Genomic DNA, 72,089 nt, shown 5'->3' with positions numbered 1-72,089 from the left:
GTACATGTTATTTTATTAACAATAAACTACAAACGACTAAACTTCTTTAATCTGGCCCTAGGTAATCTTATGTTTTGAGTTTCATTCAGTGCTGTAGTTGGGCCGGTGCGGGCCGGTACGCCGCACCGTCTAAAATAAAAACTCGCTGTTATCGTACCGGAAAAAATACAGGCTAGACTCGAAAACATTCATTATGTTCAACGAATCTTTAATACACTTTGGAATGGAGGATGTAAGATGTGTCAAAATAATAGAACTGTACACGGCAAAAAGGATGAATAGAGTTGCCGGAACATTCAGTGTCATATGTCATTGTTGCATGAAGCTTAGAAGGTAGACCGGACCTAGCTGGTACGTAAACACAGAAAGAAAAAAATATAGTGTCATTCTACGATTATACGAGTGTATACTTTACAGGAAAAAAGACACAATGTTATCAGAGAGTTTATTTTCATAAACTTTTGAGACCAGCCTGAAACTTGTCACGAACTGTATACAGCAAATGTCACGGCGTGAATATCCAAATATTACGTTAAATCTGGTGTTGAAAATCCTTTTTTAGTATTCATAAGTCCCATCGGGACGACCTTATGAAATATACATTTCATAATATTTTTATGTTGAGATTGTCGGGAAGATACATTCGATCACTTTTCTTTTTACTGACCATAATGGCTTTAATGCGGTTGAGCACACTTTCGAAGACATCATCAGATTTTTTCTTGTGATGAAAAATACCTGTAGACCAGGGCTGGGCACATTACGTGATTCTGAGAAATGAGCGCTGTGTGCTTTAAAGAGCGCATCTTGCGAGCGCTGTGACGTAAGCATACTGTACGTCATTCAGTGTCGGTGCAGTGGTGACTCTGCAGTATGACGAGGAACTTTGAAGACGGAGCTTCCGCTCATACACTAAAGCGGCCCGCTACTCCCAATGCTTTTAATGTATCATGGGAAGAGGAGTTCTTTTTTGGTAGAGAGCAGTGGATTAGCAAAGTGTTTAATTTGGCATAAAACACTCCAACTGATAAGAAGTTCACTATCCAACGACATTATTCTTTACAAAATGCTACTGAATATGACAAATATGTTGATAATGAACGCCATAAATTAATACAACTTAAAGAAAATGTTCCTCAGGTACATTATATTAGAGTATCTATTTGATATTTACATTGCATTATAAGTTATTATACATTTAGTAATATATAATTTTAAATTATACAAGTATTATGATATATCATAGTATAGTATAGTATAGTATAGTATAGTATAGTATAGTATAGTATAGCAACACAGACCACGTGGGTAGGTGCAGTGTTCTCGCTTTCCTCAAATTATTTCCCATTCCCATTTCCGCGGTTCCGGTTACGTGTTAGTAGCTATAGTCTCTTCCAACACGTGTGATGCTGTAGTGTGCTCGAAAAATGCTGCGAGGTGAATTTCCTTGTAATTGTTAATTTGTGCAATTATTCAACAATGAATGGAAGTGAAAACATTATAATATATTATAGAAAATTTAAGAAACTCAGTTTTCAAGAACAGATTATTGCTATACAGAACGGAATGCCAACCCCAACACTACCTGGTCTTACATTGTGCATGTTGGCTAATTTGTAGCACGTTTCATTCAAGAAGGTGTCATTTCGTCCTGTTATCTTCTTTCCTCCTCTTAAGAAATACGCAGGACCCGCCACTGCCCCATTGTAATGTATTTATTAACATTTCATAGTATTCATACATTGCTTCACAGCTAGAATATGGAACAAGTCAAAAAACTTAATACTACTATAAAGTCTTAATGTATAGTCACAGTCTAGTTGAAATATATACAGAAGAGGTTTATAATATAGCCTAGTATACTATTTCAACACAGAGTTTTATTATCAATTTCATGAAGCGTTGTTCAATGTCATGAATTCACCTACAGAATAGAAGGCGTGAGAAATTACGTACTCCTTTAATTTGACCCTAAATAATCTTATGTTCTGAGTTTCATTTTTTATATCGATTGAGAGGCTATTAAAAATTTTTACTGCCATATAACGCACTCCTTTTTGATAGCACGATAGACTTGCCGATGGATTATGAAAGTCATTTTTGTCGCGTATTTATGTTATGAACTGTTGAATTAGTTACGAAGTTTTCACGATTACATACGAGGAAGATTATTAGTGAAAAAATATACTGGGAAGCCATGGGCATTATTTGTAGTTTTTTTAAAATAGTCCTACACGATTTCCTAGATTTGGCACCTACTATTATTCTAATTACTCTTTTTTGTAGTAGGAATATACTGTTACTATCTGTGAAATTTCCCCAGAATATTATTCCAAAACTCATTACCGAGTCGAAGTATGCAAAGTATATTGTTTTAAGGTGTTGATATTTACTATCTTTTGCACAGATCTAATAGCAAAACATGCTGAATTTAGTTTGGGGGTAATTTCTTTAATATGATTTTTCCAATTTATCACATTATCGATTTTTAAGCCAAGAAATTTGGTTGTTGTTGTTTCTAATAGGAACCTATTATTAATTACTGCGCTTGAAATTTGCGAGGTTGAATTTTGACAGGATTTGAATTGAATTATGTTAGTTTTGTTACAATTTAATACTAATTTATTGACTAAGAACCAATCACATATTTTGAAGAGAATTTCCCCCACTGCATGCCGAAGAAATAACCTTGAAAAAGAAGTTCAGAACTAGTCCGTATGGAGTCTATTCTAAGCAAGGAAATGTGAACAGTACCCTCTAAATTTTTTTTCCAACTACATCACTCGTTTCATTTTTTATATCTACAGGGAGGTTATTAAAAATATTTACAGTCATATAACGCACTCCTTTTTGATAACACGATAGATTTGTCACTGGAATATGGAAGTCATTTTTGGCGAGTATTTATACTATGAACTGTTGAATTAGTCACAAAGTTTTCACGATTACATACGAGGAAGTTTATTAATTTAAAAATATACTGAGAAGCCATGGGCATTATTTGTAGTTTTTGAAAATGTTCCTACACGATTCTCTAGATTTGGCTCCTATTATTTTTCCTCTTTTTTGTAGTAGCAATATACTGTTACAATATGTAGGATTTCCCCAGAATATTATTCCAAAACTCATTACCGAGTAGAAGTATGCAAATATAATATTATTATTATTATTATTATTAAGGTATTGATATTTACTATTTCTTGCACAGATCCAGTAGCAAACCATACTGAATTTAGTTTGGAGGTAATTTCTTTAATATGATTTTTCCAATTTAACACATTACCCAATGGTAAGAGAAGCTAATATTTACAGTATTTTATCAATTTAATCTGCAACAGCAGCTTTAATCTTGGCCACGGATTTGTACCCTGCTATTTATCGTTGTCAATGTAATAGTTTGAGTTGTCTTAACTGAAGATTCGGCGTCGCGTGGTGCCAGTCACGTGACGGGGTTCCACCATGCATCAATTTGGGATCGGATTGATAAAAGTGTTAGATATGAAATTAGGTTTAAGATGTAATGTACTTGGTTGCTGCACATTACAAATTTCTAACATACAATGAAAAGATAGCCAAGCAGTAATTAAAACAATAATGTAAGATAATCTAAGTCAGAGATGTCAGAATGGATTGTGGAAATGAGTTACTTTGGGTAGTCCTTGAAAGCGGATGCGAGAGGCTATGGTTGATACGGAGAAACACGTGATGCTAGGTAAAGATAAACATTTATATTGCGTGGAGTCAAGTGTTTCATTTCGTATGAAAAATTGTGATGGACAATAGCTAAATATGTTAAATTAATATATTTTAAAACTTTTGTAGGATTTTAGCGTTTTTAGATTAAATATCTAGTTTTGTGTGTAAAATTGTAGTGTACTTTGTAAATCTCTAGTGTTTTTTGTAACGCAGTTTTACTCCTGGTTGAGTATTAGAGAAGACCGTATGGCCTTAACTCTGCCAGGTTAAATAAATTATTATTATTATTATTATTATTATTATTATTATTATTATTATTATCTATAAATGCACCTCTCAAAGCTGAATGTTTAAATAATAATAATAATAATAATAATAATAATAATAATAATAATAATAATAATAATAATAATGTAATTAACCATAACACGCCGTTGCCTCACATATGTCGCTTTTGTGCTCACACTCGGATATGCGTGAAAATGAGGTTTACTGTACTGTTTCGTAAGAAATTGCAATATAATTTTGTGACGTTTCTTCCTTTTATCTTCCTTCCTCTCACTTTCCCCTACTTTCTCTGTCTCTCTGTCTCTCTCTCTCTTTCTTTATTACATATATTTCATGTTAATTTATCTTCTATACAGCCGCTGGGATTCAATCAAAGAACCTTACGATTTACAGTCTGACGCTTTGCCACTACGCTATGAAGCTATTTGGAAGATTCTTCTTAAAATATTTTACTTAATATTGTTGTTTATAAATACACATCAATAGAGGACTCCAGGTTAAAGGGCACTTCCTGGGGCCTGTTTCTCAAAAATACTAGTTTAGTAGTTCATTAGTTACTAGTTACCAGAGTATATTTCACCAGCTCTAGTAGATTCTGTTTCTCAAACTATTTTACCAGTCTAGTAACTTGTGACAATCTTTCACTAGTCACATGATCTCTTTCACTAGTCAGCTGATTGAGTTCATTTATTTATAGCCATTGGTAGGTATTGTTATTTGAGTTTAGAAGGCTAAGTTGTTTGTGTTTTGGTTCTTACTTCTCTCTTTTCTTGAAATTCCATCAATTGAAAGCAAATTAACTATACTCAATATGATTAAGGAAGGATATATCATTCGGTGCTTTTTCAAGCATAATAACAAAAAATTATAAAGTAAACGAATGGACAAAAAAATTTGTAATATGTGAGGGTATGGAACTGATACCTCAGAACAAAGATTATGCATACGTTAGGGACACTTACTGGCCCAACATTAAGAAAGCAACTTTGACGAGTACCAATTCAAGTTCACAGTATCATAATATGAACACATTATGTAGCTAGTGGGTCTACTGGCGACATGAATGCCACTTATGACTTGAAAAATTCGCTAGTTTTTTTTTTCAGTTTTACGTTTGATCTATTCGTAAATTAGTGTCGTTTTGTATTTAAATTGTAGGCTAAAGTTTACAATGTCAGAAGAACTGGCAGTGGAGGAGGAGAGCCAGCAAAAATTACTGCAGTTGATGAATTGGTATCAGATTATTAGAAAAAAAATTCTACATGTGTTGCTGGTCTAGGGGAGAAAACCTGATGGCATTGGAAAATAATCAACATCCCGATTTGTAGAGCAATTTGTATTTGAAGCTTTGCTGATAATGCATGACTTCTATTTGTTTGTCTTGTTATGGCAGGTCCCACTATATTTAACAACTCGCCAAGCTTTTCAGCACTTTATTTAAACCGTTCATTATATTTAAACAATGCTCCCGTAAAGGAATAATAATTGTTCCTTCTCGATATAGTTTTAGCTCTTCTCACAATAATTCCTTTACTACTTCAATCGGAATCATTAAACCACATATATTAAAAAAATAACTACAATATTTTGTTTTGATTATCTGAGAAAGGTTGTCACTGGTAAGTGATAATATAGAAATCACCAGTCTTTAGAGTCTTGTAGGAATATTCCTGTGGAATACTAGTATAATCAACTAGATTAGCATTTTGAGAAACAGAATCTCTTAGGAACTGGTGAAATCGACCAATATTACTAGTCTGTGAACTGGTAACTACTACTTTACCCTTGTAGTTTCTAGAAACACAGACTTGTAAAACAAACTATTATTACTAATGTACAGACTAGTATTACTAGTCCATGAGTTTTGAGAAACAGGCCCCTGGAAGTAAGGTGAGTAGAAATTACTTTGTAGTAGCTATGTCTGAATCTAATCCGAAATGTAATTTTGTATTCGTTTGGAGTACAACGCTGTTGCCCTCAAATCTCCATTAGCATATAGTAAAAATAGAAAACAGCATTAAAACAAATTAAATACACAGGGGGCAACGAGTGGCATTTCTAGTGAAGTTGAGTTAATGGGGCAGAATGGATCTGTGAGAGTAACATTTTAATTTATAAATAACATTAATTTATTGGTTTAATAAATAAACGTAAGTTGTAAAATACTAAAATTGTTATTGTCACATTCTATATTACTTAATCTACTGAAGAAAGCCATCATTTAAATATTCCCTGGAATACAGTTAATGAGTACGGCGAACTATTTAGGGAATTTGTGAAGGATGTTAAGTCGTGTATATCTAGTATACGGAGTCATCGTTAAAAACGAAGAAATACATCGTCCACTCTTACAAAAGCACGTCAGAAACTCAAGACAGCGAATACATTATAAGGTGAGTACAAATCGGTAACATACATGACTGAACGGCGTATTATATAATAATAATAATAATAATAATAATAATAATAATGTGAAACTTCGATATTCCTCCACACTACACAAGTACTTAAATACTTTTCACATTCCTCGGCCTCACATCACTTAAACAATCCCCCCCCTCAATTAACCCACTAACCTTGTCACATACCTTGGCTTAATATCACTTAGCTATCCCCTCATTTAACCCATACCGGAAATATATTATTAGACGTCAGTTCCGTGTGTGATGCATTGAGACATCGAAGAGTCTATTTATATTTCTTTTTCTAGCGCATTATTAAGATTTCATTTCATTTTACTGTCAGTAGCTTAATTATAGGAATCTTCTCCTATCGCATTTCTAAGAAATCAACTTAAATTTTATTGTAGCTCCATTTGAATGTCTTCAGTTTCATCGTGAACATTTTTACATACAACATTTCTTCCTACAGTGAATAAAATGGCTTTTTGGCAGCTCCGGTTGCTATAAAAAGACTAGGTTAAGTAATATTATAATAGACATATACAGTAGTTTAAATTCCCGTCATGTATTCCATACGAACTCCACGTTATGTCTTAACCTAGAATAGTATGATCTCTTACACAAGTTTATGTAATGTATGTTGCAATTCTAAGCACTTCATAAATAGCAGTTACATAAATATAATTCTGTGCATGTTGCAATGCGAATATTTGTCTTCTATCAACAAAGTTCATTCATTTTTATTTAGATGCATGCAGTTTACTTAGGCCTACATTAGTTGCTCCACTGGATAACATCGATAGGCTGGAGTATAATCGTCGCCACTGAATTTTGGTAACCCACACAGTGGTCCCGCGCCGTGGCGTCTTGTTCTAAGACATCCAGCCTAGGACTCGCGTTATGGAATGCACGCTGGTTCGAGTCCTGATGGGGGAAGAATTTTTCTCATGAAATTCGGCCAGTATATTGGACCGGTGATCACCCAGCATAACCATAACCATAACCATACGATACCTTCATTCTGGTTGGATCATCGTCTACTCTGCTTCGGCTTGTGGACGTGAGGCCGGCAGCCGGCTGGTCGCTCTGGGCCTTCATGGGCTGTCGTACCTTGGATTATTATTAACTCACACAGTATCTTTATCACCGAACCACACCACACTAATTTAAAAATAAATCATGAATTCAGCGTAATATAAATATTATTGCAGTACATTTCCCTTTGTGTCTTAAACCTCGAAGAGTTCCATATCAACAACACAAACAGTTTTCATTTCACAATACTTCTCTAATGAAATTACGATTTTTATATTAGATTATTCAACAACTTCTCTTTCTATTCATGTTACTAAAATTTGAGCACGATTAATATTTATCTTTCCAATTAGATTAGATTAGATTTTATTAAAGTCATGAGTATTATGCAAATACTATGGACATAGTCATAATAAAACAAAATAGAGTGAATAAGATTATATTACAAATATAAGTTATTAACGGAGGACTCAAAGTATTCATTAATACAGGGACATCATTTTATTTTTACTAACATTTCTAATATTAACCTGGCTATACCTTTGGATTAAAGGTTCAAAACTGGAAACACCGTTTTCTACCCCTTCCACTGGAGTTCGATGATACTGGCGTAAAACACAAACAAATCACTTTACTACAATAGGTATAGGAGGGAAGAAAAGTAGTTCATCCATTTACGTAAACTAGGAAATATCGCGATTTTAAGTTTGATAATTTTCATTAGGTTTTTATTTAATCAAAATACAGTACTGTATTAACAATAAATGTTTTTACTCCATTCGGACGTATTCGTTATGCAGTGTAGCCTACATTAGACTGTCTACAGCACATTAGCGAACAATAGAGAGAATGAAGTTAAATTGAAAAATAATTATAATATGGATATTTAAACACATTTTTGAAAAGGTGGCCGTTAATTTCGATAAAGGCTTAGTTCTTTTTTTGCATATTATCGCATTACAGACTATTGTACCTAATTTCAATTACCAGTTTCGTCCTTCGTACTAGTAACTCATTTTAAAATAATTCTGTACCTACTCTATAAAAGAGTACCTTACGTACTGTAAATTCAATCTTCAATTCTGCCCGATCCGAAAAGATAAAATTACTCAGACATGCTATCTACTTCCGTCCAAGTGGGTTTGTAGCAGGGTCGTAGAAAGGATGGAAATCACGTGACAGTTAATTAATTGACGAGGCTCTTTTATTTATTTTAAACAGTTTTATAATATTACGTAGACGTCCAATTCCTAACATAAATTAATGTTTTCAGAAAAGAGCTAAGACAGCCCAACTACTACCCTTTACAGAGGGACGAACAGAAGCCATTGGGGGAAACCGGGATGTGGCATAGGCAAACGGACGACAGAATCTGTGCGAGAATATGATTCGATATACTGTATTGAAAGTTAATATATTTCTGGAACGTACTATACTCACTAACTCAATACTGTTTGTGTTTACTATGACCGTAAGGCGACTTTGACTGTATACACTTGGTTCTTTGTGGAGAACGGTTGGAAGTTTACTAGTAGATGGAAGTGAAGTACATTAAAAAACTCAGGTACAATAAAAATTGAAGTAAAAATAAAATGATGTCCCTGTACTATAAAAGGGATTATTAATCATCCAGCGTTTTAAAACATTCTTAAATGTATTATAGCTAACAGTGTGTGCAGACTTATGCAATCTATTAAACATAGATACTGCCATGGATATAAATTGTTTTTAGTTATTTCCATTCAAACATTAGATTCAGTCAAGTGAAAATTGTATCTTGTATTATAATTATGATGATCAGATCTGTGATAATAATTTGCTATATTTTTCTTTACCTTCAGCAAAGAAGTAAAGATGTAAAGATTAGTAACAGTCAGAATAGCGGAATAGCCTCATTGATAAATAATGGCTTACAGTGCGCATCATAAGCAGAACCAGTTAAAATACTTAAGACTTTTTTTTTGTAGAAGGAAACATTAGATACAATACAGAAATACCATAGGTTACCATACTATTGAAGAAGGCAAAATAAGCACTTCTTACGTATGTTTTAGGCACCAGTGATTTCAATTTCCTTAACCCTTCAGAGTTTAGTACAAACATAATCAATATGTGGGGTCCAAGATAATTTGGGATCAAATACAATTCCTAAAAGTTTAGCAGATGACTGAGAGTTATAAATTGTGGAATCATTTAATGTAAACAATACATGTGTCTTAGTCTGATTTAAACAAAATCCATTAGCCTCAAACCAGACAGCTGCTTTGTTAAAGGAATTATCCATAACAAACTTTATATCAATTATGTCATCATTAGTATGATACAAAATAGTATCATCAGCAAATACAATGTCATCGTGATCGCTTTAAATTCACAACATTTCCCTTATGAAGTCTGCATTTTAGGTAGGCTACATTAGGTTGTTCCACAATCTCTCCTATCACTGACAGTATTTTTAACATGACTAAAATGTAAGAACGCATGATATTTCTCGATTATGTCGGGATCGCTATAGATTCATAGCCTGTCTCTTTATACAATAGATTGTTCCACATTTTCTCCTACCAGCATCACAAAAATGTGATCACGGGTTATAGGCCCAATTTCTATCTTCGATTTCGTAAGCACAACAAATTCACATTAAATCTCCATGAAGTTCGCATTTTACACACTAAATTGTTCCATAATTATTTATGTATCATTCACATCACAAAACTGGATTATTGCAACAAGTCCTTATAATTTTATTGGAGTTATTGAAACTAAATCAGTTAATTAAACCGAAGCTCGCACTGAAAATTCAGAATTTACATACGTAATAACGGTTGCAAGGAATGTAATGTACCTCCATTAAACACACACCTGTCCGGAGGTACATTCCAGCACCACTGAATGCACGTAATCCTAAAAACAAGAGGCTATCGTATTAACATGTTACTCACGAAAACAAAATTCCCTAAAAAATAAAATCCCAACCGCTAACAAAGGTAGCACGTACAGTACCTTCCTCAATTTATCAAGTGATCAGTAAAAGGGATATTTAAGATCAATTTTAAATATAATAATAATAATAATAATAATAATAATAATAATAATAATAATAATGTTACAATCTTTTCATTTTTGAAGAATTGGACATATCATAAAAAATTAATAAATACACAAGAGCTATGGCAGAGCCATCTTCAGTTACAAGCCGGAGCATGGGTAGGTTTGGCAACGCTGAGTGGAGGCGGGCGGAGGCGAAATAAAGGCATGACGTTTGATGTTTTAGTCCTTTGATTTCGTTGTCACATGTACGTTTTCGACATTAATTGATACAAAACTAAGTGCATATAATCAAGATTCAGTGTATTGATGTACGTAATTTATTACGCAATCCGAAATGGTGTTTTATTTGAGTTTCAGAATACCGCGTAAGTACTTGCATACAGCCACTTATAACTTTAAAAAATTAAAAGCATACGTGTTTTTTGATGGTATATGGGAAAAGAAATAAATACTTAAAGAAATGTTACTTGTACCAAAAATAAATAAAATAACGACGTACTTTCGCAGTACCCTATTCCAATCAACCATTATGTGGGTAGTAAATTGACAATGTTTTGCCGCTTTATGTTGTTTCACCTCTGACGTGAAAGGTCTAGGATATCATATATATTTTAATTTCATCTGATTATCTGTCGTGCTTTTCTATAAATATTTCAGATGCCCAGGAAGCCAGTTTTAGTTTGAACCTCGCCAGTAACCATAACAATACGTTTTCCTAAATTATTTGTTACAAATTTTCTAAAATATTATTTTAAATAGGCCAAGGCCAAGTATAAAGATCTATGAAAAAATGAAGAAACATACCTTCAACATAATACGTAGAAAACACATCATTATCTATTAAGTATATGCCAATTAGCGTAAACTCAGTGAACTTTAAATCATGTAAATATTGATATTGATATTGATATTTATTTGTCATTCAACTTTACAATTCACAGTTATGGTGGACCTTCATATTTCTGTTTTTCGATCCACCATCCCTTTAATACATATAACTCTTTTCTATTAAGGTATTCTTTGCCGAGAATTTCTTGATTGCTTTCTAATGTTCTATTATGACTGAATTGCTATATGTCCTTCCCCCTCTATCCTCTTCTATTCTCTCCCTCCTACCTAGACTGTTTCCCTTCCATTCCTAAATTTCCTATTTTATTACCCCTATCCATATATTTATTTCGATAATACTCCTACAGTTATAGTACCCCTGCTACTACTCCCAATCCAAAACATTGAAAAACATCAAATATCTAATTCACTTAAATTACACTTCCAATTTCCCTCTTATTCCACTTCACATTTGTTCAGATATCATTGTATTCATTGTTTGATAGTTTATCTTATTACACTCTTACCCTATCTTCTTACACTAACACTTTCTTCTCTGTTCCTTTTCTTACACTTTTGCCACCCCTAACTTTTCTGTACTCACTTTTTAGCACTCTTCTTCTTCGCTATAACCTCTCCAACGCCCTATCTATTCAGTCCTCACAATCACTAATATCTGGTAGTCGCTTCATTCCTACACTCGTTCTTCTCATGTCTTCTCTTGCATTTCCTCCATTAGTCTTGTCTATGCTCCTGACCTCAGACACTACCAGTTGTTTCCCTAATCCTTCGTCCGCAGTGTTTTATATCTGCCTCACGTTATGTTTTCCTCCTTGGTTTATTCTGGTCAGCTGTTTCGTACTCGAAGTAGACGTCAGGTATCGTCATTGTCCATCTCTCGTTTCATTAAATCATGTAAATACGAAGTGAAAAGAAACATGTTTATAACTAATTTATTACAAAAGAAATAATATTAATAAATAAACCTTGAAAACCAACAAAGTGAGTGTATTCATCTACAAATTATAGGTAGTTCTGACGTATAGCAGGCATTCCGAATCTTCAACAAAACTGCAACATTTATGGGCTCACAAAACAGCTGTTTACAATGAACTTGAAAATCAACGGCGTAACTTTATTGATATAGCAGGCGAGACACAACAATTTGGCTAGAATTCTGATACACCACAAACCACAAGTAAACCTGTAAAAACCTAGTTTATGCAATATTATTTTAATATTTAGAAGAATTGTCAAGCACTTTGTCATTAATAATTTTATTAGTTGTACATATTTATGGCCTTTATTTTCATGTAATAATTTAGCTTACGGTTGTTGAAAGAAGGAATAATTTATGTTAAACATAAAATTGAAGAAACTGTTTCTAGCTTTAGGAACAAAATGGGTCGTTAAACTCAGTATATTATTTGGCTGATTTCAGCATATTTAATGTGCTCTGTTTGTTTACTGATTTGCCAGAAGAAATTAATGATTGCAAGTTTCAAATTCTTTAAGTTATAGGAAAAATTTTATTACATATATTTCAAATACAAACACATGGAATGGTGCATAACTAATAGGCTATAATAGTATAAGGGATATGGACAACGCTTGAATGACTATTGGTAGACCGCCACTGAGCCGGTTTCAACTATCATCCCCTCCCCTCTCCTCCACAGCAACTAATTAACGTGTAGACTTGTGCACTGTGCAGCTCCTGCCAGCACGACTGTGCGATCGGTTGACGACGCCTGGATTAGACATAATAAACTGGTCCAGTTGCAATTTTTTCAAACTACCATAAATGAAGAAAAATGAATATAAAAATTATTTTAAATTGATCATAAACTGCAGCTAACCCTGTATCTCATTTACGAACACTAAAAATCTCGCCCGGGGCTGAATGTTTAGTCTGCTTTCCACCGTGGCGACCCGGGTTTGATCCCTGTCTGGGTAAGTGGGTAAAGGTATGGAATAGAATGGAATTTCGGGAAGGACGTATTATGACCCAGCATTGCAACCTTTCAAGATCTATTGCGCTAAACCTTAGACTAGGCGCATTCCCAAACCCATACCGGCTGACTGCACTAAGGTTCGCTGCGTACGCAGGTTTCGAGCAGGCAACCCCACTCATCTCTAGGCCAGTCCCCTCCGTGCGTCGCCAGCCGGCGTTCGGGGAATGGTATGGAATGACGACGAAATGGAGAAATGTCGACGGAATTATGTATGTGTCTAATATGGGAAAACGGAAAAAACACCGAGAAAAACCCCAACTGTGACCTTGTCCGGCATAAGCGTCACTACGGATTTTTCAATGAAAAAACTAATCGTTTATTATTGGATTTATATGTAGCCTAGTACTCATAATTAAACTGCAGGTGAATTATATGTTTAAGCGTATGATTGTCCACCGCTGTGGAGTAACGGTTAGCACATCTGACCGTGAAATGAGCGTGCCAGATTCAAATCCTAGTTGGGACAAGTTACCTGGTTGTGGTTTTCCCGGAGTTTTCCCTCAACCAATTGAAGCAGAATTACCGGGTAACTTTCGGCGTTGGACCTTGGCCTCAATTCGCTATCATTAATTCACATAACATCATATTCGACATCATCATCATCATCATCATCCATACCATTGCCCGGATTAAGTTTACGGTGCGGCGTGCTGTACTTGTTCAAGAGTGCGGCCGTTCGGCTACCCAATCATTCACAGGACAGGAGTGGTAAGCACAATAAACCTCAGGCTGCAGTGTAGGCCTTCGGATTCCTCCTCCGTGCAAGGGGGGAAAAACTGTATGATGGGTATTGAAATATTGAAAGTGAATATTGACAAATCAATCAGCTATGTTTATTTGCTATCCATTGAAAGAACAAATCTCGTCATAATAGATAATTATATAGGCCTATTATAAGTATTACTTCTGATTGAGGTTCTGGCTGATATGTACAGTCTTAGACAAAAAAAAGTGACGGGTTGCCATACGCTAATTCCCTTTCGGAAAAGTTTGGTTGATTCCGTACGAGCTTAGGTTTACACCTGAAGGAATTTTTTATGCATGACTCCGCTTGGTTTTTCCTTTCTTTTATTTGTTTGTTGCTTTTTCTGTCTTTTTATAGGTCAAGTGTTAAGAATAATCTATAACGAAGATATATTCAGGAAGTAAATTAGGTGCAAAATAAACATCCTTTCCCCAGTCGTGTGAACCAGGCGCTGTCCGAAGTGGACTTTGACAAATTCACGGTACAGGAGAGCGATCATTTTTTGTGTCTAATGCTGTACATCTGTTATCTGGCAGTACATCTCACATGACGATATGTGTCAGAGGAAGAACAATTATTGTTTGTATATATATATATATATATATATATATATATATATATATATATATATATATATAATGTTATGTTTTATTTAACGACGCTCGCAACTGCAGAGGTTATATCAGCGTCGCCGGATGTGCCGGAATTTTGTCCCGCAGGAGTTCTTTTACATGCCAGTAAATCTACTGACATGAGCCTGTCACATTTAAGCACACTTAAATGCCATCGACCTGGCCCGGGATCGAACCCGCAACCTTGGTATATATATATATATATCTGAAGTCTGACTAGTGTAATATGTTACTAGTCAGCGATGTATGCAATGGAGGGAAAGGAACTGGCCACCCTGCCCCATTATTTCCTCGCTTAGTTTCCTCATGAGTGATGTCTTATTGGTGTCACTTATGAGGTTCAAACCTATCTTCGTGCAGTTTTCTAAACAACTATAATAAAATTATAGGTAAGGCTTCGAATATGTTGTCCCTCGAAATATATTCAACACGTTAATTTACCATTAATTTTTATAGACTATAGATTAACCTCAAGTAATTTGAACATAGTTCGAGGAGTCAAATACTGTAAATTACAATAGTTAATATTTTCTATAAACGGTATATTGTTTCTCTCTTCTCGTTTCTATCCCCAGAGTTCTTTGTATTTTATCACAAACTGACTGAAATTTATGCGGCTCGTTACCGGTATCTTCATTATAATCTTAAGTGAGGTCATATTCTAAGTGACAGAAATGTTAAATGACATATTTATTGAATAATTTCAAGGGAAAAATTGTTCCGTGTGGGGGGGCGGTATCGATCCCGGGATCTTTGGCTGAACGCACCAACGCTCTACAGACTGAACTACCCAGGAACGTCACCCGACACCGTTTCAATTTTTTCCTTTGTATCCGTATCTGCTTCGCAAGGAACTTTGTCTAAAAGCTAAATTTGCATAATATGCGTTAGTGTAGGTATGTTAACAGAAAACCACAATTTCAAGTCACACAGAGTTTGTGTGCACTAGATGGGGGATCTGGAGTCTTGTCAGGGAAAAATTGAGACGGTGACGGGTGAAGTTCCAGGGGTGGTTCAATCGGTAGAGAGTTGGTGCGTTCAGCCAAAGGTCCTGGGCTCGATATCCGTCCCGGAACAATTTTTCCCTTGAAATTATTTAAGTCTGATTCACAGGGAGCTTTACCTGAAAGTTAAGTTTGCATGACATATTTCTCTTTTGTTTTACTAAGCGTTTTTCAAGGAATGTCAATCTTTTGTTAAGGAGACTTTCAAATTGTGACCTTCACTTATTTTATTGAAATGAAACATCGAGTTCTGAAGTTCATCTTAAGCGCATATAAAAACAATCTACAGTTAGTCCTACTTGCATAAGATTATATTTACGTGTTATTTAATTTTATCCCTAGTTGTACTTCTGAATTGGCTGATTTACTGTCTGAGAAGAAAGTACCTACTGAAGGATGCAATGGAAGAAAAGATGAACATAAAAAAAAGTTCAGGGTAGAAGAAAGTATCAGACGATAGGCAACATTAAGATACATGAATCGTATGCGGAGACTAAAAGGAAGGCGGAAAATAGGAACGATTGGAGAATTCTGAGTTTTCAGTGAAAGTCTCCCCTTGGGTAGAAAACTATGGATGAGTGAATGAATGTACTTTCGTTCCATTTTCTGGTTACAGTGTTATCATTAGAGAGCGGAATTTTAGGTGCCTAAAATAATATCTTAAATTTCTTTATTTAGGCTCTATAAAATAAAAACTGCCTTTTTTTTTTTTTTTTTTTTTTTTTTTTTTTTAAAAAAAAGAATGTCACTAATATAAGATTCAACTTTTATTTAATGCAAAATTCTAGGATTTAAAGAAACTTCCACACATTTCACAAGGGTACACATGCATACACAAAATGAAGACATTCTGTCTTTGGGTTAGTGTTTTTCATTCACAAATCACATTTCCATAGTTTGCTTCACAGTAGATGATCATCACCTATTGTGGCATGCTGAATAACTATCGGTGCTGGACCTCGGACTCATTTCACCGGCATTATCATCTCATTCAGACGCTAAATTACCGAAGATGTTGATAAAGGGTCGTAAAATAACCTACTAAAAAACCTATTGTGGCTATTATGTCGCTCACTGCTGCACTTACAAATGGTGGAATGTAAGAGAATGCTTATTCGGGTACAACCCAGCGAGTTTGTGTTAAATTGCTCACAGACAGAGAAAGATAATAATAATAATAATAATAATAATAATAATAATAATAATAATAATAATAATAATAATAATAATAATAATAACAATAATAATAATAATAATAATAATAATAATAATAACTTGTGCCGCAGGAGTTATTTTACATGCCAGTAAATCTAGTGACATGAGCCTGTCGCATTTAAACACACTCAAATGCCATTGACCTGGGTAGAGATGGAACCCGCAACCTCGAGCACAGAAGGCCAGCGCTATGCCGACTACGCTACTCAGGCCGACTGAAAGTTAGAATTTTACTAGTAGGATTGAAAGATTGTAAGAATGAGAAGAGGTGGCCCGCAGGTACTTCTCTATTGTGTTGTTCACTACTAGGAAGGAGTTGTTATCCGTCTTGGAATTTAAACGGTACAGGATGTTAAGAAAAATAGTAAACAGTTACGAAAAATGATGAAAAAATTTAAAAAACTTAAAAATAGGCACTAACGTTGAAATAGGCATTTTAGGCACCATAAAACCCCTTTATTCAAACCTATATTCCCAATATTTCCATGAAAAAATGTAAATATTAAATTTCAAGCCTGTATGTATCAAGGAAATAGGTTTTAGCCTAAATTCCGCTCTCTGTTATCATACACAAACTCGTGAAACTAACATTCTCGTGTTTATTATAATTTTTTCATTCTAATTCCATATTTATATTTGTATTTTCAAGCCTTGAATGCTATGCACTCTTTCTTTAACTTAACAGTCAACAATGTCTTTGTACTTTAAATATAAAGGTAATGGATGTAAGGTATTGGATTAGACAAAGCAAAGTTGTACTTTGTAAGTATAATTGTATCCTCCGACAGGAATAGTCAACAATCAGAGACATCATATAGGAATGGACCAAGGTATCAGATGCAATAATGACCACGTATTATAAGTTTCACTTATTTCGCTTTTATTATTTACAGTTTGGTTTGAAATAAGTAGGTTTAATTATTTACAAACAATCTTTCCATTCACAAACCATTTTCAACAGTGTTCTATATTATTGCGCTTTGTGTCATGTTAGGCCATTTAATAAAAAACAGTATTTACAGTAACATAACACATTAATATGAAACATATAACCTTCTCCTCTCTAACCACTCCGCAGCCCAAGCTGTACTGAGCTTACACTAATATTTACACGTGCTGTACTCTGGAACTCTAGCTCTTACGCTCGCCATGTATTTACAAAACCATGTATTTGTACAACTGACCAGACAAGACTGGTTCAGGCAATACACAACTAATAATCTCCCTCACGAGGAAAAGTAAATGCTCTCTATTATTATTCACACTACACTGAGCCAAAGTCGTCTGTATGGATATGACTACAAAGCTGGCAAGAAGAGCACCAGATTGGCAGAGGAAGCTTCTGAAGTCCAACATGCTAATATTACAATAATTAACAATGTTTGTCGATTATTTTAACAAAATAGTTCAATGAATACAAGATGCCATTCATCCCATTCACTTACTATTATGACTCATAGCTGCCATCTGTTACTAGAAGTGTAACCGTTTTTTCAAAACAGTTGCTGTAAGGTTAAATTCAGTCTCTTCCCTCCCACCCCCCTTCCATTCATTCATTGTTTGTTTATTTTTATTCGATTTTCCCTTTCTTTCATATTATCTATATCTATACATCAATGCATATGTCACCCTCACTCAAACATGTAAAATATTATCTATATTAAAAAAGAACTTATAACTTTCCTGAGAAGTACAGAAGCTTCCAAGATACATTTTTTGTAGTCACACACATACGAAGACAATGGTACAGTACTAAGTTCATAAAGGAAAAAAATGGAGTTACCCGATGATATCTATAGGAACCATCACATCTAATTAGTCAGAAGGATGCATGGAACATCCTGTATAACAACTAATCAGTCTCATGGTTTCAAGTGATTAATGAGAATTGTTCACAGAGCATAGAGTTCTATGAGAAGAGAAGCTAAGCTTTGACTAGAAAGTGACAGAAAAATATATATATGTACCTCACCAATAGATCATTGCAATTTTCAAATCAAAAGAATCTGACAACTGGAAGTCTTAATGAGGTTATCATGTAAATAGGCTGTCTTCTGAGCAAATATTGTTTGACTTTTCTTATATCCAAACAGTAAGAAATATATGAATTAAACTGATTCAGATATAACTTGGGGGGGGCCCGCTTCAATATGAAAAATACATTCCCCAGTTACTCCAAGCCTATTGTACAAAACTGCATCTTTCATTGAAAGAAATCTATATAAAAGGAGGAGAAATAATAATGATAGTTATACATATCAAAGCCCAATATCATTCTTAACATATTTGTTTAAATATTGTAAAAAATAAAAAAATAGCAAAATTCACAGAAATTATTACTTTGATCTAATCCTGCAAATTCTGCTTCGTGCATATAACGCTCAGTGTGAGAGACAAATATGTACAGCTACCATCTTATTCTTCACTGTTATTGCTGATTCTTACAAAAGACACTAGAGGGTTCATACATCATCAATAAAAAATTTTATGCATTACAAACACTAATCAGTCGAGATTTCTTGAGTGTTGCTTCATTCGCAGTAGCCTCTAGTAGTTGTTGCGAGAGTATGCCTTCACATAAAAATATATATTGGTACGTAATAAAAAAGGCAAACCTCTCATAGTAATAAAAAAAGTTAATATCGATGAATTATGCGATGAGGATTGTGGCGAACAATATCATTAGATCAGTCAATAATCTGTTCAGTCTTTATTTTCTCACCATTTTCACGTTAAATAAAAAGTCACTCGTCGCACAGACACACAGTTCGTGTTCATTTTTCGCGCTGTATCACAGGATTTGTTATAAATAAGGTACTACTCAATCCTTCACGACGCAAGTTTTAAATTCTTCGTATTTTATTCCTTTTCTCAGTTTTCTTCGTTGCGTTATCTGCTTTGATATTGTGGTGGGTTAAATCTTTTCAGAAACTTAAAAGTTCACGTTTCCATTTCACTTGAGACTTCACACAACCATTACATTGCATCTCAGAAACTTGTTGGCTTTGTGGCTTCAATCTCACTCTTTCACTCTCTGCTATCTCACTCTGCACACACACTGTATTTTGTAATATTTGGCAAAAAACCGCATTTGACTAGTTTTCCTACATCGGACCTCGTTTGCAATGGTCTTCAGCCCTTAAAATTCCACTGGCCGTAAAAACAAGTTAAAATAATTCCGAAGGGGGTTGAAGATCATTGCAAGTGCTTTCCAAATTTAGTTATGTCTAGCGTTTACTCCTTCAAATCTCTGAAAACATTTTTCCTGCAGTAAGAGAGATTATGGCCACACAGCCAACAAGTTCACAACGTGACTGCAGCAAGAAGCACACAGAACTTCGTCACCACATATCAGCAACACGTTCATTGCCCGGGTTCCGCGGGTCACTTAGAAAAATAGTTCCTTGTACAGATCACTGCTCCAGTCGTCCTCACATCAGGGTAGTACCTGAACCGAGGGTCTTCAGGTAAGCGGACTATGGAGACTAGTATTTGGAAGCTGCTGCCACAATCTTCAGTCGGCATTCTGAAAAGACAGAGAAATAAGTTTATTTTACCAGCTCCCTTAAATGCAATCATTAACTAATATTTGTATTTCAACTGAAGAACTACCCCCTCTTTTCACTGCATTGACAAGACAACATTTTATCTGGATAATAACACTCAAACTTACTAGGCACTTGGTCAGTAATTGAGACTCGTTCAGACATGGTTTCTTATAAATAGTTCTCTTAATCTATCACAAAATATTTCAATATCCGGTAATTTCATCGCTATAGAATTTTGTTATTCTAGGTTTAATATGTAATTCAGTAAATACAAAAATATTCTTTGTTCTTAACTTCTATGATAAAATGTCTAGCTTTCATTAATCAGGTAATCTTGTCGTACTTTAATTTTTATTGTAATTGTAATTGTAAATTTAATATTAATTGTAATTTTATTCTTCATATTATAGTTGTAATCCCCTGGTAGAGGGGCAGAGAAGGCCTGACGGCCTTATCTCTACCAGGTTAAATAAATAAATAAATAAATAAATAAATAAATAAATAAATAAATAAATAAATAAATAAATACTACTACTAATACTAACATTGATACACTATCGATCCATCATTTCTTGGACCGCTCTAAACTTCGCTTTCTCTTTGGCATATGTTAAATTTGCATTGAAATTTTTCGTTGTCCATCTATTGACATGTTTCCAATTCTGAATAAATAAAAAAATTGGTTGAATTTTTAATTTTCATATACAAGGTTTTAAAAAAGAATGAATATCTTGAGAGGTAGTACACTTGTCACAACACGAGAAGGAAGTCTAGTAAACATCGGTCCTAAAATTATCTTCCGAGATATGAGTATTTGTGCATCAACTTCATAAGAGATGTTCCATTTAATAAATAATAATAATAATAATAATAATAATAATAATAATAATAATAATAATAATCCGTGGCGCTACAGCCCATGAAGGGCCTAGACCGACCAGCCGGCTGCTAGCCTCACGCCCACATGCCGAAGCAGAGGTGGACGATCATCCGACCAGAATGGAGGTATCGTGTGGTTAGCATGATGATCTCCTCAGCCGTTATAGCTGGCATTCGCAACCAGATTTCGCTACCTATCGTAGCTCCCCAAGTGCATCACGATGCTGGGTGGACACCGGTTCCATACACTGGCCAAAATTTCATGAGAAAATTTCCTCCCCATGAGAACTCGAACCAGCGCGCATTCCGTAACGCGAGTCATAGGCAGGATGCCTTAGACCACGGCGCCACGGCGCGGGACTCCATTTAATAATAGCAATCTATATTCTGAGAGGCGGTAGTATTCATCAAAACAAGAAAGGTCTAATAAACACTAGTCCTAAAATTAAATTTTGTACGAAATATGGACTTTGAATTTGATATTGTAAGAACAGTGTATCTTCTAATGTGTGCTCTTTGCTTGGGTATACAATATCAAATTGAAAATGCAGTAAACAAAGGATAAAGAGGGATCCCTAAGCTATAGGGCACAAGAATCGGTTACAATGAATGGAAATCACATTGAGCATCTCCTATGATTTTGAACAAGTATACACATATTATCTATATTTCGTTCCATAATGTCTGACAGGAGAAGTAAACATTGCCGGCAGAGGAGGAGAGAAGTATAATTGCTATTCAACCAATGGCGGAGGTCTCATGTCTTGAAGTTGGTCGGAGGTAGAACACTTCAGATCGCTCAACTTCAAGACAAGTGTGGACTAAGACGTCTGCCATTAGTTGAATAGCAATTATACGTTTTCCCTCTTCTGCCGGCAATGTTTACTTCTCCTGTCAGACATTATAGAACTAAGTATAGTATATAAAAATATTAATTTTAGAATCCATGTTTATTGGGCTTTGTTTTCTTGTTTTTATGAGTACTACCACCTCTCAAAATATTGAATGTTTTTAAACACCCTGTATAAATTTGTTTTTGGTTTCATATCTCACTACTAGTAGTACGAATAAAATAAATTAAACGAAATTAGGAAAGGCTGGCGCTAGGAAGAAGTAAAATTTGTAATAAAAAACGAGCGCTCAGCTCACAATAGACACACAGGAAGTAGTCTATCCAGTGCAAAGACCACTCGTAGGCCAGTCTGCGGGGCTACTGAGAGCTATTGATCTACATGCAGAGGCTGGGAGGAGCCGCATGGGGTGAAGTTTACTACATCGTAATTTAAACTTAAAATCTTCGCCATATGCGCCTTATCTCTCATTGTCCATCGCAAGAAGTAACTGTTAAAGGAGAAGTTTTACAGAAGTGGGCTAATACAGTGTGAATGAGATTTACACTATGATTGAAATATTTCTGGCTACAAATTTGGCGGATACGATTGCCGGTAGGGCAGTGTTGATTTATTTCTTTTTCATTGGGACTAGCCTTGTCTTGTGTTTTTTCTACGTTGTCTTTGGCAGTGACCTTGCCACGGATTGTAATTCCAGTTGTAAATGTACGTACAGTACCTCAAATTTCACGTATTCAATTCAAGATAAAGATACGAAAACTGAATTTGTATTCCAGCATTTCTATATTCTTAACGTTTCTCTTGATAAGATACGGTGGTTCCAGATTCTGTTCTCGGCACGAAAATGAGTAAGTTATTTATATCACCGTTATACTGAGAATGAATGTGTTTCTTTCGATTTTTCTAGGTACTTAATACTGTCATGTCGACCAGATGACCAAGTAATTCGTATATTTGTAAATTCCTACTGCCGATTCACAATCTTTGGGAGGCCGGGGAATGAAAAACTATTTTTTTATGAAAGATAAGCTAATCTTAAAATATGTCCGTGTGTGGCCCTCTAAGTTTGATAAGGCTACACAGAAGACGAGCTGGAGCCTGGTTCACAGAGATGCACTCCGCAACATGGAAAATAATTGTGCAACAATTTGGAATCGGAGCCATGTTTACATAAACTATTTTTACTAAAGGTTATCTGTATAACTTCATTCTGTATCAATTCGTTACTAACTGCAATACGATTCTTTCTACACGAGATAGAAGTGGTATGCAACATTAAAGAGGTAAAAGGTTAAAGTCCAAGTGAAGACGCGTGGGAGACATGGAGGTAGAGCTCCATTCTTTCTTGACCTAGGTACTAGAATGAGATCGTGTTATCAGCACAAAGCTCCTGCCGCCTTTTATCCTAGAGAAAGATCCGGTACTCAGTTTTACAGGAGACTTATTAGTAGAGCCTGGATGTTTGGCAAAATGCCTTTTTTACTGGGTGGAAGTAAATCATTATTTTCATATAATTATATAAATGTGATTTGGGGTAAATCAAAGTGATAGGGACAACTTTCATTTTGCCTACTTTGTCTTTTTTTTTTTTTTTTAGCGTTTCTTACTAATTCAATAATAAATGCCTTTTTTGTCATTTCAAAGCAATATTTCTTGTTTATTTGCAATTTTCTAATTAATTGTAATGTAATGTGTATGAAATTTAAATATTTGAAACAATGACTCACTTCACTAATAGTAAATCAAAGTAATTTATTTCGGAGCTTAATCTGATAATAATCGTGCTTTAATACTACTGGTATAATATGAATAATGATCGACAATCCACAGTTATAAATACAATATTGTCATGTCTTCACGATGCCAACAATCAGCTTTATAATTTTAATTTGTTACGCAGCATTTTCAATTTATTTGCTTTCATAATATTTTCAAATCTTACTGTTAAAATTTTGTGCTACACGTGTTGATTATTGTAGGAGAAAGAAATTTGTGTGAGGTCGAGGAACAGTCAGTTATTGTCGGGTGACAGAAGGTGTGAGATCGGTTAGCTAGAATGCCTAAATTCACTAAACCATTGAAAAGCAAACTTCATGCTTGCGTTAGTGAATTTTGTGCCCATGTGTTTTCAACCGATGGAACAGTTTGTCATGTAAGGTTTCTGAAAAGACAGTTAATCACAAAAAAGAAGTATTTTATAAGTCAACTTGTGTCAACTACGAAGTAAAAATGTGAGTTATGTTGATATAATTTAAATTTATTGCTAAAATATATTATGCCTTTTTTAAATGTATTGTGCCTTTTGTTAAGTTTTTATTGCCTTTATCGCCTGCCTATTTTAACTGTTATAAATGCCTAAACATTCGGGCTCTACTTATTAGACATAGGGTTGTTCTGGAAGTTTTGGGAATGGGAAAATTGCCGTCACTACCCGAGATTGATAGCTGGATCTTCCAGTCCGTAGTCAGTTGCTCTACCAACTGAACTAGTACACGACACCCAACATTAGATAGCACAGAAGGAGTGGCGTAGCGTCAATGTAATCTGAAAAGCTTAGCTTCCCCAGTTAATAATAATTTCATAATAAACCTGCAGTTTATGGAGAAAATTATTTATTAATTTTAACAGAATTTATATTTACGCGTTAAATATTGTGATGCGGCAGCTGAGGATTATTTGTGATGCAGCAGCAAACAAGAAGCCTGCACACACCAGCTTCCAAGCAGACCGGTTTCTTCTGTGTAATCCACCCCGCAGATTTTCTATCCCTTTTAAACTACCCTAGTCGCAAGGCTCGAAAAGAAGCTAGCTTTAACATTTAAAATAAGTAGTTTCCGAGTTATCCCTATTCGTCAGTTGTGTTCAGTTGAAGTGTTAGTGTGCATTGTGGCTGATATAATAAATAATGAGCGAAATAACAGTTCCTGACACTAATTTACTTGAATTTTTTAGGACAATTGTATTATCAAGACTGACTTACGAACAAAAGTGTGGTTTAAAAAACAAATGACCGACTCCCTTGCTGTCAATGAAGGACACAACCAAAAGACAGACGCATACTTACGTAATGATACTAAGTATGACAGGGAGTGAGCTAATGTTATACGTATACGTGTCTATTTGTTAGAGATATGTGTAAACCGTGAAATCGTATTTTATTACGTCTCATTTGAGGTCATGCCTTATTGGTGTTACTTACGATGTTCCAACCAATCTTCGACTGCTGACTTGAAATTCACTACTATTTATTTTAAGACTGTATTTTTGTAATACATTTTCTCATATTGCATGAAAGACAACTTCATTTAGCTTCCCCTGCTCAAAATTTCATGCTACGCCACTGCACAGAAGTAAGATTAATCTGTAAGAGTATAATATTAAATTTATCCCGATGAGGGACTACATAATATTTTTGGTGTAGAATAAGTGGTTGAGCGATGCAGCAATTATATTACTCTGAAAGGTTACTTGAAGCTGACAGACTGAACTAGTTCCCCACTGTTGTAAACGTATTCGTTATTAATAGTAGCACAATAATTCAGTAGGGTAAATACTGGATGGCTTTTCTCCAGGCGCCGCCGGGGCAGAGCTGGTTGCTCTCCTCAAAGAGAAGTGGCGGCCCTGACATGAAACCTTGGCGTTGGACAATTGATATTCAGAACGCAGACTGACGTAACATTGGGATCTTACTACCGGTGCAATCGCTAGATATCCTTCGCAGCGGCCCCTGTCGTATTACATGTTCTATGTAGGTCGCAAGCAAGGATTCGATCCCGCGATCCGACAGACCGGTATTTCATTGTAGACTTGTAGTGCGGCGTCAAAGATTGCAATATGAATTTTGTTGACCTCAATATTTTGGAAAATACAAACTAACAAAGTCTTCAAAAGTTTGAAACTAAAAAACAATCTTCGTAACTAATTGTCGTGATCGTAAAATGTGAGTCTAGAAATCAGAATAAGTACGCTGTAAATTTTTACTGCATTATTATTATTATTATTATTATTATTATTATTATTATTAAATTATCCTATTTTTCTTCCTCGCAGCAGCGTCGTGGTCAGAGGAATCATGTCCAGGACTTGCATTACGGAATATGCTGGTTCGAGTCCTCATAGGGAAGGAGATTTCTCATGAAATTTCGGCCAATGTATGGGAGCGGTAGCGAAACCCTGTTACAGAGGCCAGCTATAACGGCTGAAGCGATCAACGTGCTAAGTGCACAATACCTTCGTTCTGGTTGGATGATCGTTTACATCTTCTGAAGCATGTGAACATGAGGCCAGCAGCAGGCTGGTCGGCTTTGGCGCTTCATGAGTTGTTGCGCCACAGATTGTTTTAATTTTACCCAATAAACAACATTTCCTTAATTGTTTCCAATAACGGAAAAAATCAATTAATTATAATATTTGCTACTTCCAGTAATTAGCCATTTATGAAAGAAACAAAGGAGAGATACGTCAGTATAGTATCTCTGAGCTAAAACACTTGTATACATAAATCAAAACAAAGGACTCCTATGACTCACCATTACAATCTACGAGTATACGCGCAACATAATGACGAAATGCCATTTGTTTTAGTTACAGTGCAACAAATGCGAATAATGTTGTCCATTATCATCGTCAGTTTGTGTATTTAAAAGACACACTAAATTAAGAACTGAAATTGAAACACACACGCATTTAAAGAAAATAGCTAGAAAATACACATTATCATGGCAAAAAAAGAGAGAGAGAGAGAGAGCAACGTACGTAAGAAAGTTTTGTTACAGAGTCACGATACGTTAAAACACGCAATAAGTGTGACCTACTTTGATCTCGTTACGTTGTTTAGACGAATGCATATTAGTCGGGCAGCTAATCTATAAAATCTGAGATATAAGATGTCAAAAATAGAGTGGTACAAGGCGACCATGATACAAATTTATAGACAGAAATATATTACTCTCTTTTATCGTATTTCCTCTACTGCAATAGTTTCCGCGCTCCGATAAGCTACTGCAAATGCAGCTAATATTGATGACATGAGCTTCAATAAGCAATCAAACGTTGGTTAGTGTAGTAATACAATATGCATGTATGTCGTATGTGTTTGCAGTAACGGATGAAAAACCACCACATAGCCTAGTAGTCTGCTTTGCTTTCAGCACACTTTTAGCGCTTCCCTGTTCGACATTTAATCGCAAGAACTGCCGCACAACTAGATCTTCGCATTATATTAACTCCTTAAGAAGTTCGCTATCCGGATCCTACGCATCATCAGTGAACTCGTCAAAGCGTTTATCTTTGGCTTGGTATGTCATCCTTTTGGAGAGATGGTCACAATTACTTTCCATTTAAGGGGGGACACGGATGAAATTTTGGCAATTTTCATTCAAAAATCACATTTTTGTCTTCTTGTGAAAAATGAATCAGCAATCTCTTATTTACGTATATGTTCAGTAAGCTTCAATGCTCTACGGCGCTTGAAAGCATAAAAGTTACGAAATATATAATTGGCTGCACGCTTGAACTTCAATTCCATCCACATTATACAAGTTGTTTTCTCACACTTTTTTTTTCCAGCAAATTTCGTCAGGTTCGAAGTGTAAAGGCTCTTATAATTTTGATGCTAGAAATATGAAATCTTTATTGCATGTTCTATATATTGTGGTAAACAAAAGAAGGCATCATTTTTTTATAAACTGAATACTTTCGAAATTAAGAAATAAAACATGTTTAGTGGACACTAAAAATTTAAATTTTGAAGTTGCATATTTGTTTTTCCTTTCCATTTTCCCTCCCATTTATAGATATAAATTCTGGATACGTAAATCTTTTATAATCATATGAGAGATCCTGTAAAAAAGAAGTGATGCACAAAATTTAGGCATAATTTTTGTAAGAGGAGACAGATTTTGAAAATATGCTAATTATTTATTTTTCCTTAAATTTGAATAACTAAAAAGCCATTCATATGATCATAATGAAATGAGTGAAATAACCAGTTCTCATTGGCTGAGGAATTCGGGGAGCGGATGAGAGTTCAAAAATGTACACTTTGCGACCACAATTTTATAGGAAACAATGGCGCACACTAGGAATCCTTTGTGAATGCCTCTATTGTTACATGATCTTGTACACTCGACGATCGCTAACTGAGTATTATCCATTCACGACAGGGAGCTACTCAATTTTTCGATAGTCTTTCATTTAATTTCGTAAAAAAGTATTGCTAGTATGGACAGAGGTTTTTGTATCTGTCTACCTGTGTGTGTGCGTGTGTGTGTGAGTTTGTGTGTGTGCGCGTATGTGGATTTTGAGGGAAAAGCTCCCATATGAGATCATTAACAGTTCTCTGATGAGAAAACAAGTTACTGTCAATATATTAATAGGTTCAGCTACAGTTGGTAATCAAAGGTTGGTGGATGTAGCAAAGTTCAAGAGGTCTTTATCCACTAGGCCTATAATCTTTTCGCTGTAAGAAAAATCCTAATGTAAACAACACCACGTGACTGAAGTGAGGCTTCATTGGCCACTGTTTGGCGCCATAGATTCTCAGTACGTGTTCCCGCCTACTGTTGTACATTCTGTTTCATGTTAAACACTTCCCGTTACACGTCAAGTAGGCCTAAACCTCACTATTATGCATTCATTTGCTTAGGAAACATTTACTTTATAATTACTGTAATTAAGTTATTTTTAACTCTTATGTCTTCACAAAGGACAGTTGAGGATGCAGAAGCCATACTTGAGTACCACGTTCTTACATGAACAACTACGAGCTCAAGTAACGCCAGCTTGTTACAAGAACAGACTATCTCGGTATTACTGTTGGTATTCATCCGCGTTCATAGTACATAACAAAATATAAAAGTAACTTTTCTTTTACATAGCGTTTTACATATGAGTGAAATTAAATGTTTCGTCGTATTTAACAACTAGAATTCAATTTTTTATTTTCAAATGATGCAAGATTGTGGTTTCCAAATACGAACTATATTTTCATGCGCCATGTGAGTGTTTCGACTGGGAGCCAATCACGGGTATGACAGCAACGTGCTTATGTTTACATTAGGATTTTTCTTACAGCGAAAACAGTATACATCTGGAGGTGTTAGTAAATAACCCACAATGATTATTTACGTATATTCTATTATAATGATAAAATAAGCTATACTGTAATTGTGCAATTTTTCAGAAGTGTGTAAAAATTAAAATGTATTCATATTAGTCCAGCTTAAAAGGCTAACATATAATGCACAACGATGAGCACGTATAACGTACCACGCCATGAAGTTTTAAACAAAATAATCGAAGGATGTAAACCTCTACAACAAATAAACGTAACAAGAAGAGACTCTAAACACATCGATGTAGAGAAAGTTCTAAGAGAAGTCCTGTGGCAGAGGAAACTTTCACTTGGAACAGCACAAAAAATAAAACATTGCGCAACACAGACGAAAATAGCGGCACTGGCGCCCCGGTGCAATTATTTATATCGAAAAGTCGCACCGCGGCCAACGACTTTTTGCAACTCGGCCCCTCCATGACACCAATAGTGAAAACCAGCTGCCATGCCGTATTTATGCGACATTACTGCGCAGTTTTTGTTGTCCAAAAATTATGCGTGCATTACAACTGCGCATGATCACTGAAGTTAAAATCCGCGGTCTCTAATTTATTCGGGGCAATGTGCTAAACTGTGTCACTTTTAGGCCGCTTTGCAAAGCCGTTATGTCGCAAGCCAATGAAGCTGTAATTTATGTAACTTGTTTCAGTATTTTCTTTTCGCATGGATTACAGTACATTTCTGAAAGTCGATTGTTCAAAAAAGAGAATGGCATTAATTTGGTATGGAAAGCAAAAGGTTTCACTGCAAATAAAGTTCGTCGCATGAAATAATTTGGTAGTTTCTTCAACGTCAAATTATGATCATGTTCCACGAATTATTTTTAATTGTCTTCATTCGGAAAGAAACTGGGACATTCTGCAAAGACAAACAAGTTAAAGGAACACAAAAAGAAAGTCCTTTGATTGTAAGAAAAGACCAAATCAAACTGCGGATGGAAGACGCTCAATATATTAAAACGCAATGTTTATGACTGTTGTTATCCAGAAATAACAAACCACATAATTGACATATTAAACCAGGTTGCATTTTTAATTTTTATTATTTATTTAACAAAGCTATTTCAACTACATGGTTATCTAGCGCCGGTGGAGTAATTAGTGATAACGAAATGTTATTTGACAAGATGAGTTCGAGGATATGTCTTCTAGTTGAGGAAACCTCTGAAAACTTCGGAAGAGGGACCCAAAATCACGCCCGAGAGCGGTCTTGGAGCATTCTCACTAACTAGCCTCAAGAATACGCAAGTGGTTCTTCAGTTCACAAATACTACAAATGAATTCGGAGTGCAAGTAATGAAACCAAACAGCAAGCAATCACTTGATTTGGCTTCGCTTTTTCGAGGATTGACCTGGAATGGGTGCTTTCATTTAAGCTTCTTTGGCCCATAGTGCGCTCTACATATGCGATGATTGTCCAAGTCGACAGGTGGCCCACGTGGCATTCTCGAATCCGATGCTGACAGATGTATCTGAGTCTAGACAGAGCCAGGTCTCTAACAAGTCTCTCCAAAGCCCCAGGCCCCAGAGCGACAAGCCTTCCTATATCAGCATCGGAAACCCCCAAGACTTCACCCCATCGTTTTCTTAACTATTGTAGATCACAGATGAAGTGAAGGGAAATGAAGTGTGTTGGTGGAATAAGACGGAAACAGGAGTACCCCGATAGAACTCCTCTGTAACGTCTGCTTTGTCCACAGCAAATTCCAGCGCGACATCGCAGGGGATCGAACCTAGGGCCGCCTGGATAGAAGGTCAGCGCGCTAGCGCTTCATCCACAGACACAGCATGAACACAGATGTGGAACTGCGATAAATACTATTTGTATTCATATCAAGGAACCCTATACTGTCCCCATGATCTCCCACGAAGTTATGTAGGCCCTACTTCTTGCAATGAAATGAGTAGCAATTATAATTTCCTTGCAGTCCTTTCAAAACTTTAGAGGTCATTCGCAGACTGAAGTAATGATGAAATGACACCCACTTAGGAAATTAAGGTCCTGTGAGGAAAGTCATCTCTATTTATTCCGCATCTACTGTAAATATCACAGATGTTTTGCGGGGGTTCTTATTTAGCAAGTTTTATCATTTTGCAATTCATTTTTTAGTTTTCAGAGAAGTCTGTATTGTATATTAAAAGTATTTATTTCAGTCACCGACTTCACAACATGTATGTTGTGAAGTCAGTGACTGAAATAAATACTTTTAATAAGTTTTATCGTGTCAAATAAAATCTTAAGGTGATTTTACTGTTCCGGTTCAATAAACGATAATATGAATGGTCAATGAACAGAATTAAAGAAATGAACAAATGAAGTTATATAGCCAAGATTCCACTTAAGACGTCGTTTATCGACTTGACAAGTTACAGCTATACATTTATATGTATTTATAAAATTATTCGTGATATATAATATTAACAAATGTATTTTTTACCTTTTATTTCTGTCGATTATATTCATGTTTTATTGAATATCACTGGCTTCCGTCTGATTGTCAATTTATATTAAATGTGTTTTTTTCTCTCTTTTTCTTCTTCTTTTTTTTTTTTTTTTGCTCTTGTGTGTTATTTATTGGTTTGAATTAAGTTACTTACTGTATTTAGTAAACTGTCCTTGTAAATTTTATTTTATATTATTGACTAAGACCACAGCGTACACGAGCCTGACTCTTACGGTAGTGGCTAGAAACATTTTTGTTTTATAAATGTAATTTGTACTCACTAGCTAGCTAGCTAGTTAAATAAATAAAAATGAAATAAATAAATACGTGCATTTGTTGTCCTATCAGATACATTAAATTATTAATGGTAAAGAATTTCAAATATATAATTCTGGAGAAAGGAATCAAACACACAAACTTATAAAAAAAGACTAAACAATACATTTTATTATTGTACATCCACTCTATATTCTGTCCAGAATAATATATTTTTCACCTATGTCTAAATAAAATTTTTCTCATTTTCGGGATTATGAATATTGGTTCCTCTTTGCAGGATTCTCAAACTTTACAGATTCACGATTCATTCCTGATATAACCATATCAAGACTTTCTTCCTCTATCAGATGTTTTCCATAAACGTCGCAATGCATCTACCCAAGTGTTCAAAATTATTTATTGACCCCTCCGAATAAATAAAATAATGCACAGTCAAAATATAACATACTTTTTTTACTGCTTTCTCACTGGTTTGTAACAGGGCTATAGCCCTGGGTTTGTAATGCCTTAGAATATAGAAAATCAACTTTTACTTATTTCAGCAAGACTAATTCTCACAGGTCAAGACATCTTCTCTCTCGTAGCCGTTTGTCTTTAATGCATTCCTTTGTCTACAGAAGGTTGGTATCCACAGGTATCATACCTCTACCTGGTAAGCCTACAACCTCAGTTTGGCCCTTTGTCTACAAAAGGTTGATGACCACTGGTATGCTTTTATCTCCCTCTGGCCTGATAGGTATCGGACCGTCTCCAGAAAGATCTAAGCGCCCCTCGCATTCAAATGCAGCTGAGCCTGGATGAATCCGAAGGCGGAACTATCACGCGCGAGGTCGAGCGCGTTAAGTAACGGGCAAGGCCGTCTATGATCTCTCATATTATTGACCTTCGAGAAAGATTAGCAGGCTGCAGAGAGTCACTACTCATAAGCGACATGTAATTAGTTAATTATTAGTAGGGTCTAATACTCCTATATTCACTATGAAACTGTATGTCCCTCCATGTTTGAAATGTTAAGGTTTCTTTGAAAATCACGCTGTTAATAGATGTTAGGAACGTTCTGAAGTTTTCATCGTACTTGGAAATAACCATTTTATCCTCCAATACAGTATATACATGTCGGAAGTACAGAACAGTTTTACTGCTCTCACGGTTTCTCGCCAAAGAGAAATGTTTAATTCTCAGTAACGTGAATGTAGCGCCGGTTTTCTTTAAGTATTTCGACTTCCTCTGTTAAATTCCATCCACGTATATGCAAAATTTTCATTGTCATGAACACCGAGTAGTCTGTGTAGTTTAAAAGAGGCATTAAACAAAGAATCCTCGAATTCCATACCTTCCTCGCTATTTTACCCCACAGCTAATAACTAGCCTAACCTAGAGTCCCTGTATATTAAATTTATAAGAAGACTTGAGTCTACGCATAAAACGTCTGTAATAAATTACCAAGTTCACTTGTTGGGATCAAAAATCAGGGTCTGCTTTATTATCAATCAGCTGTTTAGTCCGTTACCTAAAGTCTGTCCAAAGAAAGAATAAAGTGATGTAAACACGTGGTCTCAAGGTCTCTGAATTGGCAGTGACTCTTCTTTGCTACAGTGTAAACAAATCTATTGGTATTCTATGGTTTACACTCTGTGATTCAATCTACGGTACGGGAATCCCGGGACTACGCAGGGTTGTCTCAAGGGGTATGCATGTAAAAATGCTGACATATTTATTTTATTATAGGCCTATATTACTTGTTGATAATTACATTATATTATAGTTTCTTCTGCAATATCATCTCCTGTTTTTCCTTGCTTGAATACCATTTTACGTAAATCATTACTATTATTATTCCATTAGTAACTACTGTATAATAATAATAATAATAATAATAATAATAATAATAATAATAACAGTACTCATGATAATAATAATAATAATAATAATAATAATAACAGTACTCATGATAATAATAATGATGATGATAATAATAATAATAATAATAATAATAATAACAGTACTCATGATAATAATAATGAAGATGATAATAATAATAATAATAATAAGTTACAACAACAATAATAACAGTACTAATGATAATGATAATAACAATGATAATAATAATAATAATAATAATAATAATAATAATAATAATAATAACAGTACTCATGATAATAATAATAATAATAATAATAATAATAATAGTAAGTTACAACAATAATAACAGTACTAATAATAATAATAATAATAATAATAAAATAATAATAGTAGTTACGATAATAATAATAATAATAATAATAATAATGATAATAATAATAATAATAGTGACTACACCAACAGGTACAGTGGTATACTATGTATACTTCGCACGAAAACATGACGACCTTCCCTCATACCCTTCACCAGTTAACTGCAGGCACGCGCAAGGGATAAACCCTTAGCCGAGTTGCCAATTCTTGAAGTCATTGTGATTTGCGAACGTTTTTCAAATTGTGTTCCGTGAAACCGCGAATTTCAGCGAGACTATTAGGCCTATCTTTGTAAATATATCTTAATTTATAATTACTAAAGCAAAATTGGTACAAAAATGAGCAAACTTATTTTAAAAACACTTTATATTTATATTTTCACTAACATGTTTTGCCTAAATAAACAAAGAAATGCAGAATTATATAATAAGTGTTAAATTCTCATGTTATTGAAGTTCCAGAATTTTATACTTAATTAAGGATGTTGCGCTGGTAAAATTTTCGGAAACTGTGATCATTGAATAGCAATAATTTTATAGTACAAGAGAGTAAAATTAGATTTTATCCGCTTCGCCTTGGATGTTTACTCTAGTGTGCTATACAATATTTTATTCATTACTGGTATGTAAATTTGATTTTAAATTGTAGGTCTTTTCTTTGTAATGTGTTGTTGGCGAAGACGTTCGTATATATACTTTTTAATTAATGCTAATATGTTGGTTGTCATGTAGAGAGTGATTTAAGTGCTGTAAGTAGAAAACTTTTAAGCAGTGCTGTGAATAATGTCATTATGTTGGTTGCTAAGGACGGTGAAATAAAGATCAGTTTAGATACCAGCCATGGATAAATGTATTCCTTTTACATCATTTTTTCATAACACGAAAATCATATTAAAGCACGAAAGAATATATTTGTTTCTCTGCCAGTTTAGTTGTTGATTCGATGCAAATTTTCTGTAGGCCTAAGGAACGTTATGAGATACGAAATATGATTTAATTAAGGGGGCATATACACTTCTTATACCTTAAAATTCTGTTATGTAAAATATAGGCTTAATATAAAATTTAAATTTCTACACCAAGTTCATTCAGGTAAAACAACTTGTATTAATTTTTTTTTTAGTTATTTAACGACACTGTATCAATTACTAGGTTATTTAGTGTCGATGGGATTGGTGATGGCAAAATGGTATTTGGCGAGATGAAGCCATAGATTACCTGACATTCGCCTTACTGTTGAGAAAAACCTCGGAAAACCCCCAATCAAATAAATCAGCCAAAGCGGGAACTGAACCCACGCCCGAGTGCAACTTCGGATCGGCAGTCAACTGAGCCAACTGAGCTACGCCAGTGGCTCTGTATTAGTTCTGAAGTTATGATTTTTAATGTAAAGTGCGGCATTGGCTATAATAGCTATTAAGTGGAAAACGGCATGAGCTTTTTCTTCTTCTTCGCAAACTATATTCCTTAAAAACCCTTTTCCTGGTAATTCCGAAAGTGCTGAATAGAATCGAATGAAATTTTTTCTGCATTCTTAAACATAATGTACAAATTAGGCCAGAATATTTCCTCAAGTTTATTTGCTGTTGGCGATATCTCTTTCGCGTACTGTTCACATACTGTTCGACGAAGTAAATCACGCATAAAATCGTCTATCTTACCGAATTCTGTTTTATTTTATTTTTTCTTTAGTTGATAAACCGTAATTCTTAATTTATATGCCCCATATATATTTTTTTACCAGCTCCGCCGGTTGCGTCCGATGTTAAGTGATTAAGATTTGTACTTATCAAACTGCCTCAACTTTCAATTACTCTATGGATAGAATTTCTAACGTTAGACACAATTTTAACACTTTGTTTTCTTAGCTACGCTCCTCTGCAATTAAGATATTCTGTTTTCTTCGACGGTGTTATTTGTTCTTGTCGTGATCTTCAGGTGAATCAGGAGGCCTGACTGCGGATCATCTGCTCCAACACTTATTAATCATGGCCGGAATAAATTAAACATATTGAAGCGCACAACGGAATAAAACAACACGTCGACAAATGTCTAAAAAGACACTGAGAACGGGTGAAAGCCATCAGGTAGAGGCAATGACTGCTAAATTTGGCAATGCTGGGATCTATTGTCTTTCTGCCACGCGGCTAGGGGTTGAGTAGAGGATGGGGGTTTATGAGGGATTACCAATTCCAAGAAGAGAGGCCGTCATGTTTCCGAGTCAAGTATAACTGGCCTTACCTTGTGAATGGCCGACGGGGCATGCGCGAGAGCGCCGTGGACAACGAGCGAGGCGGCTCAAAGAGTGCGGGCGACCGGTCACCAGTAGGGGCTGCTGTTGTCCAGGTGGTTCCAGCTCGCGAACTCGGACCACGAGTCCAGCTTGGCGTGCACGGCGTCGGCGCAGCGGACGGCGTTGTCGATGGGCGATGCGGCACGCCGCAGCTTGTCGAGCAGCGAGTCCTCCTCGACGACGGCGACGGCGGCGTTGGGCTTCTTGAGCAGCACGTAGTTCTTGCCGCTGTTGCTGTCCCAGTACTCGACACCCTCGCAGCGGAAGCAGACGCAGAACTCGATGCGGCGCGAGCGCGGCGGCAGCGTGAGGCGGAACGAGAACGTGTCGTACAGCACGTAGGCGGCGGACGGCGTGCCGTTGTTGACGAAGGTGCAGTACACGTCCTCGTGCGTCTGCCACTCGTCGGACGACACCCTCACCAACACCTCCTTGTGGAAGGCGAGGTTCCGCACTTTGACGGTGCCCACCACCACGTCCTCTGACTCGCGCACTATCACGTTCTCCAGTGAGACGTTGCGCGTGTCCAGGCGCGCGCGGAAGTCCAGGTAGTCGGACGCGGGCTGGGGAAACGTCACCTCCCAGGGCTCCGGCGCCACTTCGGCCGAGATGCCCTTCGTGACCTGCGCCAGGAACTGGCACGTGAATGCCGGCGGCACGTTCGATGGCTCCGTCATCACGCGCACCTGAATCACCACATCACATTATTATTATTATTATTATTATTATTATTATTATTATTATTATTATTATTAATTTCTCTTGATGTTCACTTTTTAAAAAAAGGTATTACTTTGTACAACGGACGGTATCGTTTCAACGCTTGTGTCTGTGTCTTCGCCTTCTGTGATGATGAAGACACAGATACCATTGTCAAAACGGTACCGTCCGTTATACAAGGTATTGTATTTTACCTTTTTTTAACCATTGTAACACTTCTGAACGTTTAAGTTGCATAAAATTGTGTATTTTGCTAATAATTATTATGAATATTTATTATTATTATCATTATTATTATTATTATTATTATTATTATTATTATTATTACTACTACTATTATTTCTGGTAACTTTCACTGCGGTGTAAAGGAAAGTAGGAGAATTCTTTATTCAGTTTTCATATAGGCTACATTTCGTGGACTGTCTTTAAAATGTGCATCAATAATATTATATCAGAGATTGTTATCAGATGGGTGGCAAGGTCATTTGAAAAACTGATGTTAACTGAATCAATCATGTCACAATTATGAAATAACTTATACAACCTTTTTTCTAAATGAAAACTGCAACATTCTGCTTTCAGAGTTTTCTCTACACATTCTCCTCCCGATAATATCCTCGTGTTACGTATAAACTGCACTACGGTTGGGATAATCTAATTCTATCAGTCGTAATTACTGAACGTACAAATGCCGAACAGTAAGTTAGTATGTAGTCTTTCTCTAGAAAGAGATGTCTGATCGTATTAAAAGATCTCTCCGTACAAGGCACATACCTGGGTGAGCGAGAAGCCCTTATCGTCGGCAAACACCACTTTCTTCTTGAGGCGCGTAGGACTGGGTAAATCGCTCTCGTCCGACGAACTCGTCGTTTCTTCGGGACGGACGACGAGGCAAGGGCGGCGGGGAACTGCAACGGGCATCTTGGGAACGGAGGGGGTTGCGAGTTGAGGAAGGGGCAGGGAGCTCGGAGGCGGCGAGGAGCGTTGCTTGGGACGCACGTACGAGGTGCGCACGGGGGGCTCGAAGCGAAGCCTGTAACTTGCGTAGTTGGACAGAAAGTCTGCAGCGATCGGGGGACTATGTGCGACTAGCATCTCATAATCTGCGGGCATCGCCACAGAACACATCGACGACCTGAAACAAGACAGAGTCTACACTTAATACGTAGTCCACGTACGTGCTGTGGAGATGTTATTAAACGCATGCAAACAAATTTATCAGTATCTACGAAATAGCTTAACCGATAAATAAGTCGGCAATGAAAAATAACAAAATATTTGTCAAATTAGAAAACGAATAAATAGGCCACATAGAACACTAAATTATTATATAGGCTCTTAAAACATCCTTAAATGCATTTGGATAAAATATACTAAACCTAACGTTTGCGTTCACTGTCGAGCAATTAGTGAATAGGTTTCGAAGTCAATGTTCACTAGACAGCAACAAAGTACCCAGTGGACAGTGAGGATTCTGCCTGAGGGAGAAGAAATGTTTGCTGACCTTGAACTATTTTATAGTAAGCTACAATACTAACTTTTAGCTCGTTAAAATCCGCCCACTACAGTCCTAAGCGAAAAAATGAAACCCACTTCCAAATAAATCGAAACTAATAGTACAACCTGCTTCCGTCTATAATTTATTTTCAATATACTTCCTCTTAATCCTCTCCTTACGCTCAGATATAGGCCTACATGACACTTTCAATATAGCCTACTTTTTTACCTTTCTTTCTGTGCTTTTCGCGCTCTCTAAGCAACTGACAGTCTGTCAACATAGGTAGGTTCTACTAGTACCGATATACGTAAGTATCTACTGTAATCGGTAGCAAAAATGTTAGTAATTACTAAATATGCTGACAAACAAGTATATAAGTAGAAATCTCTTACTTTCTGGGAATTACATACATTTTAAGTGACTAAAAATGGACATCCTCAACATTTCTTTGGGCACTACTTAAATGGGTGGATGCGAGAAATCTTGCAATGCTGGCTGCTTATGTTTCCTGTTCTATGCATATTCGAAAAAATCGAGGTACTGCTATTCTACTGGCAACACAGCTGATCTTTAATTGGCTGTAGTAGAGTAAATGACCTCGAACGTGATATTAAGAACAGTGCCGACACATACAGCATACAGACGCTTTTTGAGCAGTGGTGGTAAACGTCTACCAAGTGTATTAATGATACACAACCACTATTTATAGATACTCGACTTTGGAAATAACAAACATCTATTGTCTAAGATTCTCATGCTATAATTTTAGCTTCATTTCAATTTTAGTCAGCGACGATGTTATAATGAGAACATCAAAAGATTTACTTCCATTTACATCATTGTCTTTACTTAATCAAATTCCTTTTCACAAAACAATTCACCTTCAAGAAACAGCTTAACAACAAAGCACATGTTATTAATTCTAGTTTACGGATACGCCCCAGTGAATGTCTGTCAGATGGACACCCTCTTGAGATATGGGACCCACCTCGATATAATGGAACAAGTTATCTTTAACCTGTCGCCCTAGCAACAAAGTCGACATACAAATCAAATCGGCCTTGGTTTCTAATTGTTCCAAGTCATACCGCCCGTCAATTGGAGGCGCCGAGTGAAGGACAATGGCGGAGCCCTTGGACACCTGTCAAGGAAGGCGACGCCTTATTGCTTGGCAAGCGCCGTGATCAATGCACTCGCAGCCTGATTGCAAACAAATCTGTCGGGCTCAGAATTACGAGTTTTCTTGGATAGGACGCAGGCATATTTTCAGCGTTGTCCTAGAAACGTATATGTCATCAATAAAGTATTAGCGAAAATGACACGAAATATACGTAGCCTACAGTTCTGGGAGTAACCCAGTCTTAAGGCAGGCATGTTCAACAGGGGCATTCCTAGCCTTTAAACGAGGTGCAACACCGACGTAGAGTATCTTTTAAGCATGTGTCTGCATGCAATTCTGAGACCTACGTTACTGTTGAACCTCGTTTAAAGGCTAGAATTGCCCGCGCTGAACATGCCTGACTTAAGGAGTACAGTTTTAATACTGCGTGATTGCTAAAGTGTTCGAATGTTTAAACATACCACACCATTAGGCTACTATGTATTTCTGAGGAACACACATTTATAAAAAAAAACACCCAATTTCAAACATTTGCTGTAGTTTACGCCCGTAAATTGTGTGTTAGGCATCTACTCTTCCAGTCCTTTCATTACAAAACCACATTTTCTTCTCTTGTCAGCTCTTCGTACTTATTCCAAGTCTGTCTGTCTTTATTATTTTCCTCTACAGCTGACACTGAAACCTTTCGACATAGAACATGAAAGGGTTGAACTGTAATGACATCCCTAGAGGACGCCTTTGCCTGTGCTATTTTCTAATATACTGATAACCGCTGTGCCCTGTGTGTAGAAGCCACGTGACAAGCGTATCGACGGAGTCAAGGCTTTTCACTAGCGGCGCGGCGGCGGCCGGAATGCGGAAAAAGAAACCGTGAGACCTCAAAAATTATTGTTGATATAATTAAGTATAGGAAAATCAGGGGTTAATCGCTCATAAATAAAGAAGATGGACGCCTTAATCCTCCCGAATACTTCTGGTAAACTCAAAACTAATAACTGTCATACGGCATCCGACTACAGGCTACCATTTTCCTGGTCTTAAATTGTGGACAAGGTATTATTATTATTATTATTATTATTATTATTATTATTATTATCATCGTCATCATTATTATAATCATCAACTTTCAAAGATTGGAACTTACGGTTTTCGCTCTAATTCATGTAATATAATTTTGAACCAGTCTAAGTAGTGGAACTTACATTCATATGGTCAGAATGGAGCAAGACCATCACTCAAGAGTCAACACACGAAAAACACAAGAAAAGTTAGGTACAGCTTCAATTTTCTACCGAAAATCAATCTAGCTGCTTTGTAGCTACGTAGAAAAGTTGCGACTAGAGGACTAAAAGCTAGCATTGACAGTCAGTACGCCATTATTTCATCTATACTAGATTCAGAGAAGTACGAGGAAATAAACAGATGTAATGACGTTAGAAAAGTTTGCCAACCAATCAAGAGTGAGAAGTGTGCCAGAAGGTTAAACGTTGTCATGATGTATCAATACTTCCGTCCTTCAGTTTTGAATAACAAAGAACGGAGAAGCGAAAGAAATGTCAATATGATAAAGTGTATCATCGAGTTGCATGTACGAGTATAATCGATTAATGAAATTTTCTAATTAACGTTATTTTAATATCTCCTCAGATATTGAAAATAGCAGTTCTAATATTTGCTTACATAATTATTTAATTAACCTCTCAGATGATACGGGGACGTTGGAGTGAATGTTGGAGAGATTAATTGAACAATTATTGACATGAAAATAAAACAGGAGTACTCCGAGAAACTCAGGACCACAGCCTCTTTGCTCCCCAAAATACCTAATGGGCTGAAACCCCAGTGTCTTGCCAGAAAATATCTCTGTTTAAGCTATTTGAACGAAAGAAATTTTCTAAACAAGTCTTCGATGTTGTACGTTCATAGAAATTTTTATCCATCAAAAGAAGGTGGAAGCGGAAATATAGTTAATATGTCATTATTGTTAATGATTTCGAAGTAGGCAATCTTAATACGATAACAGTTTACACTTCAGAACTTGTCCGGAACGAATAAATATCATCATCATCATCATCAATAACTTCAAGGTTTAGGCCGATGGCCTGTTCCGCCTCCAGAATTTTATCCATCAAACTGGTCTCTCCAACGTCTCTTTGGTCTTCCCACTCGTCTTCTTCGTGTAGGTCTATAACACCATGTTCTGAAAGGTATCCTGTCGTTGGGCATTCTTGTTATATGGTCGTACCAATTATTTCTATATTTTTCAATTATAGTTATTACACTCTCGATATTCAGTTCTCGACGTATATCTTCGTTTCTCTTATGGTCCTGTAGTCTAAATCCTGCTAACGAATAAATAAAAAATAAAATAAAATGCGAAAACATTAACAGACATTTCGTCCAGACTTACCTTGTCCACACTATTTCGGTCAAGGATTTTTGTCCAATTGTACATTTCGTCCAGACCATTACAATAAAGAATTTTCGTCCACATTTTATTATATTGTCCAATTTATTACGTAATATAATATAATATATAATATAATATAATGTTGACCAAATATGACTAATGTTCATCTTCTGATTCAGGATCATGTTCAGCTGAATCGTACTTTGTAACCAAGTCCTCTCACGTAGTCTTCCACACGATCGTGTCCTTTGTAATCCTGGTAATTGCGTACCATTTCTTCAATGCGATCCTGATTTTGAACGTACTTCTTATCACGAGGTGAACGCACCTGTATGTGGCCTCCAAGAAGTTGAACAATTGTTTGTTCATTCATGTGCTGTTCATGAAAGAGTAACGTTACTAGGCACCACATTCAACAAGTAGAAATAAATGGAATAATACCGTTACTAGGCAAATAGAAATGTCTCGTCGGACGAGGTGTCTTACTGGACGATATGCGCTATGGACGATGCTTGTTGGACGAAATGTCTAAATGGACGATAAGCGCTATGGACGAAGCTTGTTGGACGAAAAGTCATGTAAGGCGAAAACAATTGAAGAGTGTCATCCCAAAACTCTTTCAGTCCATTTGGTAATTTTTATTATTTATACATATACTGTATATGATTATGTTTGAGACCTCTATAATTATATTTTAAGTCTATTTTCTTCCAAAACAACGCCAATTCCGTCTAAAAGGTTGTGTTATTATGCATGTCACTTGTAAACTCTCTCGGTCAGTAGGCCGGTGGAATAAAAAACTAGCCCATTTCTTTCATAAAAATGGACAGAACGCGTTTTGGGATCTCACTCTTCAATTTTAATAAGCCTATAAATGTTCTGTCGACATCTGATTGAGATTCTGGCTGATATGTATATCTATTTTCAGGCAGTAAATAACACTTGATATGTGTCAGAGGAAGAACAACTGTTTGTATGCATCTGAAGTCTGATTAGTGGAATATGTAGCTAATCGGCGATTGTATGCAATGGAGGGGAAAAGGAACTGGCCACCCTATCCCATTATCTCCTGGCCTAGTTGCCTTATGAGTGATGCCTTATTGGTGTCACTTATGAGGTTCAAACCTGTCTTCGGACAGTTAACTAAACAACAACAATGTTCTGTGTGCAAGATTAAAATTTGTTACGAAGTCAAATATTCTTACACACATTTCATAATGTCATAAATAACTTTGGCCCGCGGAACGCAGAACTCTGAAAATTTATCGCCAAATAAAGTAGAAGATGCCGCGAATGGAAGGCTCTGGAGGAAAGTTTCGGCTTGGCACATTGCAGAGACTGTAACGGCGCCACAGCGACATAGCAGGTCTGTCTGCCAAGCAGAACCCACGTAAAGGAAGTTCCATTTTTATAAAAACATCAGACATAACCTCTCTTGCCAGAAAAGTGTGTGGTTGGTATCTGGCAGACAGAAATAAACATGGACAGAGTGCTCCGATCAAGCCTCTGACGTCAAGCACGTACACTTTCGATAAAAAAGAGCAGATGATCGTCAAGTGATCTACTCAAGTGCAATCTATTTTGGAGACTTAAAACAGAGGTCTGCGGGCCTCCAAACATCTGGAAGATTTTGTCCCTGTCTGGAAAGCATATCCCAGAAAACACACGTGCAAAAGCAGACTTCAAGGCATAAAACACGCCTTGCCTGTTAAAAATCACGGGGATTTGCATTCAGTATTTGACATGAACCACAGTGTTGATCTTGCTACTACGTTACAAATTCCATATTCTACAAGTTGGCAGGAGTGCAAGTTCTGATATGAATACTACGATAGTGGTAGTGTCCTCGATAAGTAGCGAAACTGACTTCTGATTTATTTGACGAGTGAACAATGTTACATATTCGGATCAATTTAGTTCCTTGATAAATTTTATGAAATCAAAGTACTATGACTACCCATTACTGGGTTAATGAACTGTGTCCCACTTGGTCCTCGTGCTGGGAAGAAATAAAATAATAAGTGAAGATCTAATCAAATAATGATCGTAGAGTCACAAGGTGACAAAGAAAAGCACAAATAATATGCCACACAAAACCACACACTGAAGACAAAAAAAACTTCAAATAAACCACGAAATAAGAGACAGACATTTCATCTAGAGGGAACTATTAAGTGATAATGAGTAGGCCTACTTTCTTTTGTCAGTTATTACTCCTGAATTAAATGACATCATTAATAATGCCATGTCAGATTATTTTAACACATTTCGGCGAGATAAGCTCTAATGAGATTGTACAGGTAAATTTGATGAAAACCTTACATATTTAATATAATTTTCAAGTTGTTTGTGAAACCTATATATTTTTTTATTGTTTAATACCAATTGGTAAGCAACAGAGACGGTGTTGTGTTATGGTTTTTTCATTTACATATATTATCTACTATTTTTATAAATTATTAATCTTACATTAAAATTATGTCACTGATTTATCCATTGGTGAAATGATTGCAGGCAGCACTTAAGACATGATACTTGAAAATGAAGCAGCAAGAAAGTGTTGTTTATGGACGTACTATGGATATTCACTGTCGAAATTATGGAAAACAGAAAAAAGTTAAGTTCAGTTGTTTAATGTTTTAACAATGCAGTATAAGGAAATGTATCTAACCTTCCTGAATCCCTCACTGGTCCATCTTTAGGAATATTGTGTCTAACATACACGAACTTCAATACTGTCTCATGAGTGGACTATTCTCGGTTCGTTAAGTCAAGAAAGCGGGACAAATGGACAAGGATGGAAACTGCACTTTCTTTAATGTACTACTCCAGACGTTTTTCTGAGTAGGGAGATAGATAAAGAAATTAAGGTAATAGGTAATTATTTAAATCAAAGTATAGGGACCTGAAATACGAAGTAGATGTTACCTACTACCTACTTGGCGTCTGAAAATTAGTGGTTACAATGTATAGTAAATAATTTCGATAAAATTTGACAAAAAATTAAGACAAGTTTTTCCCTCTATATCCACAGACCTCAAAGTGGGCTGACAACCGTCAAGCAACCAACTTCGAGTGCACACTAACTCCGTGTGACTTAAATTGTGGTTTTCTGTTGACGAACAGTGACGTGTATTATGCAAATCAAGATTTTCAGGTATAACTCCCTGTAAAGTTGATTTGAATAATTTCGAGGGAAAAATTGTTCCGGAGCCGGGTATCTAACCCGGGACCTTTGGATCGGTGTCGGTTAGAGTTCCCGAGTAGCTCAGTGGTAGAGCGTTGGTACGTTAAACCAAAGGTCCCGGGTTCGATACCCGGCTCCGGAACAATTTTTCCCTCGAAATTATTCAAATCAACTTTACAGGGAGTTATACCTGAAAATCTTGATTTGCATAATACACGTCACTGTTCGCCAACAGAAAACCACAATTTAAGTCACACGGAGTTAGTGTGCACTCGAAGTTTGTTGCTTGACGGTTGTCAGCCCACTTTGAGGTCTGTGGATATAGAGGGAAAAATTGGATCGGTGTCGGTTAGAGTTCCCGAGTAGCTCAGTGGTAGAGCGTTGGTACGTTAAACCAAAGGTCCCGGGTTCGTTACCCGGCTCCGGAACAATTTTTCCCTCGAAATTATTCAAATCAACTTTACAGGGAGTTATACCTGAAAATCTTGATTTGCATAATACACGTCACTGTTCGTCAACAGAAAACCACAATTTAAGTCACACGGAGTTAGTGTGCACTCGAAGTTGGTTGCTTGACGGTTGTCGGCCCACTTTGAGGTCTGTGGATATAGAGGGAAAAATTGGATCGGTGTCGGTTAGAGTTCCCGAGTGGCTCAGTGGTAGAGCGTTGGTACGTTAAACCAAAGGTCCCTGGTTCGATACCCGGCTCCGGAACAATTTTTCCCTCGAAATTATTCAAGTTCTAGGTGTTTAGAGGATGTAAGTGCACAAGACAAATTCTAAGTTCCAGTTCTGTATCAAATTTTTTAAGAGGCCATAAGTGAACAAGACAAATTCTAAGTTCCAATTCTGTATCAAAATTTGAGAGGACCTAAATCACAAGACAAATTCTAAGTTCCAATTCTGTATCAAAATTTGAGAGGACCTAAGTCACAAGACAAATTCTAAGTTCCAGTTCTGTATCAAATTTTGAGAGGACGTGAGTGCACAAGATAAATTCCAGATTCCAATTCTGTATCAGATTTTGAGAAGACGTAAGTGTACAAGACAAATTCGAAGTTACAGTTCTGTATCAAATTTTGAGAGAACGTAAGTGCACAAGGCAAATTCTAGTTCCAGTTCTGTGTCAAAGTTTGAGAAGACATAAGTGCATAAGAAAAATTTAAGTTCCAGTTTTGTATCAAATTTTGTCAGGACGTGAGTGCATAAGACAAATTCTAAGTTCCAGTTCTGTATCAAATTTTCAGAAGACGTAAGTGCACAAATATTTGTAGACTGTATTACTAAATTTAAACGCTAATTCACCTCGTGGCAATATGGCTTCATTTCTGAGAAATCTACGAAAGAACAGATCTCATTTGAAAGGAGTTTGGCAAAATTATTGCAGCACTTCTTGCAAGTAGTCACGAAGTTTATGGACGAAGACGAACATATTCAAATATAGAATACTTAGTAACGGTCTGGCACGAGGTCGCGCGATAATGTAACTGCACAAACAGAGCTGAAGCTGTTCCAGTGACACATGGCGATTGGCTGACTAAACCAAATGAATCATTTCACAAATCGGATTAGAGCTGAAGATGATTTGGTCACTGTACTGCGAGAAGTTTTCCACTGTGTAACGGTTGTTCCCGATTTGACATATGTCTCGTTACCGCATGACAGTTTGGATTACCAACCTACTAAAATCTGAAGTACCCTTATCTACAAGTACTTGAAGTAGAGGTGCTTGTTCGGATAGTTTCTCCCCACTTACATAAAACGTTCATTTCAGAATCTTCAGACGTAGAGATCCTTCTCAACAGACTGGAGGATACTCTATGAAAACACGTTCAACAGTGTTTATTCACTGGGGTGATGTAATAAAACAGATTTTTTAGAATACTACTTTCAAGTTTCGAAATTCAGGGTTATTTTTATTCTTGTTTCTTTACTTACTGAGTTACGGTAATTAATGTTCCTGAACCGCATCGTTATTCATTGTCGGTAAGTTTCATTATTATTATTATTATTATTATTATTATTATTATTATTATTATTACTGTTACTTTCATTTCACAGCAACTTTTCTATATTCTTCACAGATTTCATCCACCGAAAGATACATCCTTTTTCCTCCTTCCTCTAGAGATCGCGGTCCATGTGCTCTTCATCTTCCGTGTTTCTTTTCTATATGTTATTCTTTATTCCATCCTTCCAAGTACGTCTGACCTTCCCAGTTTCCTTTTATCAGAGTGCATCCAATGGACGACTTCTTTGTTCATTTGAATATCTTCTCTTCGCGTTATGTGACCATAGCAACACAGCTGTAGCTCTTATTTCTTGGACCATATTATTTTCTTCCACTCCTATTCCGTCCTTATATTATTTTCCACTTTCTTTTCCAGTCTTTATTTCGTGTTGATCGTATTAAATAGGTAGTCTATCTCCGTGACCAACAATTTATTTGTTTCGGCTTTAGTTTTCATATTTCAGTACCATAAAACAGGATACATTGCATTGCATTATACAGCTATCAATATTTTAATCTTTCTTATAATTTAGGTTATTATTAACTCTCTTTAAGTTGAACTTCAGTATAGGCCCTACTGATAACTTCTTTAGTTTCAGTAATTATTTTTTATTATTCGCATTCCAGTTACTATGAAAGATTAAATCACGGGAAATAACGAAAAAAAATCATAAAACCATGGGAATAAGATACACGAAGATCTAATATGTGATGGGCATAACAATTTCAATAATTCATGAAAACAAATGGGATTAAGACTAAGCTTTGTTGATCATTATTATTATTATTATTATTATTATTATTATTATTATTACTTACAAATGGTTTTTAAGGAACCCGCAGGTTCATTGCCGCCCTCACATAAGCCCACCATCGGTCCCTATCCTGTGCAAAATTAATCCAATCTCTATCATCATATCCCACCTCCCTCAAATCCATTTTAATATTCTCATAACCTTATTCCTTTGCTGTGGTCGTGCCAGAGAATCAGTCCCATTCCAAGGCTTATTGTATGGATTCGTAACAAGCTGTTTTTTATGGTGATGGGTTGTTAGCCCTTCGCCCAACCCCCAAGCTGGAGGACCATCCCTTATCGGCTGTCCACGACTGCTTATTCAATATATTCGCAGCTACCCTCCATATCTGGAGGCAGTCTCCTCTATCCGCAACATGAGGACGCGCCATGCCGTGGTGATCATGCTGCTGCTGCTGCTGCTGCTGCTGCTACTGCTACTGCTACTACTACTACTACTACTACTACTAATGTTACAGAGTGAGAGAGACACAGTATTTCATTCTGTGTTATCGTAATGTTCCTCGGAAAATATTAACACCTAGTAGATATACATAACAGAGTATAGAAACCTACCGTTATTTTACCATGTCTCTAATTGGAAGTGTTTATAACAGTATTGTCCGATCTTCTCCATTTAAACAGGGAAATTGAAGTTATTCCCTAGCGAAACGTCTATGAAACCCTTCTTTTACAAAATGCTTTTAATGTTTCTCAAGTATAATTAAATATACGCTGTTTAGTAATATATACAACTAAAACGTGACAAATAACAATTTATATTCTCGGTTTCATTCTTTCAATATTTCTATAAATTGCTGCAATTTCTTTCGAATATTGAAAGTAATTAGTTTCCTATAATACCGGTATTAAGATTTCGTAAAAACGTAATATGTTAAGTAAATTATCATGAAAGATGGAGATAAGTATAACGCTAATTTGCTTATAGACTGCTACTAGGTACGTGAAGATTCATTATATTATTCATATTTTAATGCCAGTAACCTATTGGAGGTCGCGGCCCTGTAAGGCCCGTGTGGCGTGGGTCGTGTAAATGAACCTAAAAGGGAGAGGTTAAACTACGGGAAAGAAGAAGAAGAAGAACCTATTGGAGTTTGTAACAAAGGTTTACTTTTTTACAACGAAAAAGCTGAATTCATATTTTGTTGTGATCCATTTTCACAACTTCAGCCCCTACGGGGCCCTAAAGCACAGAATAAATCATTCGTGCACAATATTTGTGAACAGGCTGTATCTGGAAACTTTACAGGTTTTAAATACATTGACGTTACACTGAGATAAGTTATCTAGTGGCTACACCCATTTTTCATGTCACCTAGCAAAGTTTTGTTTTTATCGCTGAGACGATGTGCATTTTAGTACTAAAATGAAGTGGTGGTTGTTGTTTAGTCAACTGTCCGAAGACAGGTCTGCCCTCACAAGTGATACTTAAAACATCACTTATGAGGCAACTAGGCCAGGAGATAATGAGGTAGAGTGGCCAGTTCCTTTCCTCTCCATTTCATACATCGCTAATTAGCTACATGTTACACTAATCAGACTTCAGATGCATACGAACAATTGTTCTTCCTCTGACATATCGTCAAGTGAGATGTACTGCCTGATAATAGAGGTACATATCAGCTAGAACATCAATCCGAGTATATAATGAGGTTATACATAATAAACTGTCTTAGCTCTGAGCTTCAGAAAACAAAACAAGGAAATGAGATTATTATTATTATTATTATTATTATTATTATTATTATTATATAATTATACAACTGTGGTGTTATATTTAACTTTATCTTGTAGTCTAAATATTAAAATCTTCAAATGTCGTAATTTCCACCATTTTAACACAAGAATATACGATACAGGACCGAACATTGCAATGGGAGCAGGACGAGGGTCGACTAGCTGATAACCCTGGAGACTCCAACATGTAGAGACTGAGGTGTAATCCATAGCACGAATATTAAATTAGCCTCCTTGCTTTACTACAGATGAATATTACATTCAACACAAATAAGTTTTACACTTTGAATAAATGTAACCTACTTTTCCTAATATTTTTTTTGAAGTTGGTTATTTAATGATGCTGTATCAACTACGAGGTTATTTAGCGTCGATGAGATTGGTGATAGCGAGATGGTATTTGGCGAGATGAGGCCGAGGATTCGCACATAGATTACCTGGAATTCACCTTACGGTTGGGTAAAACCTCGGAAAAAACACAACCAGGTAATTAGCCCAAGCGGGGATCGAACCCGCGCCCGAGCGCAACTTCAGACCGGTAGGCAAGCGCCTTAACCGACTGAGCCACGTCGGTTTCTCCTAATCTAAGGGAAATGAGAAATTGGTAATCGATGAGCGTCCACTCGATTCCGAGACGGAAACTACGTCACTAACAATTTTTTAACTCAATGCTCCAATGCCTGATAAATATTTTATGATAACCAAAGTACTGGATAATTTTACTATTAAGAGAAAAGCGCGTTATATTAACAATGAGAGTCTTTTTATGCACAATCCTGCATAGTACTGCCTTTTGCAGAAAGCTATCAAAACGTGGGTATGATTTAAGAAAGGATGGAACGTAAGAAAGACATTTACATGAGGAGATGTAATTCTTTTATCCCTCCAGAACTGGCACCCAATCGGAGTGACTCTCAATGCTTATCTTGCATTTAAATTTAGATTAGTGCCTCAAGACATTTCTAAATTTTTTTGAAGTTTAAATTTGCTCTACTGAATCACACGTGCCCACCACATTGCCTGGCAAGCGATTCAGAAGCTGCGTCAGTGTGTTTGAAACCAAAATACAAACGTTTCTTACTTTATGAACACACTAATGCCAATTATATTCAAGTAGGTGGGGCAGTAACTTTCATTCAATTAATGGAGGAAGTGATACGTTTCATAAAGTAACGGAGAAAATGAGTAAAGAAATAGAAAGAGACAAAAGGGAAAGAGAAAAGGCGAAAACGAGTAAATGAAAGAAGAAAGAAAATTTATAAATTAGGAAATATAAAAAACGAAAAAGAAAACTGAAAAACTAAAATTAAAAGTAGCCTATAAGTAAGAACAGGGAAAAATAAGAAAAAATGCAAAAAGGAAGAAATTGCGAAAGAAAAAGTAGTTTAAGGGACCGACAGAAACTAAGGAATATGGAAAACAAAGAAAAAAATAAAGCAAAGAAAAATTAGGGACGACATATGTACAAACGAACAGAAAAGAAGGGAAAGTAAGATATAAAAGTAATGAAAGAAAGGACTGAAGGAAGATTGTTGCTTAGATGAATATACAGGCAGACACACAGACAGACGCAGAGACTGACGAACGGATAGGTAGACGAAAAAAGAAAGTAGACAGATTAAGACAGAAGGGTTGTAGACACATAAAAAAAAGTTCAAGATGTGCGCTGCTTACCAGGCTGAGGTTGCAGACTGTGCAAACGTAACACCACGTTCTATAAACAAGCTGCACTCAGGAAAGCTATGTTATCAACTCTTTGATGTGCATGTGCTTAACATACGCAAAATAAAAATAAACAAGATGTGGCAACACAGCCTTTTGAGGTACAGAAAAGCGCGACCTGCAAACCGCGTTTTCTTTCATCTATTAGTGTTAATCAATAAAATAAATACTGGATCTGTAAATAGCTTTTCATAAGTTGGCAAGATGGAATACGAGTATAATTCTATAGGCTAGATGGGAAATTACACGGAGGGATGGATAGACGGACGAGTGGATGAATGAATGAACGGACGGACGAGTGGTTACATGGATGGATGGTTGGACGGACAGAGGAGTGGTTGGTTGGATGGATGGATGGACGGACGGACGGACGAGTGGATTGATGAATGAATGCATGGACAAATCGGCAGACAGATAGAGACGATAGATAAAACGAAAAACAAGAAAATAAAAGAGGAACGGAAGGAATAAAGTGAAGGAATAAAAAGAAAAATCTACGAAATAGATATAAAAAATAAAATACTACTGTCCTACATTCACAACGACGACATGTGGAATTTTTGAGTACATAAACATGATGCATTTCAACATTTAACATTTTAAAACACTACTTATTCGGATGTACACAACTGCTAATCTTAAACACTTCACAGCACTGTCCGCAACGCACGGCAGCACGAGAGCTAAAGAAATTGTGTCACTGGGGTCGAAGTGCGCAGTAACTGGGGGATGTTTCTGGACCTTCGCTATATCTGCAGCTACTCTGCGTCTGAGTCGGACAGCCTTGCCTAACCGCATTCCGGTCTTTTATTCACGGACTATTCATAGAGCAGGGGGGAACCCCCATCATCCCTCAAGTATACGAGGGTAGCTCGTGGGAACAGCAACCGGTCCCCTCTTGCAATGTTGCAACATGGCACTGCCAACATTTATATACATCTCGATAGGAGGCTACATTCCTAAATGCAATAAAAGTAAATACTGCAATTAACCTTCACTCAAATCTGAAATCCTACTGTGCTAACAAACGCATCTGTTAGTGGAGAATTTATTATATTTGTACTCTTCGCTCAAGGCAATAATAGAACAAACCCAATATAAGGAGAAAATGTATTGTATATACTACGAGTGAAACATTATATTATTATTATTATTATTATTATCATCATTATTATTATTGTTTTCGGTTGTGATGTACGCAACAGTTTACGTGAGCAACTTGAACATTTCGTAGAACGTATGCCTACAGTCATGGGCTCGAATCCTGTCTAGGACATAAACGTTTGTTCATTGTCATGCAAAGTCCTGAGATATCTTCGACGGTAACTTTGCGTCAAAGTATGAACCCTGACATCGAAACATAGAAGATACAAACGAATAATTACAGCGATTATTATTATTATTATTATTATTATTATTATTATTATTATTATTAAATTGTATATTTAGTTATCTGTCATTTACAGAATGTAGTCTCGGAGGCAATAAAAATTCTGCATCTAAATATCACTGTAATTAGTATGCATTTACTTTTTATTTCTAATTATTTTAAGTGCTATGTCTTTGTTCATTTCTTTATTAAATGTGATCATAGAACATGAAAACTTAGTCTATAAATGGCAGCTACTTATTTTTAGTGATTTTTTTAGGATGTTTAGTTTGCATAATTTATGTGTTTAGTCTGCATAGTTTTTCGTGTTTAGTTGGTATAATTTATGTGTTTAGTTTGTAAGTGTATAGTGTAAGCTCTCTTGGACTGGCTCCCCAAGTGTATAGACCTTCAGCTCACCCTACACTCCTGTAGGAGGCCGTTGCCCTTATGAAATTTCAGGCTTTTCGTATTTCGTATAAACGAAAATGTTAGGAGGCGCCAATGAGCGTAAACTATCCTGCTTCATTCCTACGAGAAAGACACGAGTGGCTGTTTTTCATACGCGCAGGGTTTCCTGCATTGCATCATGCTGCTGTTACTCAATTCTAATTTGTAATTCGCAGACTACGCGAGTACGGAGCGGTGACCTTGTGGGGAAGATAAGCCGCCGCCGGCCGGCCGGCACAGTCACTCCGTGGCCGCATGGCAACGCGGTGCACTCGGCCAAAAGCGAGCAAGCAACCTTCTCTTTGCGTATTTATACCAGATAAAAGTCGCCTTGTATAACGGCAGATGAAGTCAGGTGATCATGGCCACCCCTCTTCTGTGATATTACAGGGCGGTGACGCGCATTCGAAATAATTCTGTATTTCAAAAGCTATACTTAGCTAGTGAGACTATATACTATATCAAGAATATAGTCGGCCTGGTTGGCGTAGTTGGTATAGCGCTGGTCTTCTATGCCCGAGATTACGAGTTCGATCCCGAGCCAGGTCGATGACATTTAAGTGTGCTTAAATGCGACAGTCTCATGTCAGCAGATTTACTGGCATGTAAAAGAACTCCTGCGGGACAAAATTCCGGCACACCGGCGACGCTTTTGTAACCTCTGCAGTTGCGAGCGTCGTTAAATAAAACGTAACATTTTTGTATTGTGGGTCCCTATCACCACGGCATGGCGCGTCATTACGTTGCAGATAGAGGAGACAGCCTCCAGATATGGAGGGTAGCTGCGAATATATTGAATAAGCAGTCACGGACAGTCGAGAAGGGGTGGTTGTCTCCAGCTTGAGAATTGGACGAAGGGCTAACAACCCATCACCGTAAAAAAAAAGAAACAGCTTTTTACGAAACTCCAAAATAAGAAGTGTTAGTTGGGAGGCCGGAAGGAAAAAGACCTTTGGGGAGGCCGAGATGGGAGGATAATATTAAAATGGATTTGAGGGAGGTTGGATATGATGATAGAGACTGGATTCATCTTGCTCAGTATAGGGAACGATGGCGGGTTTATGTGAGGGCTGAAATGAACCTCCGGGTTCTCTAAAAGCCATAAATAAGACAGGAGTGTGAATTATAAATATAAGCATTTAAAAATGTAAAAATTCATATATAAATGAAACTGTGTTACCATAACTTTCTTTCCATGCTTTGTTGATTCTTGTGTGTGTGTGTATATATATATATATATATATATATATATATATATATATATATACGTTACGTGTTCAGCATTGGAAACAAACCACCCGTATTTATAAATATTTCTTTGTTTTTGTTTTTTTGTTTACGCTAGGCCTACTTTTTTATATAAAATTTAGACCGGCCAGAGGCCGTTTACCAAAGTTCTCTCTGTTTTCTGTTTTTATTTGTTCCCTTTGTTTTACTTACACTAATACAAACAACACCCATGCCCGAGGCAGGACTCGAACCCACAACCCTTCAGACCAAGCGATAAAGACATGCCGTGCCCCTACCGCTTGAGCCACCCGGGCCGGCTACTCAAACAAACCACCCGTATTTATATTTCTTTGTTTTTGTTTACGCTAGGCCTTCTCATTGTTTTGTCTCATTTACCAAATATCTATTATTCTTGTTTATTTACTTTCTCGAGTTATTATCAATGTCAGTGATGTGGCAGAACCATCTTTGAAATGGAAAACAACGTGTGATAAGCTTTCTCCTCGCGTTCGTTTTCCGAACTAATTTCATCACTATTTTATTACCACTGAGTCAGCATGCCGTCGTATCTGTGGTAGCCTACATAATATGTTATTAAAGCTTCACTGTTACATGATTATGCGAAAGAAGAGAGAAGGGAAGGACGGGAATATATTCCTGACAACAAAATTATTACAATACAGCTAAGCTATTCGAAACCGAAACAAGAACAATCACAGAGGAGAGGACTCTTGGAAGAGAGTTAGTAGGACAGAGTTCATGAGTATGAGGTCGATAAATTAAACAGGAAGAATTACATCGACATTGGTTGCAATGTTGCAACTCATTCCAGTCTTCTACTGCCCAGTCTTGCAGTTTTATCAGATGGCCTATTCCGAATTTAGGCCTATCGCATTGTAGAAGTGTCAAAGCTCTCTGTTCTTGAATCATTTGTGCTTGCAAACAACATTGTCATTAAAATTGTATGGTTATTCATTTTTAAAACAATGTATTATATTAATTTTACGACCTACAAACAATTCTACTTTTTGTCTTCCCCTTTTATGTTTTACGCAAACTTTGTCCAAGAAAGAACTGTGGTTTGAGTTTATATGGCTTAAGAGTTGTAATAGTAGTATTATATAGCAACCCTAAGCTTAACAATACTTCAATGTGAGCCGGTCTACTTGGGCGAGGTGTCCTCGCATCATAACAGGCCAGCACTTTTCATTCCACGTAGGCGTGAAGGAACGAGAGAAGGTCAGCCTGAAATACCGCAACCCACACGACATTCCTAATAACGTTATACAACCTGTACTCTTCTTCCAATAACTACGGAAAAAAAGAGATCAGATACAGTAACTGAAATAAAGAAACTCTCACAGATATAATATGTAACTGTTAAAACAGTTGTGTAGATTAGTGTTTTTATGACAACTGGAAATTTTATTAAAGAGACAGTACAGTAGCCATTATAATATTATCTGGTTGGTTTCTCCAACTTAAAATTAAATTCAAACCGCAACAGTCGTGTAAAACTAGAGTTTTCGTTTTAGGCATTCCGTGAAATTAATAGAATTTATTTCTGTCTTTCAAAATAAACGACAGTAGCTACTTATATTGAACATATTGTTGCCATATACGACTGTTAACTGAAAGTTACAAACATTCTATATCAATAAATGAACTTAAATATTATCAACATCCCTCTTTCCCACTGACTAAAACTGAGTTTATTATATTCAGATCTACTACTTCAGTTTATTCAGCGACTTTCAAATTATCATTCACAGACATAATCGATAGAAACCTCATGGGAGGAATCATTAAACCCCTCGAAAACTGTCTGAAATTTGTGGTGATCAAGCAGCCAAAGAGCAGATTTCTTGTCCTTTCTTCTATTACGCTCAGTCCTCTATGAACCAATATCAATAATTTCATCTCTGAAGCGGTTACGTTCTTTGTATCTTGTTCCTTAAAATTCAGAATTCAGCGTCCGTATGATTGGCCTAATTGCACGGGATTTTGGATCACTTTCAATTTTGATCCATACTATACAATGCAGTACTTTGAACAGTGAAGCAATACTGTAACAACGTTTTATAAAATTTTAATTGGGTCTTTTCTGTCACTTCTTTATTTAATGTTCACTACCGTATTTACTAGCTTGATTCCCTCCACCCCAAAAATTAGAAAATATTAAAGAAAATGTCTGGTGTAATTCCCCCCGCTCTTACATTACAAAGGAGACACTACTTTCCCCTTTAAGACGCGCTTCGTGAAAATTGCAAGTATGTAAAAATACGCATGGAAAACCCAAGCTCATTAGCAAACCCTTCTGCAGTGAAAAACGCCTATGATTCCTCTAACAATACTGAAAATGATCTGGATTCGTTGTATGATGAAGGCACTGGAATGTAAAGTACATATTCCGGTATATTTACTTTCTTCACGTAAGTAATGATTTTATTTCGATACGAATATTTTAAGAGCAAAGTCCAACACCATGATCCGAGATTTGCCATTATCAGGTTACCGGCATTAGAACAGACACACAGCAGTACAGAGAAAAACCGCAAAACTGCCCATGATTAGGCTTACTTATAGGCCTACCTATGTATGTTATATTTGTAGTTATTTAGTATTAAATATTAATTTCATTATTACATGAATTCTTTAATGTTATTTATGATCATTATTCCCGATATTTTATAAAAGTCATCCCGTAATCTTCCCCCTCCCTTCTCTCCATTTTTCGTCTCCCAATTCTGAGAAGAAATAGGATAAATTACACAGATGAATCAAAGTGCAATCAATACATTTCGGAATTGTATTTGTATTTATTGTACCATTGAACATACATGCACCCGTCACTGAAGATCGTTGCTTCCATGCCTGTTGAGTTAGTCTATCAAACACTTCAGATTGTTTTTAAGAACTGAGCCTCTACACGTGATTTTGTGCAAACATGTCAAGGACCTATTGCGATTTTTCCTGGAATCTCCCCATATACGTCTTCTCTGCATTTCAAGTTACGCATTTAGTATAGATTCCAGGCGTTTCCCTGGCTCTAGATAACTTCTCCGTTTCCTATGTCCTGTATGTTACCTACATTCAGGGCAGTCCGATCCGGATACATATTGATTGTCCATTGCAGAGTATTTTGTCACACATACCCTGACATTTTTGTGTTACTTATATCAATGGAATTTGTAGTTAGAAATGCTGCTTTCAGACTAGCATCGAAGCGCAAAATATATTTATATTCGCTATGAATATCAATTTTAAGTTAACAGGACGTCAATTCGGATTTTCAACGAGAAAAAATAACAACAGGACTAGGAATGAGATAGACCTACAATCATTGTTTGGCTGTATTAGGTTAATGAAATGTTTTGTAACAGGTAAAACCAGCCAAACGCAGTTCAGAGAGGCCTAAGCAATTCTTCTCTTTTATTGCCGTAACAAAATTCTAAACGAGGCAGACGCAAATGTGTCGTCGAAGAACGATGTAGCATCTGTCACGTGTAGAGACACGTAAAGGGGCCTATGCAAGCACTGCAGGAAGCCTTGCGGCATGGACGGATTCCTTGGGGCTGTCGCCAGAATACGGCGCCCGAAATACTCGGGAACGTCGCACAAGCATTGTTGTGCCCCTCCCTTCGAACTCGAGCCAAGCTGCAAATCAAGTTCTCTAGCAAAGTGAAAGAACTCCGGAATAAACGGAAGAATTGGAACAGGGCCGTACTGGCGAATCAACTACAGAAACATTTTCCAAACACGCCATTGATGAGCGAGCGAGGGAGGTCAATTTATTCAGGTAGGTAACGATAAACCCCGCTGCTCCGGCTCAGTGAACAGCGTTGCGCTTCCCAATCAAATGACCCAAAGTTCATTTCCCGGTGCGGACGGAGTTATATCTCCAGTACACTAGATTGGGTGTTTGTCCCTTGCCCAATGACACCTCCGCGGTGGCATCGTTCTGATCACGCGGTCAGGGAGGCCCGTAGTATGAGAGAATCCTACACCTCACTGAATAATTTTAATTCGATATCAACGAAGGAAATAAAGTAAGACAGAGAAAAGAAATGACTGTAAAAAATATAACTTTGTGTTATATCAATTAATATCATCTTCGTAAGGCGGTACATTATTGAAATGTTTTTGTCCTTCCACTGAACCAACATCAAACTAACATGGTGGGCCTCTCTTACTGTGTGGTCAGCATGATACAACGCCACCGTAGAGACAATACAAGTAGGCCTATAGGACAAGGGACAAACAGTCTGTGTCTTAACGCTAGAACGCTCTAGTTTCTCTCTTTCATCCCACCAATACCCTCCACCTTTATCTCATGTCATCAATCATGTTCAATAGTTAAAAATACACTAGGGTTGAGTAGGGATAGTACGAGTTTCTGATACTAAAACAAGAAGGTTTTGGATCTCCCGGGCCTGGGCTTATCAGGTACAGAGCTATTCGCTGTAGAGTCGCCCGTTGATATCCGAGCTCCCGCTGTGAGACTGACTGAATTACTGCCGTTCCTACGAAGAGAAGGGGATTCAAGTCGGCCGCAGAGCTCGGTTATCAACGGTTGCTATCGCCGGCCGCCGTGCAACAGGCGACTCGACAGCGAAAGGCACTGTATACCTTATTTTATTTCAAGGAGTGCAGTTCGGTGGCTCCTTTGAACACCCATTTACAGATTTATGACTTTCTACACAACAGCTCTGACAATTCCATCCTGTCCCCTAGTCCCAACATTGCACAGTTGTCACAATACTGATGACCTTCGAAATTATGCAGTGAAAATGACGGGATTCTTGGAATTCGGAAACGATGCGGCAACTCTGCCTCCACGTGAATTTGACGGGCACCTGTCAATTCTTCTGACCGAGGGTTGTGATTGGTTACTAACAAGAGAAGACAAGATTTCCGTCATAGTAAGGAAGACATTTATTTATGACAACCAATTAGTAGGGGGCAGTAGAAGGTCTGTCGGCAAAGTCCTTTCTATGAAACTGCACTCCATGAAAAAAAAATAAAGTATACTAGTCTAGGAATGGGGCCTGCCATTTTCAGGGTTGAGGCAGGATGACTCAACTGTTAACATCGGATTCACAAATGCCACCCAGATCACCCCTCTGACTTACGATGCACAATGGGTCAATTCTTAAGCTAAATGCATTGATCCATCCGCGTTCAATACTCGAAAAGAATGGAGACAGATCTCCATCCACGCCGGTTATCGAATTGCCGAGTCCTTGACTGGGAAGGGAACATGAACCTCCCAGCTTTGTTTCGCTTTTAAAGGGAAACCTGGTTGAGGACTTTTATAGCTCTCAGTCGGGTTTGAACTGCAAACTGCAACCAATAGATCAGCGAAGACTACATATAATGCTAAGGAATGAGTTTACATAAAAAAAATTCTGCGTTTTTATAAATATGTGTAATTCAAATCCTAGTGCTACGCGCATAGGCCATTCAGTTACAACAATGAATTCCTACTTCAGTGAGCTCAATTCAGTGGAGCTAGAATAGCAACGACCGAAATTTAGATAGGAAAAAGAAAAAGAATATTAGACAGATAAAGCATCAAGAGCCTTAAAGTCAATGGTAATAGGCCACAATAATACTTATTACTTACAAATGGCTTTTAGGAAAGCCTGAGGTTCATTGCCACCCTCTCATAAGCCCGTCATCAATCCCTATTCTGAGCAAGATTAATCCAGTCCTTACCATCATATTCCACTTCCCTCAAATCCATTTTAATATTATCCTCCCATCTACGTCTCGGCCTCTCCAAGGGTCTTTTCCCCCCCTCAGGTCTCCCAACTAACACTCTACACGCATTTCTGAATTCACCTATACGTGCTCCCTGCCCATCTCAAATGTCAGAACTTAATGTTCCTAGTAATTATGCTAGGTAAAGAATACAATGCGTGCAGTTCTGCGTTCTGTAACTTTCTCCATCCTCCTGTCACTTCATCCGTCTTGGACCCAAATATTTTTCTATGCATCTTATTCTCGAATACCCACAAAAAATAAAAAATAAAAAAAAATAAAAAAAAAATAATAATAATAATGAGAATAATAATAATAATAATAATAATAATAATAATAATAATAATAATGTGGTGGTGGTAGCAGCGGCGTCATTTTCATTTAATATTTATTCAGAAATTCGTATCGCTGAATACCTATGCAAAACAAGTAGCAAGAAACTAAGAGAGAGAGACTTCTGCAACTCATTAGTACAGACACTTGAATCATCGCGGATTGGACTTAGCCTATGTCATTAGTTAATTACATTTAGTGTTTAATCCTCCCGCGTCTCTCGTCGCAGTGACTGTTTTATTAAGAGGAATAATGGGACAAGTACACTCATAATCCACCTGCCTCGGAGTTGTAATGCCTGTATCAAGTAGGCACTTTGCAGGATGAAATCACTGAAGCTGATCTTTTTCTGTTTAACTGATGTTCGTCAATAAAATTAACCTCTATTTGTTCAATTGTCCCGCGCCGTGGCGTCGTGGTCTAAGGCATCCTGCCTAGGACTCGCGTTACGGAATGCGCGCTGGTTCGGGTCCTCATGGGGAAAGAAATTTTCTCATGAAATTTCGGCCAGCGTATGGGACCGGTGCCCACCCAGCATCGTGATGCACTTGGGGAGCTACGATAGGTAGCGAAATCCGGTTGCGAATATCAGCTACAACGGTGGGGGGATCATAGTGCTAACCACACGATACCTCCAAACTGGTTGGATGATCGTCCACCTCTGCTTCGGCATGTGGGCGTGAGGCCAGCAGCCGGCTGGTCGGTCTAGGCCCTTCACGGGCTGTAGCGCCACGGATTATTATTATATTTTTTCAATCAAATAAATCAACCTGTTAACTATCTCATCTGTTCTTAATTAACTCAGTTTAATAATTAATTAATGAATCCATTCAAATCTACAAATCTCATTTCCTTCATAATGCAACTAAACAACTTATATCAAACACCTAATGTTCTACTTTGTATTTTCGCCACAAACGAAGTTAGGGCCTATGTTGTTTCAGAGATTACCTATATTTCTTGAAATTCACACTTATTCATTACCTTCTTATAAAATGGTTACTAATGTTACTTAATGTACTCGGAAACAGTTTAGTCAATTCGTGAACGCCTTCCTTAATAATGGCAAAGTAAACCAAAAGTGATCCACCGTGTACATGTGCACAATGGACTACATATCTCCATGTAAACAAAGCATATGGTTGGTTATGTGTTTAAATTAACATCCCTCTGTTAAACACATGCTAAATACTTCAACTACATACACAAATAGTAAACAAAAATAAAATTTCGTGACATGCCTATTAAAATGAGATTGAAGACATTACATGATCTATCAAGTGCAATGCTGTTCTGGGCACTCAACAACTAAGATTAACAGCGAAAAACAATTCCATTTGCCGTTGTACAGTACTAGTCAGAGCTGACTCCGCGCTCCTCATGATACGCCACAGAATGTTTGACAGGTGTAGCAGTCTGCCTGCCTGTACCATGATGAGGAACTAACTCTGCATAATGAAGTGCCGGTAAAGGGAATTAATTTGCCAGCAATTTTCACAATTTACGTGAAATTCGGAAGAACAAGCCCAACCTCTTGTAAATCTGTCTGTATTGTACAGAAAGTAAAAACTTAAACAGTAGTCTAACACGTATGTTACAAATATGCCTGCGACCAGAATCACAAGAAATGAATGGATGTAGAACTGACATTACGATAACAAAGTCACAACCTTTCATTTTATCACAATATTCATTACATGCAACTCCTCTAAAGATAGCAAGGAGCAAAAGATCAGCGGAAGGGAAGCGTGTTAAAAGTTCTTCACTCATTTACTGATTGCCAGCCTCAGCAGAAAATGTCATAAGCAATAATCTAAATAATTATAAAAACAAAGCAACATTTTCATAGAATAACTTGCTAAAATTTATCAAATTTAAATTTTTGCTAAATTTATTAAATTTAAACTGTAACAATCAATGGAAAAACAGAATAGGTCGTATCCAGATTCTGTAAACAGTGAACAATCCCTGATAATGTGGATAGAACTGAACTTAGAAGTGAATGATCATTAACCGACTTGAGTTCTGTACTGTCCTAAATCCCGTTGTATTGGTATGCGTGCAGTAAGGGCCTAAACAGGGACCGCTGAAGTTAACCACTGCCCACAAATCCAAAGTCAGTTCACACTTCTATGCATTCTCTTCTGATTATAAGCACAAGTTCATACATTTTATATAGACGTAAATACCAACATGCTGATCATTTCAATGCACTAAAATTTTCATTAATATATTGTCACTGCGATGTGTCAGAAAATTTGAGTTTTATAAATTATAAGTTATCCGGGCCGGTTAATCACATTTTTGGCTTTTTCAGTATCTTAACACTTAAGAATGAATGGCTTGATAGTAGTCAAGGAATGTTGGATTGACACTATCCAAATATTTCAAAACAGAACGAATATGATAGCCAAGATCCATGTCCTATTCGGGAATTAAACAATGACCATAGCTTTAACGCAGCACCAAAGTTCAATGTTAACAGCTGCGATAACACAATTTGTTTCATGTTTCATGTTATGAGCGCAGTTTCATTATTACTGATAATTTTTATTAACCTCTAATTAACTCAAATCGGGCTTAATACTGTCAACACTTCAAATTGTCAAACTTGTCATTTAACTTCTTCAGTTTATTTTTAATTGCAATTAACACCTCGCGACATATATAAAGTTTGTCAGGACTCAAAATGTACCGTAATTGCAATATTTTATGTTCACACGTATGATAAACCGTCGAAGGCATAAAAATTAAACACTCCACCTTGGGCACTGTTATTTCGAACCCAGACACCGGCCGGCTTTTTAATCAATCAAATCAAAATCAATGACATGATAGTTTGCAATCGGTGTTTGAGTGGAGTAGCATAAATTTCCTTTAAATCATTCGCTTACCCCTCATCCACACACACTTTCTCACGCATAGGACGAACACCCAAAACCAGGCACTCCACACACTTGGCGCACGCACTTCATTGTACTCACCGAGTAACCTCGTGTTATTCCTTGTTATCCCTGCACTGCTGCTGTCTTGGTTGCACTTGACATGTGAAAGAGTCTGTTAATACTTAAGAGTAGTGTTACTGCATTGCACTGCGGTGTAGTGTGTTTGTGTTTGTTACGTGTGCTTCCCGCATGGCACAGTTGCGGCGACTGACTCGTCCCCACTCGCTGGCGCATGTAGTCGTCCGGCAGGCCGCCCTGGGGGACTAGTGGCGCCACTTCGAAGTCATGTCGGTGTTCACGTGCACGACACCCTTCAACCAATCAGCACCGGGGGAGTGGCTCGTGATCCATCGGCTGGACCAATCTTCCGAGCCGTCTTCACGACGGGAATAGTCTCAAGTGAGCAGAGGGCTAAACTTTCTTTTGGACACGTGATCATGGTCGAGTGAATAATTTTAGGACCGTATGTCCTTTTCGACAGTGTGAACATTTGCTATATATCGGACTCGGGACATACCGATTTTCACATCTTGACGGATCCGTTCGTCACATAATTGTTGGATAATGAAAATCGGTTTCTACCCCACTTTCAACTGTTCATTCACAGTCTACGGCTTAACGGTACAGATAACTTTATTGTTGACCGTTATCGGGAAGCGTAAACATTTACAAAATCTTTTGGACGAAAGACTTCAACTGCGACCTCAGCGAGAAGCTTCGTTTGAAAATGTATTTTATAGTGTACGCCTAATTGTTGCATTTTATCGCTGTATTCGCCATCGTCACCCATTTTCACTACATTGATTATTTTTCATCAGTACCAGTATCGTTGTCACAATCACCATGTTACCGTGAGCATTAACATAGGCATTATCAATGGCAACATTATCACCACCATCTTTACGGTACTAATCATATCTTATAATTGTCACGAGCATCTTTATCAACACTACGTCACCGTGAGCATTAACATTACATCAGTATCGACATTGTCGTCACCAGCACCACTTTGTTGAGGTACCAGTATCATATCATACTCGTCACCATCACCACCATCAATACGTCACCGTGAGCATTAACGTAGACATCACAGTAGGGAACAGATATCTAAGTGCTAAAGAAAGAGAGATTTATGAATTTATAAAATTCTATTTAGGACTTCTAAGAGTTCATGGAAAATTACAATTAATCATTTTCATTTTAATAAACATTTCATTTTAGTTGGACAATGGTGCTGACAATGAGTATTACGAACAGAAGACTCAAATTCTATCAGCGAAAGAGACTGATTGCTACATTTTCCAAAATGGGGGTGCATTGACAAGAAAACTAATTTGTAAGCTCTCGCCTAATCCCTTTTAAGCTAGCATGGACTTTATATATATAGGTCCTATCATTTTGTACAGAAAATGACTATTAACAACACCATCGCAAAAAGAAAATAATAATAATAATAATAATAATAATAATAATAATAATAATAATAATAATAATAACTTCTAACTATGTGAAAATCGTTAAGCTCATAGTTCAACAAACATTAGATTACATTATCTTTAAACTTGGGATTTTGCATTATTTAATTTCATATAGATTTAAATTATCACTATACCGGAGATGAGTAAACTTTCCTTGAGCGATGTCCTGCGTATGTGACCTTGAATACGCTAGACACTAGACAAACGAGGATAAGATTTCATCAGACATTTACTATTATTATTTATTATTATCGTTTCTTTAACGACGTTTGCAACTGCCGAGGTTATAATCAGCATCGCCGGTGTGCCGGAATTTTGTCCCGCAGGAGTTCTTTTACATGCCAGTAAATCTACTGACATGACCCTGTATAATTTAGCACACTTAAATGCCATCGACCTAGACCGGAATCGAACCCGCAACCTCGGGCACAGAAGGCCAGCGCTATACCGGCTACGCCACCCAGGCCGACCTCATTTACTATTCCCATTCTCTGTAAACATGACTGTAACATTCCTTTTTAAAATTAATGTGTCGTGTTCCCATAGTAGGCCTACGATATACGTAAGTGCACCTTGGTAACTTTATTTACCACTCTTAGAAGCAATATACGTACACCAGCTTATATTGAAACAGAAAATACATTTCTTTCTTAATTTACAAGCTGTAAAAGATGCAAAACAACTCCCACAGAAAAAAAAATCAGATAATGAACCTAAGGGGGATTCGAACCCATGCATGAATTTCACCGGCAAGAGAACGTACCGTACTGCATAACACTGCCGCGCAAACAGCGGAGAGCTGTACAGGTCGCTGCCAATAGATCTTTGATAAAATGTTTTATCATATTTCTTGTCAAAACTTTGATAGTAAAATACCAGCCTAATTCAGATATACATAGTTCTATGATAATTCTTAACCCAGATGAAGTACCTATTTTATACCATTCAATACAAGCGCATAGCGCGTGCGCTTCCCGACCAGTAAGTGATGTTGTTGATAGTAATTTTCTTTACGAAATTAAATATTCTGCGAATTTTGTACAGTTAGTCCTTCCTAAAAATATATAGCACTCCATCTGGACATCAAAATTAGATATAAGTAGGTAATTGTTAAAATAATATTCAAATGTGACAGGCTCATATCAGTAGATTTACTGGTATGTAAAATAGCTCCTGCGGGACAAAATTCCGGCACACCGGCGACGCTGATATAACCTCGGCAGTTGCGAGCGTCGTTAAATAAATCATAATTTAAATAAAAACATATATTCATACTACTGAATATATCACGACCATAATTAATTTTAATGAATTAATTTTACGATACTCTATGAACTACTCGGTTACCTAGCGTCAGTTGAATTGTTAATTGAGATTGTATTTGACGAAATGAGCCCCGAGAATTCGCCATGGGATAACCCGAAATTCGCCTTATAATTGGGGAATATCACGAAAAAAGAGCCTAATGAGGTAATAAACTTAAGGGGGATTCGAATCCACGCCCGACAGCAGCCTGGAACACGAGTATTTACGTCCTAGAATAGGGCCATTTTGCCCTCCGACTTCATTCTGTGTGAGGTTTAAAACTCATTAGATATTCACATATAGCAAGAGTCTCTGGACAAAACACAGCACAAGGTCACCGATTAAGACAGTATGGGACAAAGAAAATAAGGACCCCACACTTCAGTTCCTATTCTGCCAGAAATCAAACTGAAGTTTCTGTTTGAGACAAAGTGGACGATTAATGAATTCATTCATTCAATTATTCATTCATTCATTCATTCATTCATTCATTCATTCATTCATTCACTAACTGATTTATCTATATATCTATTTATCTAATCATTCACTCATCTTTTTATCTACTTACATCTCTTTATCTACTTATGTCTACTTTATCTACTTATCTCTTTTTGTACCTATGAACTTACCTACTCTTATCTACTTATCTATTTATCGGTTCATTTATTTATTCATTTATTCATCATATTTTTACTCCCCACGGATGGCGCAATGAGTTCTTTCCTCAAAATAATCACCTAACTGTAAGAATATTGATTGAGTAATCTGCTCAAAGGCAAATAGCCTACTCGTAAGATATATGATCTATTAAATTCTTGGTCTTTTCGAACCAACGCATGCAAGGTGCGAGGCGGCACAAATTCGAACTACACGAGAGATAGTGAGTGGTTACTGTAGATGAGAGCTGTGCAGACCTCGCACCTCGCTGCTATAGAAACCACTCACTATCTCTCGTGTAGCCCGAATTTGCGCGAGCCGCCTGTCTCGCACCTCGCATGTGTCGGTTCAGCAAAACCAAGGCATAAGTGGGACCGTATGTATACGGACCACGACCCGCCCTAGGTGAACTAGGCAGGGTACACTGCTGTAGTTGGCCTATTTACCTTCGTAGTATGGAATTAAAGACACCACAGAACACTCGGTCCCAAGAACGGAATGTAAATTCCTTCACTATTTATGTCGGGAATCGAACCACGGGATTCTTGATTGGGAAGCGCACGGGCTATCCACTGAGCCCCAGAGGCGGACACTCTGACGATACTGTACCTTCTAAAATAAATTAATTTATATACTCACGAGTGGATGTATAACATAGATAACACTGATGTAATTCCCACACGAATTACTGAGACTGGATATTTCTGTAGAAAGAGACAGTACGTGTATTAGTAATTTAGTATACAAGTGCACTTTTCTGGGGAAGGCTGCCAGTAGTGTGTTTGTACGGTGACGAAATACAGAGCGGTGTGGTTAGTTCCAGAAACGTCCTTCGCCACCGATATGTCAATTAAGAGGCGGAGAATGTGTTTACGAGTACATTGTAGTTAACCATTTCACCGTGTTCATTTTAAATGAAGAGTAGCTCTGCTGAATAATTATGAACAATATGCATATTGGGGTGGGTAGCACACACGCTATCCACATAGCCGCGAAGGAGGACGTAAGAATAATAACGAGCGAAAAAAAAAATGAATTAAAAAGAAGAGCCAGAATGATGGAGAATCAAATACTCGACAATTTTATTGGAAAAACAACATGAACACGGAGGACGGACAGTCCATCGTCACACAACAGGCCGGTTGACAGAAGGAAGCCACCCTCAACTTGCGGGATGTAGAGCTCTGACACCACGCCAATAAATTGACAGGAAAAACACCGAGTTCCTATTAGAAGCACAAGTATGCCTGATATAATGGGACGATTGAACTATGACGAAGAGAGTGTCAACATTAAGCGTGAATCACTTGCTGGGCTCTAAAACTGGACGAAACGACGTGGGAAGAATTCCTGCCAAAAGTTACGGAATGAATGAACATAAATATAGAACGAACGTTCTCAAAATAGATACACAATATGCAGTTCCATATGTATTTTTAGTTTTTCCTTCAAGGGCGTTTTGCAAGATTTCGGAAGAAATGTTCTTGATCATTTTTATTTTTGACAGCTTCTACGTTCAATAGTATAGGGCAAGAGCTCTCAAACTGTAGTACGCGTACCACCAGTAGTATGCGGAAGTTTGGTAGATCGCACACCTTTCAATTTGCAGAAATAACCAATTGCTTCATTTGAAAATGTACCACAAGTACTCTCCAGTCAGTATGCAATTAGGTCAACTGTTAATTTCTCAGTTCTAGTGTTGGCGACAGTGACGAGTGTTTTTTGTTTTCGGACTCTGTGTTTTCATTATCCCAAAAAAATTGTCGATGTTTGCTTATGTTGAGAGCTTTGTTGAGGAAAATATATTCGACTCAATCCTGAAATGGTATCCGAGATACAGGAGCACTGTCATTACTGGGAACAGTTTTCTGCAGCTAGATTCTTTACAGATCTATGTTCAGAACTTCGGTTTAAAAAATCCATTTTTAATCGTAAAAAAAAAATAATTTCCTTCAAAGATTTCTGCAAAAAAATTGAGCTTACTTGTAACAGTGGCCTTCAAATCTTTTCTATAACAAGCCTGTTGTTTATTTGGATTCAAAGACAAAACTAACACCCATCATCGGCTACAAAATACGTAGTACAACATTATTTACCTTTCACGACAACATACTTACATGAAAGTATTTCTTCTTCTTTAATGATTTTAAGAATAATTAGACCTATAAAAATTGAACATAACCTGAGGCAATGATTTTCATTATGAATTACTTGTGGTTCTTAAATCTAGAAAATGTAATTACAATAGTATTTCAATCCATAGTAAATCCCTAAATTTCTTCTGATAGTCTTCAATACACTGAATTGCAGTGTCGAAGCTCTTATGAGCTTAGCCTACCCAAAACATTGAGTTATTATACCTAGTAACAGTATAAGTTCAAAGTAACGATGTATTGAACACTTGGTTTAACTCCGATTCTTCCACATATTAAGTTCACTATTCGCAGTCATTCCAGGCTCCAAGAGTTCAGTGCGAGGGGAGACTTGTGGCCACAAGCCTCTAAAGGCATGACTATGACCCTGACTCGTAAGCTTGAGGGGGGATCGGAGAAAGGGTATCGATTCCTTACATCTCCGTGCTAAACGAGGCTAGCCTTATAGCCTACCGTCACAATACGTCGCGCTATATTGGTATTCTATAAATGGGCTGTGTTGTTGAGCGTTAGTTTGATCAAAAGTGCATGCGTGTGTGTGCTTGTGTGTGTGTTATATATTAATTTTGTGTAAAATGGCTCATACTGAGGTCATTATTATTTATTGTAGAATTGAAAGAGAAACCGTTTTAGTTGAACGTATGAATGTGCTTACAAAGATAGTAGCTCGACACTACATTAACATATTAAAATTATGGATGAAGGAAGCCAAATTGAAATTTTCAATTTTCGTGGTACTGTAAAAAATATCCTTGGCTAACAGGATGCTCTGAGACAAATAAGTTATGTTGTTATATCTGTATTCTTTTGAGAGTGAAAATGAGTGATCTTCTTCTTGTGGGATCTATGTCACAAAAAATATTTTGTTAAAAAAGCCAAGAAATGTCTACTGTGGAAACACATATAAGGTAATTAGATCTTTTCAGCTGCTGAATTAATGACAATCCTCAATGTAGGGAATATGTAGTATATTCAACGAGTTATTGCATAGTCTGTATATTAGAGTTTAATTTGTATTACTACAAGTACTAGTCGCCCTCGGTAGCGCAGTTGGTATATCGCTGGCCTTCTATGCTCGAGGTTGCGGGTTCGATCCCGGCCGAGGTCGATGGCATTTAAGTGTGTTTAAATGTGACAGGCTCATATCAGTAGATTTACTGATATAACCTCTGCAGTTGCGAGCGTCGTTAAATAAACCATAAATTAAAAATTACAAGTACTATGACAATAAATTAGTAGGCCTCTCTAATAAACCAGACTTTATCTTGTCCAACAACCAGTATTATCATCATTATTATCGTAAAGGGGGACGGTAAAGCCATAGCGTTACGACCATCATAGTAAACTATTACGCAAAGCCAATAGATATTGTATCATCCACACCATTTCGCTATGTCAAGATTCGCTGCATATCCAGGTTTCATGCAGGCATCCCCTCGTATGCCTAGACCAGTCCCCTTCGCACATCGCAACCAGTAATCAGAAAATGATATCAATATGAGAATAAAATGGAGATCTGCTGGAATGTTGTTAATGCTCAGCATGGGGAAACGGGAGAACCAGAGCCAAATCCAAACTGCGAACTTGTTCTTCGCAAGTGTCATTAAGTCACTATAGATTTTTCAATAGACTGACCGGGACTCGAATCGCCGCCTGCGTGGCAGAGTGATGACCTAGACCACTCAGCCACCGCAAGGACCACTACGAGTAGTTTTTACTTCGTCATTGAATCAAGTGCTCCCTTAAGAATAACGCACCGACACTCTATTACTTTGCCATCATATATATTGATCGTAACGCATCGTCCACCGTGAGTGTTTATGGTTATCAATAGAAAAGTAGTAGAGTACCGATCGGGGACACGGGAACACTCCGCGAAAATTCTTTCTTCTTGTATATCACAAATTTCTCTTGGACTCCCGAAATTTGAACCCCGATCTTTGTTGTGAAAATTCGACGCTATAAAAGTTTGACAAATGTATGTATGTATTTATTTACACTGCAAGTGGGCAAGCACCCGGTGGCAGTGGTATATACAATATTAACAATACACAATAAAATGATAACCAATACACAATAAAATTTACAATACACAGTACAATTTTACAACACATATACAATTTTACACACAATACAATAATAATACACAATACAATTTAACACAATAATAATAAAACATAAAATAAAATACCTAATTTTACAATACAACCTACATAATTATCTATAGGTCCTACATAAGTTTCAATAGTCTTTCACTTTACTCTCATCTCATTCCCTGTAGTGGCACTATGACGCATTTCACTGACACTTTAGCACACATTTCACTGACACTCTGTAACTCATTTCACTGACACTATAGAACACATTTCATTGACGCTATAAATTATCACTGATCGGAACTGTTCACTGCACTGTAAAACCATAACTTCACTGACTCACCTCGCTTCACTGATACAACAGTTCAAATAAGTCAAATAATTACACCCTTATGCATACTTATAAACAGAACTACATTTAAACTAGACATTTCTAGTCTAAGGCCCTCTTACACGCTAGTTTTAAATAATTTACAATTCAAACCAAGGAAGTAAACTCGTCAGCCTAGATAAATACATGTCACTTTAAAAAAATTAAAT

General features: G+C 36.8%; 1 protein-coding gene across 1 annotated transcript; it reads right to left on the bottom strand.

Moving 5' to 3' along the window:
- Positions 1 to 17,767: 17,767 nt before the first annotated feature.
- Positions 17,768 to 64,105, bottom strand: Gbs-70E (Glycogen binding subunit 70E). The gene is made up of 4 exons (XM_069833807.1): positions 63,900 to 64,105; positions 38,046 to 38,406; positions 36,500 to 37,237; positions 17,768 to 20,437 (listed from the first exon to the last, which is right to left on the bottom strand). The coding sequence occupies exons 2-3, from the start codon at positions 38,397 to 38,399 to the stop codon at positions 36,578 to 36,580; spliced, it is 1,014 nt and encodes a 337-aa protein (XP_069689908.1). The 5' UTR covers positions 38,400 to 38,406; positions 63,900 to 64,105; the 3' UTR covers positions 17,768 to 20,437; positions 36,500 to 36,577.
- Positions 64,106 to 72,089: the final 7,984 nt, after the last annotated feature.

This window comes from Periplaneta americana, chromosome 8 (genome assembly GCF_040183065.1).
Source record: "Periplaneta americana isolate PAMFEO1 chromosome 8, P.americana_PAMFEO1_priV1, whole genome shotgun sequence".
NCBI classification, from domain to species: domain Eukaryota; kingdom Metazoa; phylum Arthropoda; class Insecta; order Blattodea; family Blattidae; genus Periplaneta; species Periplaneta americana.
This window is presented reverse-complemented; position numbering and strand designations above follow the sequence as displayed.

Excerpts from the sequence above, each read along its gene's own strand:
- Gbs-70E (XM_069833807.1), bottom strand. The coding sequence starts at position 38,399 with ATGTGTTCTGTGGCGATGCCCGCAGATTATGAGATGCTAGTCGCACAT. Across the intron at positions 37,238-38,045 it reads AGGGCTTCTCGCTCACCCAG|GTGCGCGTGATGACGGAGCC; the intron begins GTATGTGCCTTG and ends GTGGTGATTCAG.